Source organism: Dendrobates tinctorius, unplaced genomic scaffold, assembly GCF_039654945.1.
Source record: "Dendrobates tinctorius isolate UK_male_01 unplaced genomic scaffold, ASM3965494v1 ptg000129l, whole genome shotgun sequence".
Classification (NCBI taxonomy): domain Eukaryota; kingdom Metazoa; phylum Chordata; class Amphibia; order Anura; family Dendrobatidae; genus Dendrobates; species Dendrobates tinctorius.
The window spans coordinates 36,572,638-36,644,726 of NW_027361797.1; positions in this window are offsets into that span (position 1 = coordinate 36,572,638).

Genomic DNA, 72,089 nt, shown 5'->3' on the forward strand with positions numbered 1-72,089 from the left:
GCCAAGACCTAAAGACCATGTAGATTTCAAGACCAACATTTTTGTTGGGATGGTAGTTAGTTCTCACCTACACAACTTGCTGAGATATCAGAACCCTCCCTCTGACCTGCAAAGAGCTCAACCTAGTCCTTTTCTATCGTACTTACCTTCTCCCTCAGGCTTTAGTCCGCATTTGAAGTCAAGCGTATGAGTTCCTGGATAATTGTAATGCCTTTTCGGAGTTATATGACACCTTGATGTCTCCTTCTAGATTGTTGCCCCCTTTGTAATTAACCATTGGGAACTGGACCTTAACCTTACCATTACATCTGGTCAAAGAAGCAGAGCCCTTAGTCTTACACATACGGTATGCCAGTAGGATACAGGAACCCAGATTTGAAGATACTGTAGAATTGGTGAACTCCAAATTACAAGCCCTTAAGGTCCCGTTACATTTAGTGATGCACCAGCGATCCCGACAATGATACGACCCGGTCAGGATCGCCGGTGCATCGCTAAATGGTCGCTAGTGAGCTGCCAAACAGGCAGATCTCACCAGCGATGCAGTAGTGGTCGGCACTTACCTGTCACACGCAGCGAGGGTGACGTCTTCCATTCGTGTCCATGGAGTCGCTCGTCAGCGCCAGCAGGAAGCAGACGACGAGAAATGGACCAGGACGATCTTGCACGATCAACGATATCCAGCGGGGAGCCGGGTCGGAGGTAAGTGTCACATGTAGCGAGATCGCTAGAGATATCGCTGTTGCGTCACAAAATCGGTGATGCTTTAGCGATATCGCTAGCGATATCGCTATGTGTGAAGGGGGCTTTACACCCAGTATCGCCTTTGTGTTGGAGATGTGGACAGGATAGGGGATCCATGTTACATATGTTTCGGAATTGCCCTGTGCTTTCTCACTTTTGGTTCGAAGTTATTTTGTTCTGCCCCTCGCTCTGTTTTTTGTTATTTCTATGCACTCTGATATGCCATCTAATCAATTCTGCAGTCCTCTTTTATGGAAGCAGACCGTGACTCCATCTATTTCCATACGATTCAATAAAATCCAAGAGAACATGAGAATGGAGGACTTCATGGCCACTCTGGAGGGCACCCAGTAGGTTCTTGAAGACACCTTTTAAGAGTCAGCTGAATACAGAACCCTAACGCAGAGGTGACTCGCCTATGTCCAGCCATGTCCCCATCTCATCCGTCTCCATTTTTTTTCTTTTCCTTCCATATATTTTCCATATATGCAATTATAGATTTATTGCCCTGATTTTTAAAAGTGTAAGGCCGAGGTCACACTAGAGAGGAATACGGACGAGTGAGAGGCGTTAAAAGCACGCATTACACACAGACAAATGATTCTCTATGGGGCAGCTCCCAACAGCCGTATAATTCTCGCCCGTATTCTACGGTCCGTGCCAATCGCATCATGCTGCGATTGTCAGCGTACTATGCCCATAGTACGCCAATGCAAGTCTATGGGTGCGCAAAAAAAACGGATTACACACGGACCACACATGTGACTTGCGAGAAATAGGCAGGTCTTTTGGCAGGTGACAGGAAATGGGCCAATCCATCATCAGGAAGCTTAAACATGCAAAATGAGCTCAAAAAGCGCTCCAGACATCCAGGAAGTACGCCTCCACGGAGTCCTGCAGCATCATGGCGCCATATTTTCTCAATGTGGAGATGCTGATTGTCTTAGTGCAGGAGCGGCCAGAAATCTGGGACCAACGTGATGCCCATTATGCCAACCGGGCAAGAAAGGAAGCGTCATGGAGGCGCATATGTCGCCAGATGTTCCACGATTTTGGTGATCGGCCATGTGAGGCGCAGCAGCAACTGAGTAAGTACAACCCAAAAACTGTTTAAAATTACCTCACTTCAAAAAATGCATTTAGAATCAGCCCCCCCCCCTTCCTGTGCTTGGACTTCTTGCCTCATGAGGCGGGTAGATTTTTATGTGACCCATGGTTTTACACTGCCATAATTTGGCCCAGCCCACAAGCTCCTCATCCTCCTAGCCAACCAAGTTATTAAGTGTAGTTACTTGATACATGAACTGTTGTGCCCCTGTGTATCTGGCCTGGATGCCCCAATTATATATGCCACCCTGGGTAGAAAGCACACCCCAGAATGCCACATGCCTAGGCTACTGGTAGCAAATTTGACCTATCAAATATGTGAAATTGAGAATATTTCCTGTCACATCACATTGCAGTGGAAGATGTGATGAGACGCTGGCGCAGCATCCGTGACCAATACAGGCGGGAACGTCAGCAGCGATCCAGGAGTGGTGATGCGGGCCACATAAAGAGGAAATACATCTATTAGGCCCGCCTCTCCTTCCTCGCTCCTATTCTGGATCTGAGACCGTAAGTAGATACCTCACACCACATTACACAGATACTTTACAGGGCCAAAAAAATTGATTTATTTTTGCCTGTGTTCTATTTCATAACAGAACTCAGTCCAACCTTACGGAGAGAGGAACTGGCTCAGATACCGAGCCCATCATAGATCCTGGGTCTGTAGGGGATGAGGTGGCTGGCCCATCTTCTCCCCCTCCAAGAAGCATGGGTGAAGATTCCTCTCAGGAAAACCCAGTGCCTGCGCCACAAACCCCACCACCAGGACCACATCCACAAGCAGGACCATCTGCTGCTGCACCATCAGCTATACAGGAGGAGCAGGGCAACATGAGCAGCAGCCCAACTGGCCAGATCCGGGGCTCCCCACAGCCTGCTGGATCATCCCGGCGAGGAAGGAGAAGGCGCCATATCCCTGCCCAAGATGCCCGTACCAATGTGGACACAGGGGTACTGAACTATCTGGCTAGAGTCAATAATGATGATGGCAAGGAGGCATACTCATGCAGCCTGGCCCTTTATTTTCGTGCCCTTTCTCGTGAGGTGAGGCTCCGTATTCGAGGATGTTTTCAGATCCTGCTTGATGCAAGCACACACCCCAATACCCCATATGAGTTATTTGAATATCTGGAGAGGTGGCAGCTTTCACCCAGAAATCTAATGCGCCTTAGACACCAGACACACATGCTTGCTCAAGCAGGCTCTGAGGATCCTCAAATACGTGGGCCTACACCTCACCCCCTTCCTCCCCCTACCCAACCTTTCCCACAGCAGCCACATATGTCTGGCTCTAGCCAACCTCACCAATATGGCCACTTGTTCCCACCCAGTGTTGGAGGCTGGTCCCAACCTGGTTGGGGACGATATGGCTATATTGGTGGGGATGAGACACGGGCCTACCAGACCCAACAAGAGGCCCCTCTACAGTTTCACTCTGGCCAGTACCAAGCACAATCCCAGGAGGCAGTACACTACCTACATCATGGGCAACAGTACAGTATGCCCCCACACATGGCGATGGCCAAGTTGGGCAAAGTAGCCAGCAGCAAGCACAGGCTGGTCTTCCGCCTTCTCCTCCCCTGATGTACCCAAATTTATAATATTGCCATTTTGTTATTGCCTAATGGTATTTTGTTTGTTTTATATGTCCGAAAATGTTAATTGTACCCAATTTTCACATCTGCACAAAGGCCAATTTGGCCCATTGCCACATTTCTCATATGGCAATAATATGTTTTGCTTCAAAAAAAAAAGGCAAAAGTAAACATTTGTCTACTACATTTTACGTCTCTGTCTCAATCCAAAAAAACCAGTGTCAGCATACTAACATACGCTTACCAATGCAATTAAACGGTCATAGAATCATAAGGGGTTTAAATATATACATTTAGACAGACAGAAACCAAAAAATTATAACACAGACACAGCATGCTCTTGCCAAGAAGTTTCCCCCTCAGGTGACATAAAGTAACTTGTAAAAATATCACGCACTTTGAGCCCAGAGAGTGGTCTACGTTGAGGGTTGATAGGTGGTCTCGCCCTACGCACATTGTCCGGCCTACGCACAACACCAGCAGGGGAGGAACAATCATGTATCCTGGTGAAGTTATGAAGAACCACACAGGCTTTAACAACTTCATTAACATTTTGTTCACTCAGCTGAATGGCAGACTGGAGTACCCGCCATTTGGCATAAAGAATGCCAAAGGAACACTCCACCAGTCGCCAAGCACGTGATAGGCGCAAGTTAAAAATTCTGCGCCGGTGGTCCAGGTTGCGCCGGGGATATGGCCTCATGACATTGCGCATTAACTGAAACGCCTCATCTGCCACAAGGACATAAGGGACTGATTCTTGAGTGGAGCCTGGTAGCTGGCGTGGTGGTGGTAGATCCAACTGGTTGGTGCGTAGCCGCCGACCCATAATGGTAGTATTAAAGACTCTAGAGTCTCCCGCCCTTCCATAGGCCCCAATGTCAACAATTATAAACTTGTATTGAGGGTCGGCCAGAGCCAACAATACAACAGAAAAGTATTGTTTATAATTGAAGAATTGGGAGCCAGAGTTCGGCGGCTTACGCACCCGGATATGTTTGCCATCAAGGGCCCCAATACAATTAAGAAACTGGCATTCCTCCTCAAAGTCCCTTGATATCCTCAACCAGTCTTCCATCCTGGGCTGGGGCATGACGAGTTGATGTAGTCTTGACCATATTTCACTACATGTCGACCTGACTATGCCAGAAATGGTAGATCTTCCAATGAGAAACTCATGGTGGAGGGTGGCAGAAGACAGGCCAGTGGCCAGGAAGCTGAAGAACAACAGAAAAGGAAGATTTTAGAATGCACAAATTGACTAAAAACCAGGTACATACATACCAAACTTGTTAATAATTCAGATCTACTAACACACATATATTTGGTCGCACAATGACTAAGTGATATTCAGTACATATTACACCTAACATTCTGGTCTGTAAGTTTAAATATATCTGGAATAAGATGACGGCATTAAACTTAGTCCAAGAAGCAAAAAATACATACTTTGGGCAACACATCATGAACATAGAGAATGTGGTTGGGTAGTACATACCGTAATGTGAGTAGAAGTCGCTCCTCTGCAGATATCGCTTTGCGCATCCTTGTGTCCTGAAAGGTTATCCCAGGGCGCACTGCCTCCAAGAGTCAATCAAATGTGGAAATGCTCATGTGACAGTATTGGTAGAATTTTTCCGGATGCTCCCGCAGAGAAGAATAGAGGCGGTGAAAATGACCTCTTGTGAGTCGTTGCCTCAAAAGTGGATGGGCCCACATGCGTCTCCTCCTCCGCGGATCCACTATCACTGGGTATGGTTGACCAAAGGGGCGTGACAAAAGCCAGTTGAAGAGAACCTGCTCAGTTGTGTTGAAACTCAGTCTGTCTGCCATGTTGCACATACAACACCAACACACCTAGTGAAGGCAAGGTCACAAATGGACAGAATGGAGGCAGCCACCTGTTCCTGAGGCAATAAATAGGGTGCAGGCTAATGATTTAAGTAGTTAGCAGGCCTCAAAACCGTTAAATGTCCATTTTGAAAGCCTGCGAGAAAATCTTGCAATACGGATTCCATACGGATTCCATACGGATTCCATACGGATGCAGACATGCGCAAGATACGCGACCACACCTTGCTTACGGATGACATACGGAGCACTGTTTAGGGGTCATTCATCCGTATTACGCCTGTAAACTACGGACCGTATTTTGCGTCGGTTAGTGTGACCCCGGCCTTACACACAGCGGGACCACTCTTTTTCTTTTTTTTTCTCTTCTCATAATTTGAGTTTATTTCTGATATAATGCAGTTCAGACATTAGTAGCTTTCATTTTATGCTATGAGTTCTTCATGATTATTTATCTTTATTACTTTAGCTGGCATTGGTTAGGGTAGCTATGGTGCCATGATCTTTTTCTTCAGTTATGATTTTGTGCCATTTGCAATAATCGGGACGATTCGGCAGCCTTGTCTTTACCTTTATGAGATGTGTTTGAACATTCCTAAATTATTACTTTTGCTAGAGTTGTACAAATGCAAAGTACTGGGTTCATCAGACCATCTGTCTTTTGCACAGAAAAGAAATTCTGAACACATCGGGAAGATTTAAAAAAAATCAAAATAAAACTTGACTCTCCTTTCTGCATATTAAGCACATGTATTACAGCCAGCTTCCTATTGAACATCTTCCAAACCTGTGAGGGTAACCACCAGCCAGCTGGAAACCCAACTCCTGGTTACCTATCAGTAAAATAACACGCGGGGGTCTCCTCGGGGAAGCAGGTTTCAATATTGTTTTTCCGTTCTTTACTTTTAAAAGCCATCTGGGAACCTGAAGCGAAAAGGAACCAGACTCATACTGTAGCCCATTACTATGTAGTGTGGAGGTCTCCCAAAGCCAAATCATTCCAATAGTTATTTAGACTGTGCCAAAGCTAACGTCCAACAGAAGAGATCTCCTGACTGAGAAATCATCATTACAAGCTGTCCCGTGTACATCTCCGCCAGCAGCTCTAGAACACATCCTCTGATATCGTAATTACTTTTTTTTCTGGTTTACAAATGACTGTGACTTAAGATTTAACGTGTTTCTTTGGATAAGATGCAAATAATATCCAAAAATAAGATTTTTTTTGTTTTCTGTACCTAAAAAAAAAAGCTTAATCCAGATCTGGAAAGGATTCTTTGCAGTAAGAGCAGTAAATCCATCACATGATCTACCAGTTTTGTGACTAAGGGCTCGCTCACACGAGCGTATAACACGGCCAATGTTTTATCGGAAAGTTCACTTGGCCCAATGTAATTCCATGAGGCAGTGCTGCCGACCAGTAGTTTTTTTCTCATCCTGATTTGGCATGAGAAAACAATCACAGCATGCTACGGGTGCATCAATTACACGCACCCATACAAGTCTATGGGTGAGTGTTAAACATCGGACTGCACTCGGATGCCATTCAAGTGCACTCCGATATCCGAGGACACAGACAATGGAGAAGATGACAGAGAAATTTAAACATTTCTGTTTTCTCCGCACCCATGCTACGCTTCTTTCATCCGAGAGAACTGGATCACACTAAGGCCGGTTTCACATTTGCGCTTTTGAGCGCATCGACTGCCTGCGCACGGCTGCCGCTATGCCCTGCCCCCTGCCGTGCCTTCGCCGGTAGCTCCGCCTACCGGCGCATGACGCTGCATGCGTCCTGCGTCCCCTATCTTTATCACTGGGGGAGCAGGCCGTGCGCAGTATGCGTTTGGCGGCGCATGCGTCCTTTTGACGGTGTGCCGACCAGCACCAAACGCAACCTGCTGCAGTTTGGTTGCGCTCGGCGCACCGTCAAAAGGACGCATGCACCGCCAAATGCATACTGCGCACGGCCTGCGCCCCCAGTGATAAAGATAGGGGACGCATGCAGCGTCATGCGCCGGTAGGCGGAGCTTCCGGCGGAGGCGCGGCAGGGGCGGGGCTTAGCGGCAGGCCGTCGCTGCGCTCAAAAGCACAAATGTGAAACCGGCCTAAGCTGATACTTGGCTCAAGCTCCAGCATAATAGGCCCAATTCTCTCGCATAAGGCTATGTTCACACGTTCATTATTTGGTCAGTATTTTCCATCAGTATTTGTTATCTAAAATCAGGAGAGGAACAATCAGAGGAAAAGTATAGTATATAGTATACAGGTCACCACTTCTGTATTTATCACCCACGCCTGGTTTTGGCATACAAATACTGAGGTAAAATACTGACCAAATACTGAAAATGTGAACGAGGCCTACCTGTGAAACTCAGACAGTAATTAGATGCCTTTGTTCAATTTATCATATGTCAAATTATTGAACTATTCTCAGTAGCCCCATAAGGCATGCAGAGTGCCAATATTTCTGTAATAAGGAATCATATGTAAAGTTGAGCGACTTTGCTCGGATCGGGTTTCATGAAACAAAATTTGAGTCGGATGAAACTGGTCCGACTAGGGCAAAAAAAAGTCGGAGTTTCGTCCGAATCCCGACCCCAATGCAAGTCAATGGGGAATAAAAGTCGGCATTGAGTGGATGAATGTTCCCGATCCAACCAAAGTCGCTCAACTCTAATCATATGGCATACAGCTTTCCAATGTGTATGAGGCTGAACCACAAATGTTCCATGGTGAATATCCACACGATTCATGTGTTACAACTGTTTGTGGCACAACTGTCTGGGCTCCAATATATTTCCTATAACAGCAAGAAATCAAATGATTAACTGAAGAATCAGGTCAGTATCAGTAAATTTTTTATATGTTTTAATGTTTTAACCCCTTCACGACATGCGCCGTACATCTACGATGTATGTCATGTCTCTCCCTTTAATGTGAGCTTTGCAGCTGATCCCACTTCTTTCCTGGCACATGTCAGCTGTTTTGAACAGCTGATATGTGCCCCTAACAGCCGCGGGTGGAATCGTGATCCACCCGCGGTTGTTGACCTGTTAAATGCCGCTGTCAACCACTGACAGTGGCATTTAATGTGATTGCACCAGAAGCGCGTCACTAATCCCACCCTTTGGCGCCCATGTCACATGAACGGGTCGCCGATAGATTGGCATGACAACCCGGGCTCTGAGGCAGACCCTTGTGGTTGTAATTACCGGATTGCTATGAACACAGCCCAGCGTTCGGCACTCATAGCAAGTGAGCTTTTCTCCTTAGAATCCAAGAGTACATTCTGTACCTTGAGACGTATTTATTTAGAAATAAATGGAATTATGGTCTAAAAGACAACCCTTAATCCTCTATATGTCTTTGCTTTTCAAACCAAAGAAAGATCTAATCCATAAAATCCAGTATTAAAAAATTGATGCCATGAAGTGCAGATTGTCTAATTTCCAGGAAGTTGGGAATAGGTCAAACGCGACTAAGCACAATACCTCATTTATACTTGATGTTTCTATAAGGAGACCCCAGGGGCTTCCCTGGCAGTAGACTGTGTCTGATGGACAGCCTGGTGACAAGTCCAAGGGGAGCTATGAATGTTATCTTGTAATGCTAGTTAAACTAATTCCACTTTATCAGCGGGACATACTAAACGCTCTTACGAATAAAAAGAGGAATACAAAGCACAGAGAGTAAGAAAAGACACAAGAATGGAAATTAACCAGATATTGGCAAAAAAATGGAAACTCCAAAAAATTACTTGATTAATCCAAATTTTATTTAAAGTATCACACTGTGTTTTTGCTTTTTTTTTCACCACAGTAAAGTAGTGATGAGCGAAACCATGGAAGTTTGGGTTCTCATTCCCGATTCAAACTTTATTCAAAAGTTTGGTTGGGGTACCAAAACTGTGCTCAAACTTGGACCTGAACCCCACTCTCAGTGCTGTGAGCAATGACTGAGAACACTTTGTGCACATCTGCATGGCTGAAAGCTTAAAACTCCCAGGAGAAATAATATTCATTTTTATCTAATAGTCATGGTTCTAGTAAGGTTGCCAGACAACATTGGAAAAGTACTAACCTGAAGATTAAAGGGAACCTGTCACTAGAAAAAACGTTATTAACCTGGCATGGGGTTAATCTGCAGGTTAATAACCGGTCCAGTGCCTGCACTTTGCTTCTGGGGTGGAATAAAGTTCATTTTCTCCCGATGTTCTGCTATCTGGTTTCAGTCACGGGGGCAAGTGCAGGTTTAGTCACTGTTCTGAGCATACAGAGCGGCAAATGTAGCTGTGCCCCCGGCCCTGACTGACATCTGGCCCCAATGCAGAGATGCAGAGCCACTGTCAGTCATTGCCGGGGCACGGATACAGACGCCGCTTTCTGTACTCAGAGCAATGACTGAGCCTGTGCAGGTGCCACCCCGTAACTGGAACACTGCCGAGGAGGATAAAGTTGATTATCTCATCGTAAGTGTTCGGCTATGTGCAGGCACCGGGCAGGCTAGTAACTCTATTAACCTGCAGATTAACCCCATATCTGTAGGTTAATAGCGTTTTTTCTGGTGACAGGTTCCCTTTAACCCTACATATGCAGGTTAATAGTGTTTGAGGACACGACAGATTCCCTTTGAGTGCTTTACGGCTTTCCCTATCTATATTGCTGAGCTGTGATGTCATCTCACTATCCAGATTCATCACAAAATTTCTGCTGCATTCCTGTCTGTGCTATACCATGTATTTTAAAAGCTGCCTAAGACTATGGGAAAGCCTGCCCGCTGCGAAGCCTTTTTTGGCTAATGCAAGCTTCCACAACATATAATATGATAGCAGCCATTTTTGGCAATTAACGCAAAGCAAATAGTAATTTGTTCAAATTCTCTGGGTTCCTAAAGCTTCTACAAAAATTTGATTTGTACCAAATTGATTTGCTAATCTCAACTTACAGGCATACAGTGGGGAAAAAAAAGTATTTAGCCAGCCACCAATTGTGCAAGTTCTCCCACTTAAAAAGATGAGAGAGGCCTGTAATTGACAACATAGGTAGACCACAACTATGAGAGTCACAAAACCAGAAAATCATCTTGTCTAATTTGGCAAGATTTATTTTGTAAATTATGGTGGAAAATAAATATTTGGTCATTAACAAAAGTTCATCTCAATATTTTGTTATATATCCTTTGTTGGCAATGACATAGGTCAAACGTTTTCTGTAAGTCTTCACAAGGTTGGCACACACTGTTGGTGGTATGTTGACCCATTCCTCCATGCAGATCTCCTCTAGAGCAGTGATGTTTTGGGCCTGTCGCTGGGCAACACAGACTTTCAAATCCCTCCAAAGATTTTCTATGGCCACTCCAGGACCTTTATATGCTTCTTACGAAGCCACTCATTCATTACCCCGGCGGTGTGCTTGGGATCATTAACATGCTGAAAGACCCATCCACGTTTCATCTTCAATGCCCTTGCTGATGGAAAGAGGTTTGCACTCAAAATCTCACGATACATTGCCCCATTCATTCTTTTATGTACACGAATCAGTCATCCTGGTCCCTTTGCAGAGAAACAGCCCCAAAGTATGATGTTGCCACCCCCATGCTTCACAGCAGGTATGGTGTTCTTTTGATGTAACTCAGCATTCTGTCTCCTCTAAACATGGGTCGGCAAGTTTTGTTTCTACCAAACAGTTCTACTTTGGTTTCATCAGACCATATGACATTCTCCCAATACTCTTCTGGATAATCCAAATACTCTCTAGCAAACTTCAGATGGGCCCAGACATGTACTGGCTTATGCAGGATCTGAGTCCCTGGCGGTGATGTGTGTTACTGGTGGTAGCCTTTGTTACGGTGGTCCCAGCTCTATGCAGGTCATTCACTAGGTCCCCCCGTGTGGTTCTGGGATTTTTGCTCACAGTTCTTGTGATCATTTTGACCCCATGGGGTGAGATCTTGCGTGAAGCCCCAGATCAAGGGAGATTATCAGTGGTCTTGTATGTCTTCCATTTTCTTATTATTGCTGCCACAGTTGATTTCATCACACCAAGCTGCTTGCCTATTGCTTATTCAGTCTTCCCAGCCTGGTGCAGGGCTACAATTTTGTTTCTGGTGTCCTTCGACAGCTCTTTGGTCTTCACCATAGTGGAGTTTGGAGTGTGACTGTTTGAGGTTGTGGACAGGTGTCTTTTATCAAATCAGACAAGGTGATTTTTCTGGATTTTTTTTCTCATTCTGTCTCTTATAGTTGTGGTCTACCTATACCTATGATGTCAATTACAGGCCTCGCTCATCTTTTTAAGTGGGAGAACTTGCACAATTGGTGGTTGACTATATTGACTATATACTTTTTTTTCCCAACATTGCACCATGACTAAGTCATGGTGTATTAGGCATTCTCCGGGGAAAGCCCAGATTCGTTTGCTAGTGATTAGATTGAGGAGTCTCACAGTCTGACTTACAAAGGAAGCCCCCTACCTATGTTTACACCCCATCTATGATGTGATCATTACAGACACTTGTGATTTTTAATTACAAGCAGGCCTCAAACCCAGGATTGTCGTATCGTGCATCTATAATAGAGCATCCATATCATGCTATGGTACCGCATTGTACCTCATCAGCCTCCAGTTTTATACAAATCATGTTCAATTGCACTATGTATTATACATTGAAAAAATATATATCTAAATGCAACACTTTTGTTTTTGCTTTTATTTTACATAAGCCGAACTCAAAGATCTAAGACTTTTTCTGTGAACACAAAAGGCTTTTTTACTCAAAGATCTAAGACTTTTTCTTTGAACACAAAAGGCTTTTTTTCTCAAATATTGCTCACAAATTTGCTTAAATCTGTGTCAGCGAGCTCTTCTCGTCTTTTTTAGTTCAGCTCATGACAAATGGGAGCAAAAACAAAAGTGCTGCTGTCATGAAACATTAAGAGATTCGTGGCAACTCTGGGTCTGCTGATGTCACGATCCATTTTTGCATCTGTCAGTTTGGGCTGCTCTTATATAAACTTTTTTCCTTTCAGGCCATCGCGGGTTAATATCAGTTTTTGCCCCCGGTGGCCGCTGGTGTTACTACATGTTTAGTTGGCCTGCTGGTGGAGACCACTCCCACCTTCCTATATAAGGTCACCTGGTACACCAGCTGACTGTTGGTAATACAGGTCCTTTGGAAACCAACCGTTGTGAAGACTGGTCCTACCTGGTGCAGAGGAGGTTCAGCTTATCTGGAGCAGTGGTTATGCTGCTGAAGAAAGGAGCTTTCTGGAGCAGTGGTGTTTCTGCTGAAAGCTGAGTTCAGGTGCCTTACTCTGCTGTCCTGTGCATGACAGCAGAGAAAGCTAAGTTGTTTGTTTTTCCCTGTCTGTTATTTTCCTTGGTGTTTTATTAGTACAGCGGTGGGACCAGTGTCCGCATTAGCCAATTCCCTAGTAAGGGATAGGTGCAGGGCTAGTGAGGGACCAAGGTATCCTGGTCGGTGACAGGTTGAAAGAACCTGTATAGGGAACATCAGGAGAGTTCAGGGCACTTCCTTAGGAGAGTGTAGAAGGTGTCCATTTCCCCGTTCTTTATTGCAGGGCCCACCTTTGTAATTGTTTCCCCGGTGTCCCCTTGTTTGTCTTGTTGTTTGGTGACCGTCCGATCGTCGGGTCACATCACGCAGGGCGAGTCACATCGTGATAGCTGAAATCTAAATATTGTTTTTTCCTTTTGTTCTTGCAAGTTATTATCAGTCTCTCCAGTTCTTTTAAGCTGGTCAGCTGATGTTGGTTGGTAAGCACTCCCATCTTCCTTTAAATAGACACATGACCTATCATGGTTATAGAATTCTCCCATGCAGACCAGCTAGGGGTGAGGAGCTCACCTGTTATGGTGGTGTTGCTGCTGTGGGAGTTCAGATTCCTAATGCCATTTTCTCTGCTGCTGTGGAACTTAGCAGCATATTCGGAGCTGAGTATTTCTTCCTTTTTTGTCTGTCCCATGATTATCTCTTCCCCTGTATGTTACCATCTGCAGTGGTGAGGCTAGCATTCTTGCCGGGCAGTAAACTAGCATGGATACATTGAGGTGACAACAATCAAGGACTAGGCATGAAATGGCGGCGGGTGGTAGGACCCGTATAGGGCATTAGGGGAGCTTAGGGACAGGCACAGGTTGGTGTCAGGAGGTGTCCCATTCCTCGCTCCCTAGCTTTAGGGCCTTCCTCGCCCTTTTCCATCCCGTCGAATTTATACGCTGTGTCCAAGCGTGACAGTTGCATTTATATTTTTGTTCAGTGTATATATCTAGTTTCCAGAGAGAACACTTTGCCTCCCAGTGGCACCATCTGTAATATTGATCGGTATATTGTCTGTAGGCTGCCATTCAGTCAGCGATCTTGATTTTTTTTTTTCTTTCGAGGACAAATGATCTTTAGATATACAAAAATGCAACACATCCAGCTAACGAGAAATGTGAGCATGGTGGAACGCGATCTGTAAATTATCCCTTGCCTGAAATTAGACAATTATTGACCTGTTTGGGTTTCCGTAGCAGTAATTACACATTAATTACGCCTGGTTTGTACCTAACAAGAATTATTTCGATATTGATCACTGTGAAAGTCATTGAGTATCAATAGGTTAGTAATGGGCATATGGTAGAAGAACAGTGGGATTATTTAATAGCTACACAATGTGTCCACAAAGCAGAGAGTAATTGTTCCAGTGCACGAATTACACATTAAATTTTACTCTGAGATTAAAACTACCATGAAAATTAGATCTCCATTTAGTTAACAAAAAGAATAGTTTTTACTGGATTATCACAGCATCAGTCCAAAGATGCAGTACGGTAATTTGTGTAAGTGCACATGAGCAAGCAATCATACAGCAACCAATGGGTTCCCATTATAGATTGGTAAGACTCTGTGTACTGCCATTTGTGCCTCTGTGTGAACAGCATTCTCTCTGAGACAGAACATTTCTATAATACATCATGCATTATAGCATGCTGTGTATAAAATCATAGTCTTATAAAGGTAGCAATCTATGGGTGGTGTACCATAAATCTGCCCAACTCATCCATAATAATGCCATGTTCATGGGCTGTTGAATTTTTCACAAGCAATGAAAACATACAATTGGTCTACAGAGAGTGCCCGCAAATTGGAATGTTTGGGAAACATAAAAAAATATGCAAACTAGGCCATACTTGTCAACTTTGATTTGTATGAATCATCCCTAAGGAGAGAAAGCCTAAAATGGCGTTGCTCTTTTATACTGGCTGTAATAGTCTACCCTGATTGGCTGCAGTAGACCCTATGATTTGATAGCTGCTAGGCATTATGGGTAAGCCCACTCGACCATGCTTGACTTCCTTAGCCCACTCTTTGAGTCTTCAGTCATGTGTGACATGGCTCAGAATATCTTAATTCAAAAGGACCAGCACATTTTGGTAAACTTGATTCAAAGTCAATCCTCTGCAGATCGATCCGCTGATCTCTAGATGCCTCTGCTACTCCCCTGTAATAAAACAATGTAGAGGAATAAGAGAGTTGAGGCACTGGGGTGTCTGGGACTTCATAAGGGGAGTACCACCTGTTTCTTTATTTTAGAGCATTACCCTTAACTTTCTATGAACATGAACAACCCCTCTTAGGATGGAAATTTGCTTTAGAATGAGGCCGATTCATCAAGACTGGCGTAGCATACACTAGCGCTATGCCAGTCTTGCTGAAAGACACGACACCAAATTAATTAAGAGGCACGCGCCACTTAATGAACTTGGCGCATCTCATCTGCAGCATGTACCTCCAACTACCGTGCTAGAAATGCTACTCCAGTCTGGGACTGGAGTAGCAATTCTGGGGTACAAAATGCTAGAATTCTTGAATTTGACGGGTTGGCCTGTCCCCATCCCAAAACAGGAAGGGAGTGGGTGGCCCGTGCTCATCCATCCGGATCCAGGTCCACCCATTTTGGAAAGTAGATTCTAACTGTAGTCTGGAGTGAAAACGCAAAAACTTGCAAAATTTTTGTAGTGTCAAGCAAACGTTTTGCAACTTTTCAAATCTTTTCTAAAAGGTTTGATGAATCGTCCCCAAAAAATATTATTTATATTAACGTTGTCCTATTTTATGATGATTTCCAAGAGAGACTAAACATCGTGATTATGTCAAAACCTTGTAATTTTCTCCTCTGTTATTACTAATTACTTTTCCCAATGTTCGAAACAAAGATACAGCAGCGTAATCATTAATAATTTATTGTTATTCGGTGTCACATTCTATCCACTTTTTTCTACTGAATCCAAATCGATGGTCAGCCTCCGCCAGTGCAGACACAGCTATAAAAGAAAGACACAAAAGGTAACTAAATCTGCATGTGTGGTAATTACACTTCTCATTCTGAATGCTTATCTGATGGAAACTGAAAGAATTCTGATGAGGACGAACTGGAAAGGAAACCACTACAAGGAGCACTGATTCTGTCCTCCAATCAGTGCAGAACACGAGCCGTCTCCACGTTCCAATGCAGTTTTGGACAAAATTGCTTGCACGAAATGCATAATAATATTTGAAATTTTCTTCCAGTAGCAAACTAGAATGATGTGGTCACTAGAAAATAAGAGCAATCAATAATTTCCTGTGAACAGACTAGAGAAATAATAAGATTGCAGAAGAATGGTCACCAGGGTTGTCAAACAGCTTAAGAAAAATGACTGAAGGAAATGTAAAAAAAAAAAAGTTAAAGGATATTGATACTCATTAGGGGCATTTATTACTTATTTAAATTCACATATCTTTGGTTTCAAATCAATTTTCCAATAGGAGTTTATTAAAAAACAGATGCACTATTTGCGTTCTATAGCCTCTGTGTTGTACTGTCTATTGTTTCCTGCAGAATTAGTTAATTGACAACCCCTTCTCAATCCCTGCATAAGATAATAACATCTCCGATACCAGTGCCATTGCAGTGGTGTCAATACTAGGTCTCTCGAGGATCGCGTAACATTATTATGTCATGCGATCCCTGTGGCCAATCAGGTGAAACCAGCACTGATTGGCCACAGGGGTCACATGACATAACAATGTCAAGTGAGCCCTGGGAGAGCCAATGCCAACACCACCTGGGATGGTGCCACCACTGGAGGTGATTATAGGTGTTAGTATTGTACTGGAAGGAAATAGAGATTCAGAAGTGTTTGTCCGAGTTGTGGATAGCCTCTTTAATATAATTCCCATATTTAGGGTATCACGCTTAGCAAGTCTAGTGTTTGGGGAGACTAAAAGTAGTGAAGCCATTCAGAGACGAGGATTCATTGGAGTGTATAATAACCACTTGAATATCTGGCCGTCAACGCGGTGTTTGGTTCACAGATATCTAAACAACCCAAATCAGTCAACGCTCCAGTCATTTGGACAAATTTGCATCTAGACTTCTTGACTCTTCAGGATTTCTTGTTTATTATCATTTCTAGGTTGAAAAATATATTTTTCATATGTGATGTTATTATATTAATTATCATATAATTTTATAATATTATTATTATTATCTATACTATTGTCAGGTTAGGCAGCCGGTCGTAAAAAGGACTCCGCTATAGAAAAATCCCCCTCTTTTCTAAATACAACCTTACCTCACCTAGAAAAGAACTGCTTGATGCCCTGAGCTACGTCATAGCCGCCTCTTAGCAATTTCATATCAATTCTCACATGGAATAAGGGCAGCTAGTGACTGTCATAGATTTGCTCATTTGACCAGTACAAAAGATTTAATAAATATTTTCTGATACTTTTTTTTAATATAAGTCCTAACACCTATTGCATTTGAAAGCGCCCCCGCGTCGATATATTTAGAACTCTGACCTCACGCAGGGAAAGTCATTGTCGGCTTTAAAGAAAGACAAGAAACAAACTGAGACGAAGAGATGCAGTAACATGGACAGCTGAGCAAAGGACGTGAGGTTATTGAAGGACAAGAGGTGATTGAAACATGGATTCACCTTTGGCGGAACCACTCTTGTATTTTGATGAATGGCAATTATAGCCATCCCTTTATTTGATATTTATATTGGCAAATTTAGAAGTACGTACTTACCAAGGTTTTCAAAGTCCAAACCCAAGACATTAAAGGGAATCTGTCACCCCTTTTTCGGCCTATAAGCTGCGGCCACCGCCATCAGGGGTTTATCTACAGCATTCTGACCGGACCGCGACACCCATCAGACCAAAACCGTACCCGGACCGCCCCTGGGTGAGTATAATCTAACTCGTTTTTCTTCTCTTTCAGGTTACATCGGGGGCTTATCTACAGCATTACAGAATGCTGTAGATAAGCCCCTGATGGCGGTGCCGGCAGCTTATAGGCCGAAAATGGGGTGACAGATTCCCTTTAATGTCAACCCTGAAATAACCAAGGAACACCACAAAACAACCAGGCCCCCAACCCGCACTTTTTTGAGTATTTACAACAGTTCTCGCCCTTTTCAGCAAGTATGTAAGTAACAAAGAATCTTCTAACCAGGTAAGATCGGTCACTACAATAACAATGCAATGGGACTCTGCAAATATAGAATACATTAATTACACTGTTTCTATACAAATATAAACGTAAGACGCACATTTTGAATTAAGTGGGTGAGCCCATCTGTCAGCATCAAGGTGACCTCTTTTAGATTGGCCCCTATACTAAACAAATCTTTCTTTGTCCATAAGACTGAAATGAAAATGGGAAGTATAGGATTTACTTATATTCTGTTTATTTAAAACCAGCCTTGGACAGATGGTTGGATAGGGTGGTTAGCATGTACCCTATCAACCCATCTGTCCAAAGCTGGTTTTAATCAGAGTAAAGTATAACTGTGACATCTAAAAAATGAGTAGAAAATCCATAAATAAAGAAAATTGCAATTTAATGAGGATAGTGGCTTTCTTGGTAACTCCACCCCTCCTGCAGGAAGACACTCCTGTGATTAACAATCTGTGGGTCTAAGAAGTATTTGATCTTTACTGGATCACTACTTTACCATGCTTGCCAATAGTCTAATTTCTAATAGATGCTGGGTACCCTGTTTAGTTAGGATCCGGGTTAGAACAGTCCTAATTCCAACTTAAAAGTTTCTTGAATTCAATTTATGGCTAGTGAAAATAAAAAATGCACAGCTTGTCATTTCCAACAATCTCCAAACCTTATTGGAGTGTCCGTATAATTTATACCTGTCATGAGTATAGGTGTTTTGTGCATGAATGTACGTGTTTCTTACATAATAGCAAATAGCATAATTAATAGCTCATTTCTAAGTGCATGCTGTAAGAATACCTGCCGTTCACTTGCAGATACCATCTTCGCTCCCGCATGTTATGCCACTTGCGGGGCGGCGGTGGTCTCTGCAAGCTGGGAATTTGTCTTACAACGCACGTTGACAGTGCGCTCTGCTTCCAGGACATTACTACTGACTTGAGTCAGCAAGAGTGTGCACTGTCATTGTGCACATTGCACAGTGATAGAGTAGGGACTACCCCAGCCACTGAAAGGAAGGTCACCGATGACACCTTGTTTCAGGTACGGGGCAGAATCTGTGGAAGTGAACGCAGCCTCTGCCCCTGACGATGCACTGGGATTCACAAACAAAGCGTAAAAAAAAAGAAGTGGTAAAATAAAAGAAAAACAGTTAGATAGTGTAGTTAGAGAAGATTTGGGACTTTTTAATTAACGTGTATCAGAGAATAGATTAGATTATTTGGAATTAAATAAATTGTGGCATTTAGTATGAAAATTAATTTGTATTTTGGACCACCCCTTTAATCTTTAAAATCCTCATCTGTTGGCCAAAGTGAAGAGCAATTATAAAGACCATTTCTAAGTTTGGAGAACCTTTCTTATCTGCCATTACACAGACAACCCATTGATTTAAATAGGCTCTCTGTAATACTTCAGAGAAATATTTACTGCCAGGTTCCCCAATAGTTGATTGCTGGAGATACCAGCAGGAAGAAAATAATCTGTGATTGGATATCACTGGATCCTTTTAACAAGTAGAGATTTTCTAAAGGAAAGTATATAGAAACACCAATATCTCCAGGTTGGCAGCTACTTTTTGCATTAGCTCATCATCTTTGCTGACAGAGAGATCCCAAAAGGAAGAAACCCATTCCATGACATCCATTTCCACCAACTGGACATATTTGAGAGCGTTATACATTGTCATGTATTATCTTTGCATAGGTCTGATATATAGCTTAGCATACAGAGCAGCAGAAGGTTATAGAGTCATAGTTACATAGGTTAAAAAGACCTAGGTCCATCAAGTTCAACCGTTCTCCACCAATTGTACATTTTGTCATTAAACTAACTAAACTAAACTCCAGTCCAGTCAGTCCCACCATTCAACATAAGAGACGCTCTCACAAATCACTTAACCATCTGCTCACTCTTTCTATCCTCCTTCTCCTAGTCGCAGGAGACATTGCTCCCAACCCTGGTCCCTCATGTTATAGAAAGTCAAACCCCCCAACCGCTACACTCAGAAACCCCTCTAATCTTATTAATATTCCCTGCATGCCATCTGTCTCTCTTAATTGTGCACTTTGGAATTCTCGCTCAGTGTGTAACAAACTCTCCTTCATCCATGACTTTTTCCTTTCTAATTCTCTTAACCTCCTGGCTCTTACTGAAACCTCGATCCAGCAGTCAGATGCTACGGCTGCTGCTGCTCTTTCATACAGGGGACTACACTTCTCTCATACCCCAAGATCAGACAATAGAGCAGGTGGAGGCGTTGCTCTGCTCCTATCACCAAAATGTACCTTTCAGGTTATCCCTCAACTACCCTCACTAGTCTTCCCTTCTATTGAGGTCCATGCCGTCAGACTCTACACCCCCTTCTCCATGCGAGTGGTGGTGGTGTATCGTCCTCCCGGCCCCTCCCATCAGTTTCTGGATCATTTTACCATTTGGCTTCCACATTTTCTCTCCTGTGACATCCCTACCCTCATCATGGAAGATTTCAACATCCCCATTGCTCTTCCCCTCTCCCCATCTGCTACTCACCTTTTATCTCTAACCTCCTCGTTTGGCCTTTCGCAGCTTACTAATTCTCCAACGCATGAAGACGGAAACTCCCTCAACTTGGTCTTCTCTCGGCTTTGTGAAGTGGATAATTTTGCAAACTCCCCTCTCCCGCTCTCTGACCACAATCTTTCATTCTCTATCAAGAACTGCCAGGCTGCTCAGGTCACCCACACTGTCCATACTTATAGAAACATACAGGCCATTAACACCCAGAAACTTATGAAGAACTTGCAGTCTTCATTGGCCCCTATCTCCTCCATCTCATGTCCTGATTCTGCACTGAAGCATTACAATGAAACACTTCAAAGTGCCCTGGATGAATTTGCACCCCCTATAAATAGAACACCACAACACAGACGGCGACAACCCTGGCACACCCTGCAAACATGTTTCTTGCAGCGGAGCTCCATGGGGGGGCCGAACGTCTGTGGAGAAAATCCTATCTACACGAAGATTTCATCCATTATAAGTTTATGCTTAGAACATACAACACTGCCCTTCACCTCTCCAAACAAACCTATTTCAACACCCTCATCACCTCACTGTCCAATAACCCGAAACATCTCTTTGACACTTTTCATTCTCTACTCAACCCAAGAGTACAGGCCCCAACCACGGAGCTCCGAGCTGACGATCCGGCCAATTATTTCAAAGAAAAAATTGACCAGATCCGACAGGAAATTATCTCCCAATCACCTCATACCATGCACTGTCCTCCCTCCCCCACTGCATCTAGCTCACTCTCTGATTTTGAACCAGTCACAGAAGAAGTAAGCAGGCTCCTTGCATCTTCTCGCCCAACCACTTGCATCAGTGACCCATTTCCATCACATCTCCTCCAGTCCCTTTCCCCTGCTGTCACCCCTCACCTAACTAAAATATTTAACCTCTCTCTCTCTTCTGGCATCTTTCCCTCCTCATTTAAGCATGCCATCATACATCCACTACTTAAAAAATCATCCCTCGACCAAAACTGTGCTGCTAACTATAGACCTGTCTCTAATCTTCCCTTCATCTCTAAACTCCTGGAACGCCTGGTCCACTCCCGTCTTATCCGCTATCTCTCTGATAACTCTCTTCTCGACCCTCTCCAATCCGGTTTCCGCTCTTTACACTCTACTGAAACTGCCCTCACTAAAGTCTCTAATGATCTACTAACAGCTAAATCAAATGGTCATTACTCCATGCTAATTCTCTTGGATCTCTCTGCAGCATTCGACACTGGATCATCAGCTCCTCCTCACTATGCTCCGTTCCATTGGCCTCAAGGACACCGTTCTCTCCTGGTTCTCCTCCTATCTCTCTGACCGCTCCTTTACTGTCAGTAAACAATCAGTAGATTTGATTTCCAGTACCAGCTCTATGCTGATGACACCCAATTATATGCTTCTTCTCCTGACATAACGCCAGCCTTTCTAGAAAACACCGGCGATTGTCTAAATGCTGTGTCTAACATCATGTCCTCACTATATCTGAAACTGAACCTGTCAAAGACTGAACTCCTTGTGTTTCCTCCCGCTACTAATGTACCTATACCCGACATTGCCATTTCTGCATGTGGTTCCACTATTACTCCCCAGCAACATGCCCGCTGTCTTGGGGTCATGCTTGATTCCGAGCTTTCCTTTGCCCCCCACATTCGATCACTGGCTCGCTCTTGTCATCTGCACCTCAAAAACATTTCTAGAATTTGACCTTTTCTTACTTTTGACTCTGCAAAAACTCTTACTGTTTCTCTTATTCATTCTCATCTTGGCTATTGTAACACTCTTCTAATCGGTCTCCCTCTTACCAAACTCTCCCCTATCCAATCTGTCTTGAATGCTGCAGCCAGGATCATATTCCTCGCCAATCGTTACACCGATGCATCTACCTTGTGCCAGTCATTACACTGGCTACCCATCCACTCCAGAATTCAGTATAAACGTATTACCCTCACCCACAAAGCCCTCCATGGCTCAGCACCACCCTACATCTCCTCCCTTGTTTCAGTATACCACCCTACCCGCGCCCTCAATTCTGCTGATGACCTGAGGTTAGCATCCTCAATAATCAGAACCTCCCACTCCAGTCTCCAAGACTTTACACGTGCTGCGCCAATTCTTTGGAATGCACTTCCCAGGTCAATACGATTAGTCCCCAATCCCCACAATTTTAAGCGTGCCCTGAAAACGAGTTTATTCAGACTGGCCTATCGCCTCAACACATTAACCTAATCTATCCCTGTGTGGCACAGCCAAAAGTTTTACCATAACCAGGTTCCTCGCATCATGTTCCCACATGCTTTATGCATCCATTAGCCCTCTGTGTCTGTACTGTTACACACTTAACATTATGGCTGGTCCATACAATCAGGGCAACTATTACCACCCACCTTTCGTGTCTACCTCTTTCCTCATAGACTGTAAGCTTGCGAGCAGGGCCCTCATTCCTCTTGGTATTTGTTGTAATCTATGTGATTATTGTTATGCTGTAATGTCTATTGTCTGTACAAATCCCCTCTGAAATGTAAAGTGCTGCGGAATATGTCGGCGCTATAGAAATAAAATTTATTATAACTAAACCTCATGTTATGTGTACTGAGGAAATCATCCTCCAGCCCTTTTTTAAAGCTGTTCTAGTGTCCGCCATTACTACCTCTTGTGGTCGGCATTGCACAGTCTGACTGCTCTAAGGCTACTTTCACACATCAGTTTTTTGCCGTCAGGCAGGATCCGGCTTTTTTTAGAAAAAACGGATCCGGCATAAATTTTGGAGAACTGTAGAAACGGATCCGTTTTTTTGCTGGATCCGTCTCTGTTCCTGGCGGCTGGCCAATTGGATCTGAGCATGCGCAGACTTAAAAAAACCGGATCCGGTTGCTGGATCCGTCTTTTTCTGGATCCGGCGCATTCCGGCGCCCATAGACTTTCATTGTAGCAAAAAGCTGGAAGCGCCGGATCCGGCGCTTCCGGCTTTTTCGCCGGAGACAAAAAACGTTACAGTAGACGTTTTTTCAAGACGCCGGAATGAGACAAGTTTCCGGATCCGGCAAAAAACGGATGAAACGCAATGCCATCCGGCGCGATCCGGCGCTAATGCAAGTCAATGGGGAAAAAACGGATCCGGCATTGCATTTTGCCGGATCCGTTTTTTCCAAAAAAAGCCGGATCGCGCCTGAAGGCAAAAAACTGATGTGTGAAAGAGGCCTAACTGTAAAGAACCGTTTCCTATTTAGCTGCCGGAATCGCCTTTCCTCCACCCGTAATGAGTGCCCCCTGGTCCTCAGTATTGTCTTTGGGAGGAATAAGTCTTGTGCATGTCCGCTATACTGGCCACACATACAGTATATTTCTGCATATAAATGAGATCTCCTCTGAGGCATCTTTTTTCTAAGCTAAACAAGCCCAACTTTTCCATTCTCCTCATATGACAGGCCTTCCATCCCTTGTAATAATCTAGTTGCTCGCCTTTGAACTGATTCTAATTTCTGAATATCCCTTTAAAAATGTGAAGCTCAAAACTGGATCCCATATTCTAGATGTGGCCTCACCAGGGATTTATAAAGGGTAATAATACGTTGGGATCGCAGGATTTTATCTGTCTTTATACACCTTAAAATCTTGTTTGCTTTTGCGGCTGCTGCCTGACATTGAGTACTGCTGCTCAGCTTACTTGTACCGGTAACTAAAATACCCAAGTTCTTCTCCGGTTCTGTAATCCCGAGTACACTCCCATTAAATGTATTAGCAGCATCAGGATTACTCTGTCCTAAGTGCATTGCTCTACATTTATCTACATTAAACCTCATTTGCCAAGTGTTTGTCCATTCAGACATCTTATCCAGATCGTTTTGCAATACTGTAATGTCAAGGTCAGATTTTAGTATCCTACATAGTTTGGTGTCGTCAGCAAAGACTGACACTTTACTCTCAATCCCATCCACAAGGTCATTAATAAAGAAGTTAAAAAGAATCGGTCCTAGCACAGATCCCTACGTTACCCCACTGCTCCCAGTACAGATCCCTGTGGTCCCATTGCTCCCAGTACAGATCCCTGCAGTCCTCACTGCTCCCAGCACAGATCCCTGCGATCCCATTGTTCCCAGTACAGATCCCTGCTGTCCCCACTACTCCCAGCACAGATCCCTGCGATCCCCACTGCTCGCAGTACAGATCCCTGCGGTCCCCACTGCTTCCAGTACATATCCCTGCAGTCACCACTGCCCCAGTACAGATCCCTGTGATCCCCACTGCTCCCACTACAGATCCCTGTGGTCCTCACTGCTCCCATTACAGATCCCTTCGGACCCCACTGCTCCCACTACAGATCCCTGCGGTCCTCACTGCTCCCAGTACATATCCCTGCGATCCCCACTGCTCCCAGTACAGATCCCTGCGGACCCCACTGCTCCCAGTAAAGATCCCTGTGGTCCTCACTGCTCTCAGTACAGATCCCTGCAGTCCTCACTGCTCCCAATACAGATCCCTGCGGTCCCCACTGCTCCCAGTACAGATCCCTGCAGTCCTCACTGCTCCCAGCACAGATCCCTGCGATCCCCACTGCTCCCAGTACAGATCCCTGAGGACCCCACTGCTCCCAGCAGGTTCTCAGCATGCAGTGACGAGACACGAGACTGGGTGTGGTTTTGTAAAGCAACTTTTATGAACTGGAACCAGTAGGGCTGTGCTGAGCAACCCTAAAAGGGATAACACCAATTGTTCACACAGGGACTCAACAACAATAACAGTACTTTGCTTATCGAGAATGCGACTAACCCGGCAAAGCCGACTATTATGGGCCTCGAAACGGCCAACTATGGGTCCTTATCTCCTAAAGTCAACTTATCCTTCCAGATGTCCTTCGGCATCGCTGGTGTGTCTGCTTTGAAGACGCTGAGGTGCCTGTTTCGACGCCGCGGGTGTGGCTGCTTTGACGTCACAACCGCTGAGTCCAGCTGCTGAAGAACGGCCGCGACTTCTGGGCGTTTTAACACCCAGGAGAAGTTGGGCACAACAGGCCCTGAAGGATCTTGGCTGTTGGGGCACAACAGGCCCTAAAGGATCTTGGCTGATGGAGCACAGCAGGCCCTGGAGGATCTTGGCTGTTGGGGCACAGCAGGCCCTAAAGGATCTTGGCTGTTGGGGCACAACAGGCCCTGGGGTAATCCTCTGGGAAATGACCCCCTGTAAACTCAGGTGGGACGGACTCTTAGAAAGTCTCAACCGACTCCCCTCTCCAAAGCGGGAATGCGTCACAGTTGCAGAAGTGACGGTTGGCAGACCTACACTCAGGGTCCCTCGGTAGGCGGGGGGTAGGCCTCGATTGACGACTGTGGCGAGATGACGTCCACTGTAATCGGTGATGAAAAGGCCGCAGCCGCGGGCTGAGGCAGGGAGGCAGTGTACAGGCCGCTGCAGAAGGCTGATGTCTCGTCACAGCGGAGACTCGGAGTCGGGTGCCAGCCGCACCGGCGCGAGAAATAGCTGTCACGGCTGCGGCTGACCGCAGGTGGAGATGGTCCCCGGATTGAGGTAAAGCGCGAGTCTTTTGCCGGTGTGTTCGTCGCTTGCCCTCCACAGACCCCTGACGCTCTTCCCGCGGATCAATGTCTGTCAAACCAGCCCTCTCTACCTTCCACGGCTTCCTGTCTCCTGTCAGCCTTTCTGCCAACTGCCCTCTCAGCGTGCTCCCTGCTCCTTTTATCCTTGCCCCGCCCCCTGCTGCTCTGTCCCCTTCAGTCGCCCGATCTCCTTCATTGTCTCCCGGGTCCCTTTCCTTCCGGAACCCAGATGGCGGCCCCCTTGGTTCCGGCCCAGACACCTTACGGGAGTCCTCCTCCCTATACCAGTACAGATCCCTGCGGTCTCCATTGCTGACCATATCTCATTTAGAGTAGGTACCATTTATGATGGCTCTTTGTTTCTGGTCATTTAGCCAGTTTCTTACCCATCTGCATATAGTTTCCCCCAGTCCCTGCTTCTGTAGCTTCAGTGTAAGGCTGTTATATGGTACCGCATCAAATGCCTTTGCAAAGGCATAAATCGTAAATAACATTTTCATATATTTGCTGCTTTTATCAGGTTTCCAGAATGCATTTTGCTCCCTTCAAATTACATTTACATTATCGGCAGTCATAAATCGAGATGAAATTGGTTGTTCTTTATGTTATGTGCACAGCAATGTACAGGTAGCGGTTCCCCTTCTACACTGCTTTACTGTGCTGCTTTACATACCCAATTTACATATGTAAAAAAAAATACACATACTATAATTATGTTATAAAACATGTCACCCATGATTTATAACTTTGCTATTCTGCTATAAAAGTAATAACTCTTCTATTCTACAAGACTTTGTGTTCTTGCGATTCTTCACAGCGTCTTGGTACTGAGCCAGTATTTGTTCATCTAGTAGATTGAGTATAAAGGTTGGTCCTTAGGTGGTGATTACTCGTGTTTCTTAATGAACAGACACACCTCAATCATACAAAACAGACTGTAAACCAGACATCCGGCCGCTCATAATGTGGCAGCTGTAGAAAGAAGGTCGGGTGCGTCCTCCATGACCTTCAATCACAAGGGCATTGGCGACAAGTGATTTTTCAAATTATTCTCCAAGTTCTTCTCTTGCTGCAACTAATTTTTAATGTGCCTTTCCTTGTTCTCTTTACAGGAGATGATTATTAGTGCACGACCAGGAAAATGAATAATTACCTTAAATTCTAAATTCGGATCTCCTATTGATTTATTCTTTTGATATTCAAATTTGAAAACTTAGAATTCACTTTTGACTATAAATTGACATCCCTAAATCATATACACCAAGTCATGGTTGGGTGAGCAGAGTATGCTGTCTCCATTAAAGCCATCTACTCTAAATAACAGCACACCTGCTCTAAAAAAAAAAGCTAATTGTACATGTTAAAAATGTATTTGGTGGATTCTATTGTCCTGTAACTGTTAAGTTGCCCATACGCCTTGGATACAGTAGCTGTCGGACATTTCTCACAACTCCCCCATAGACATGAATGCTGGTTAAATAAATTGTTTGAAATACATGCTTGCCGCAGCCTCTGTCCCCTCCCTGAAACAAAGCATCATTGGTGACCTTCATTTCAGGGGCTTCACTAATCCCTGCTCTGTCGGGACCCCAAGACAGTGCACTCTCTTGCCGGCTCAAATAAATAGGAACAAGCAGGCAACAGAGCGCACTGTTAGTGTGCATGTAAAAATACACGACAAACAAAGACAAGCACCAACCCCGAAAGTGACATCAATTGTGGGAGTGACGCTGGTCTCTGCAAGATGAGAATTCATCTTACAACAGTGCGCTCTGTTGTCGGCCCATTACTGCTGATCTGAAATGAAAAGATAGCCCACTGCTGCTCTTCACATCGCACAATGAAGTGTCACTAAAAAGGAAGGTGTAAGAAAAAGAAAAGCAGTAAGATTATGTAGTTAGGGAAGAATAGGGAATTTTTAAGTAAAGTATATTAGAAAATAGATTAGATTATGACAGTAAATAGCTAGGAATTCAGAATTAAGATTAATTTGTATTTCGGACCACCCCTTTAATGCTGGCTATAATTCCAAACATGTAGATAATTAAGTGCTTGTTGTCTGCAGCTTTCTATAATAGGGAGAAACATTGGTGTTACATGTACAGTAAGTCATGGTAATACCATAATTCCACACACATTGGAACCCAAGCCCGACAGTGGTTGCAATTGTTGCATCTAATAATGTGGCTTCAGCATCTCTTTACATTACAGTTCCTGTGTAACATTTAATTATGGCTGCTCACCCTCCATGTATTGTGCTTGCTGTATTCATTTAAACGTGGGCTTGAGTTCATTGAATTCTACTGTTTTACATCTGAGGACATCATAACAACAACTTATGGTCCTTAGAAGATCTTAAAATTAGGTAAAAACAACCTCAGATGAACAACCAAAGATGAGAAATTACATTGTGCTAGTATTTATTTGACAAAAAAAGGCCAAAGTTCAGAAACAGTTCTGGTAAATTAAGTACACCCTTACTGCTTCCATAAGAATTAAGAGGGTAAGTAGCAACCACTGCAAATCTAGTGTTTGGGCTACAGGTCTTACATATAGAGTATAAAAAATTCACTATCCTCTTTCTATTAAAAAAAAAGTGTCAAAACCTGACATCCTTGTATTTCCTTCCTCTACTAACCAACCTATGCCCGATATTTCCATTTCCGTGTGAGGTTCTACCGTTACTTCCTAGCAACATGCTTGCTGTCTTGGGGTCACATCCGATCACTGACTCGCTCATGTTATCTGCACCTCAAAAAGATTTCTAGAATTCGACCTTTTCTTACTTTCGACTCTGCAAAAACTCTTACTGTTGCTCTTATTCATTCTCGTCTAGACTATTGTAACTCTCTACTAATCGGTCTCCCTCTTACCAAACTCTCCCCTCTCCAGTCTGTCTTGAATGCTGCAGCCAGGATCATATTCCTCACCTACCTCTACACTGATGCCTCTACCTTGTGCCAGTCCTTACACTGGTTACCCATCCACTCCAGAATTCAGTATAAACTTATTACCCTCACCCACAAAGCGCTCCACAGTTCAGCACCACCTATATCTCCTCCCTCATCTCAGTTTACCACCCTACCCTTGCCCTCCGATCTGCTAATGACCTGAGATTAACATCCTCGATAATCAAAACCTCCCACTCCCGTCTCCAAGACTTCTCACATGCTTTGCCAATTCTTTGGAATGCACTACCCAGGTTAATACGATTAATCCCCAATCCCCACAGTTTTAAGCGTGCCCTAAAAACGCATTTCTTCAGACTGGCCTACCACCTAAGCACATTTATTTACCGTAACTATCCCTGTGTTGACCATTCAAAATTTTCACCATAACCAAGATCCTTGTATCTTGTTCTCACACGCTTTATGCATTTAACCCCTTCACTACCAAGGGTGGTTTGCACGTTAACTCCCGGGCCAATTTTTACAATTCTGACCACTGTACCTTTATGAGGTCATAACTCTGGAACGCTTTCATGGATCCCGGTGATTCTGATATTGTTTTCTCGTGACATATTGTACTTCATGTTAGTGGTAAAATTGCATTCAAATAACTTGCGTTTATTTGTGAAAAAAACGGAAATTTGGCGAAAATTTTGAACATTTCGCAATTTTCCAACTTTGAATTTTTATGCCCTTAAATCACAGCGATACGGCACACAAAAAACTTAATACATAACATTTCCCACATGTTTACTTTACATCAGCACAATTTTGGAACCAACATTTTTTTTTGTTAGGAAGTTATAAGGGTTAAAAATTGACCAGCGATTTCTCATTTTTGCAACACCATTTTATTTTTAGTGACCACTTCACATTTGAAGCCACTTTGAGGGGTCTATATGATAGAAAATACCCAAAAGTGACACCATTCTAAAAACTGCACCCCTTAAGGTGCTTAAAACCACATTCAAGACGTTTATTAACCCTTTAGGTGCGTCACAGGAATTTTTTGAATATTAAAAAAAAATGAACATTTAACTTTTTTTCACAAAAAAAATACTTCAGGTTCAATTTTCTTTATTTTACCAAGGGTAACAGGAGAAATTGGACTGCAAAAGTTATTGTGCAATTTGTCCTGAGTACGCTGATACCTGATATGTGGGGGGGAACCACTGTTTCGGCGCATGGCAGACCTCAGTAGGGAAGGAGCGCCGTTTGACTTTTTCAATGCAAAATTGGCTGGAATTCAGATCGGACGCCATGTCGCGTTTGGAGAGCCCCTGATGTACCTAAACAGTGGAAACCCACCAAGTGACCCCATTTTGGAAACTAGACCCCCCAAGGAACTTATCTAGATATGTGGTGAGAACTTTGAACCCACAAGGGCTTCACAGAAGTTTATAACGTACAGCGGTACAATTAAAAAATCATATTTTTTCCACAAAAATGATCTTTTCACCCCCAATTTTTATTTTTCCAAGGGTAACAGGACCCTAAAAGTTATTGTGCAATTTGTCCTGAGTACGCTGATACCCCATATGTGGGTGTAAATGACTATTTGGGCGCATAGCAGAGCTCGGAAGGGAAGCAGCGCCATTTGACGTTTTTGGCTAGAATTGAGATCGGACACCATGTCGCGATTGGAAAACCCCTGATGTACCAAAACAGTGGAAACCCCCCACAAATGACACCATTTTGGAATCTAGACCCCCAAGGAACTTATCTAGATGTGTGGTGAGAACTTTGAACCCCCAAGGGCTTCACAGAAGTTTATAACGTACAGCAGTACAATTAAAAAATCATATTTTTTCCACAAAAATGATCTTTTCACCCTCAATTCTTATTTTTCCAAAAGTAACAGGACCCTAAAAGATATTGTGCAATTTATCCTGAGTACGCTGATACCCCACATGTGGGTGTAAACCACTATTTGGGCGCATGGCAGAGCTCGGAAGGGAAGCAGCGCCATTTGACGTTTTTGGCTGGAATTGAGATCGGACACCATGTCGCGTTAGGAAAGCCCCTGATGTACCAAAACAGTAGAAACCCCCCACAAATGACACCATTTTGGAAACTAGACCCCCCAAGGAACTTATCTAGATGTGTGGTGAGCACTTTGAACCCCCCAGTGCTTCACTGAAGTTTATAACGTCCGGGCGTCCACAAACATGATCTTTTAGTCCCCATTTTTTTATTTTCCCAAGGGTAACAGGAGAAATTGGACCCCAAAAGTTGTTGTCCAATTTGTCCTGAGTACGCTGATACCTCATATGTGGGAGAAAACTACTGTATGGGCACACGTCGGGGCTCGGAAGGGAAGTAGTGACGTTTTGGAATGCAGACTTTGATGGATTGGTCTGCGGGTGTCATGTGCGTTTGGAGAGCCCCTGATGTACCTAAACAGTGGAAACCCCCCACAAGTGACCCTATTTTGGAAACTAGACCCCCCAAGGAACTTATCTAGATGTGTGGTGAGCACTTTGAACCCCCCAGTGCTTCACTGAAGTTTATAACGTCCGGGCGTGAAAATAAAAAAATCGTATTTTTTCCACAAACATGATCATTTAGTCCCCATTTTTTTATTTTCCCAAGGGTAACAGGAGAAATTGGACCCCAAAAGTTGTTGTCCAATTTGTCCTGAGTACGCTGATACCTCATATGTGGGAGAAAACTACTGTATGGGCACACGTCGGGGCTCGGAAGGGAAGTAGTGACGTTTTGGAATGCAGACTTTGATGGATTGGTCTGCGGGTGTCATGTGCGTTTGGAGAGCCCCTGATGTACCTAAACAGTGGAAACCCCCCACAAGTGACCCCATTTTGGAAACTAGACCCCCTAATGAACTTATCTAGATGTGTGGTGAGCACTTTGAACCCCCCAGTGCTTCACAGAAGTTTATAACGCCAGGGCGTGAAAATAAAAATATCGTATTTTTTCAACAAACATCATCTTTTAGTCCCCATTTTTTTTATTTTCCCAAGGATAACAGGAGAAATTGGACCCCAAAAGTTGTTGTCCAATTTGTCCTGAGTACGCTGATACCTCATATGTGGGAGAAAACTACTGTATGGGCACATGTCGGGGCTCGGAAGGGAAGTAGTGACGTTTTGGAATGCAGACTTTGATGGATTGGTATGCGGGTGTCATGTGCGTTTGGAGAGCCCCTGATGTACCTAAACTATTGAAACTCCCCACAAGTGACCCCATTTTGGAAACGAGACCCCCCACGGAGCTTATCTAGATGTGTGGAGAGCACTTTGAACCCCCAAGTGCTTCACAGAAGTTTATAACGCCTGGGCGTGAAAATAAAAAAAACATTTTTTTACGCAAAATTATATTTTTGCCCCCAATTTTTTATTTTCCTAAGGGTAACAGGAGAAATTGGACCCCAAAAGTTGTTTTGTAATTTGTCCTGAGTAGGCTGATACCCTACATGTGGGGGTAAAACACTGTTTGGGCACATGGCAGAGCTTGGAAGGGAAGGAGCACCATTTGACTTTTTCAACGCAGAATTGGCTGGAATTGAGATCAGACGCCATGTTGCCTTTGGAGAGCACCTGATGTGCCCAAACAGTGGAAACCCCCAATTATAACTCCAACCCTAACCTCAACACCCCCCTAACCCTAATCTGAGCCCTAGCCCTAACCCTAGCCCTAACCCTAGCCCTAACCCTAGCCCTAACCCTAACCCTACCCTAACCCTAACCCTAGCGGGAAAATGGAAATAAATACATTTTCTTTTAGTTTTATTATATTTCCCTAACTAAGGGGGTGATAACGGGGGGTTTGATTTACGATTTATGGCGGTTTTTATGTTTGGCGGCTGTCGCACGCTAAAAGACGCTTTTTATTGTAAAAATAGTTTTTGCATCACCACATATTGTGAGCTATAATTTTTCCGTATTTTGACCCACCGAGTCATGTGAGGTCTTATTTTTTGCGGGCCGAGTTGACGTTTTTATTGGTACCATTTTCGGGCACGTGACATTTTTTGATCGCTTTTTATTCCGATTTTTGGGACGCAGAATGAACAAAAACCAGCGTTTCATGAAGTTCTTTTGGGGGGTGCGTTTACACCGTTCCGCGTGCGGTAAAATTGATAACGCGTTTTTATTCTTCGGGTCAGTACAGTTACAGCAATACCTCATTTAGGTCTTTTTTTATGTTTTGTCGGTTTTTTGCAATGAAAACAATTTTATATAAAAAATAATTATTTTTATATCGCTTTATTCTGCGAGCTATAACTTTTTTATTTTTTTGCGGATGATGCTGTATGGTGGCTCGTTTTTTGCGGGACAAGATGACGTTTTCAGCGGTACCATGGATATTTATATGCGTCTTTTTGATCACGCGTTATTGCACTTTTTGTTCGGTGGTATGATAATAAATCATTATTTTTTGCTTCGTTTTTTATTTTTATTTTTTAAGGGGTTCGCTAAAGGGGTTAACTAATGGGACAGTTTTATAGGGCAGGTCATTACGGACGTGCTGATACCAAATATGTGTACATTTATTGTTTTTGGGTTTTTTTATTTTGAAAAAATGGATTTATTGGGGAATATTTTTTTTTTTTTTTACTAATTTATTTAGCGATTTTTTTTTTATTATTTTTAACACTTTTTTTTTTTTTTTTTTACTTTATTACCTTGTCCCAGGTGGGACATCACTGTCCTGTGACAGATCGCTGATCTGTCACATCACAGATCACTGTGACAGATCAGCGATCTGTCACAGGCACTACTGCAGACTTCCTCATGCCTGCGCTTTGCAGGCAGTGAGGAAGTCAGCTCCCTGCAGGCCCCCGTCGCCATCTTGGATCCGGGGGCCTGTAGGGAAAGAGCCCCCCGCAGCAGCGCTGCACATTGCGCTGCCGTGGGGGGCTCAGGGAAGCACGGAGGGAGCCCCCTCCCTGCCGATGCTTCCCTTTAACCCCCGGTACACCGCGATCGCGTTTGATTGCGGTGTGCAAGGGGTTGAGGTGTGCCGGGTGTCAGCTATGATAATTAGCTGACACTCGGCCGCGATCAGCGGCGCTCACCACGTGGGTGCCGCTGATCGCGATGACGTAATATTCCGTCCATGGTAATTAGGTCCATGGTCACATGGACGGAATATTACGTCAATTGTAGGTAAGGGGTTAATACCCCTCTGTGTCTGTACTTTTACATATTCTGGCTGATAATTGGTTCATGCAGCATTACATGAACACTTGATTTCTTCCACTATGGCTGGTCAGAACAATGAAAGCAATTGTTATGTTACCATCCACCTTTCATGTCTTCCCTATCTCCTCATAGATTGTAAGCTTGCAAGCAGAGCCCTTATTCCACTAGGTATCTGATTTATGTAACTATAGTTAGCTGTAATGTCTTTTATTGTCTGTGCAAGTCCCCTCTAAAATGTAAAGTGCTGCGGAATATGTTGGTGCTATATAAATAAAATTATTATTATTATAATGCTACAAATAGTTACCAGCATAGACCTAGCATTTCAACTAACAATCATGCATGAGAAACATAAAAAAGACTAACAAAAAGACCTGCAGTTTGGTGATGTACTGTCCTATATGTATTTTTGCAAAGATTTGAGAAAGGGCAGAGTCAGATTATCATATAAATTGGAGCGCGATTGTAGCACAATGCATGGACTGGCCAGTGGCTCTCCCACCCGAGAGTGACAGCTTCAGGTATTTCTGTGCAGCTGTGGAACAGCTACCGGCCAGCCCGTGAACTGCGTTCTGATTTATACGGCCGTCTGACTTGTCCCTAAAAGTAATGAAATGGAGATCATAAATTTGCCATAAATATAGTTCTAGCCACAGTGCCATACATAACAGTGCAACCTACCTCAGCTCTCGTACTAGGGATGATCAGATCAGGTCAAATTTGAATTCACCGGTTCGCTTGTCTTTTCCTGGGAAATTAGATATGAGGAAAAGTTATTCTCCTCAAAATTATTATACCTTATTATGATCAGGAGTCTCTTGAGACCCCAGAGCAAAATAAAAGTAAGGCTAGTTTCACACTAGCGTATTTTCCACGCAGCGCTCGGCGCCGCTAAGCCCCGCCCCCTGCCGGCTCCCTGCCCGCCCCATCCGGTCATCGCCGCCTACTATCGCACACGGCTGCATGTGATCTGCGCATCCTATCTTTAGCATAGGGTGCGCAGACCGTGCGCTGGCCATGTGCTAGTAGGATTTTAGTGCGTGCTGCGCACTTTTGAAGGTGCGCCGAGCGCACCAAAATGCAACATAGTGCGTTCGGATCACAACGGCGCACCTTCAAAAGTACGCAGCGCACGCTAAAATCCTACTAGCGCACGGTCGGCGCACCCTATACTAAAGATAGGGTGCGCAGATCGCATGCAGCCGTGTGCGATAGTAGGCGGCGATGACCGGATGAGGCGGGCAGGGAGCCGGCAGGGTGCGGGGCTTAGCGGCGCCGAGCGCTGCGTGGAAAATACGCTAGTGTGAAACTAGCCTCAAATGTAAAAATTAAAAAAAAACTTTTATTCACTTCTCCAGCCTACCCACTCATCACCTTTCTGGTCCTTGTCTCATTGTTACACCCGGTCCCCGTCCTGGCGCTGCCTCAAGCCTCTCATGCTGTTGCTCAGCATTCTGTCCTCCCTTCTGCCTTCTCCTCCTGGCGCCCTGTGAGGAGATCTGTAGCTAAGGCTATTAGGGCACGCACGCCCGCTCTCTTGCCTTCTTAAAGGGTCGGCGTGCATTATTCAAAAAATGCAATCAACCAATGGCAGCGCACTGGCTGCTATTTCTGGCCTCTCCTCCATAGGGAGAGCGCTGGAGCAACGAGTATCTATCATTGCTACATCCGATTCTCATGTTAGCCTGTCTGCGCTGCATCTGCAGTCTCTGTGCTTTGTGTAATGCTCTCTGTTTCCACAGCATATCAGTATCCTGTGTTACCTGGTTATATCAGCAAACATCTGTGCCTAAGCCATCCCGTTCCGCCTACAGCCATCCGAGTCCAAGGACCCAGCGCATTACGGACTCTGCTGTAACTTTTCTTATCCCTTTTGGTCCCGCTGGGACAGCTGCCACGTGTTCGGGGTCTAACTGGAGGTAGTACCTGTGTCCTCCGGGTATTCCATTCTGGCCCTGCCTGAGGGGCTTTACTACAGGTGCCCGGGGCTCACTAGTCACGCCCCCTTCGGAGCCCCCCGGACCGTGGTCCCGAGGTTACACTTAAAAAATAAAAACGAATGTGAACTTCACCATCTCTGCCTCCGCTTCCATTCGTTACAGATTGCTCTGGCCATGGAATCCGCTGGACCCCAGAGGTATCCGACGTTGGAATTGTGCTAAGAGGTGACCCGTTTAAGAGATCAACAGGATAAGATCACGACGTATCTATGTAACCTGTCCACCCGCATGGATTCTCTGCAGAACCCAGCTGCTCCTGATTCACCTAGCAACACCCAGGTACCTGCTGTCATGACAAGCAAGGGCCCCCGCCTGGCGGCTCCTACCAGCTTCCATGGTGATCCCACTCAGTGTCGGGGTTTTCTCAATCAGTGTACCCTACACTTCGAAATCTTGGGGCATATGTTTGCTTCTGACCGTGCCAAAGTGGGCTTCATTTTGTCACATCTAGCAGGAGAGGCTCTTCCCTGGCTGAATCCATTATGGGAGAGAGGAGACCCGCTGTTTAATGTTCTTCAATCTTTCCTAGAAACTTTTCGCAGGACCTTTGATGAACCTGGCCGGGTCACGTCGACCGCTTCTGCCCTGCTTCGCTTACGCCAAGGAACCCTCACGGTGGCTCAGTATGCTGTTCACTTCCGCACCTTCTCGTCTGAGTTATCCTGGAACAATGAGGCCTTGCTGGCTACCTTCTGGGAGGGCCCATCTGGAAAAATTAAGGATGAGCTGGTGGGACGGGACAGGCCTACCATCTTGGATGACCTGATTTCCTTGGCGACCCGGATTGACCTGCGTTTTCAGGAGCGTTCCATGGAGATTAAGTGTGACAGGAGGTCCTACCACCTGGACTCTAATTCTTCCAAGACGTCTACCTCATCCTCTTCTCCCGAAGCTATGGAGGTAGAGCGAATAAGTCTGGCCAGCCGCCGCCACGAGGCGCGTCGCAAAAACGGAAGCTGTCTGTACTGTGGTAGTTCCGAACATCTGATCCGCTCCTGTCCAAAGAAGTCGGAAAACTCCTGTGCCTAGGCTTGGTAGGAGAGGCCACCCTAGGTAGAGAACGTTCCTCTCCTTCTTTGCAGATCTCAGTCTCCGTGACATGCGGAGCAATAAAATTTTCTGGACTCTGTCTGTTGGACTCCGGAGCCGCCGGAAGCTTTATCCAGCAGACGCTTGTGGATCGCTACCACTTACCAGTTCAGGCTCTTCCCAACCCGTTGCGGGTAACCGCTGTCGATGGCCAGCCTCTGACCGAACCTGTCCAGTTCCAGACTGAGCCAGTGGAAATCCGGGTAGGTCTTATGCATTCTGAAAGAATCCGTTTTTATGTGAACCCTGGTTTGTCTCACCCCTTGCTTCTAGGTTTGCCTTGGTTTCAGAAACATGAACCAGTCGTTAATTGGAGAACACGCAAAATTCTACGCTGTGGAGATTCCTGCTCGGACCGTTGTTTGACCCAGATTGAACCAGCTTCACCCCCGGTCCAACCTGCTACCCTGCCTGGATTACCATCCGCTTACTGGTCCTTCTCTGATGTCTTCGGGAAAAAGGCTGAAAAACTTCCTCCTCACAGAGGTCGTATGACAGTCCAATAGACCTTCTTCCTGGAACATCTCCTCCCCGTGGGAGAGTTTACCCTCTTTCCCAGGCAGAGACTCAGGCTATGTCGGACTACATCCAGGAGAACTTGGCCAGAGGGTTTATCCGAAAATCATCATCACCGGCAGGAGCAGGCTTCTTCTTCATGAAGAAAAAGGATGGATCCCTGCGGCCCTGTATCGACTACCGAGGACTGAACCAGATCACGGTAAAAAACAGGTACCCTTTGCCTCTACTTTCAGAACTGATTGACCGTCTCCGAGGGGCCAGGTTCTTCACCAAGCTGGATCTCAGAGGGGCTTACAATTTGATCTGAATCAGAGATGGGGACGAATGGAAAACAGCCTTCAACACCCGTGATGGCCACTACGAGTACCTGGTAATGCCGTTTGGTCTAAGCAATGCTCCCGCTGTTTTCCAAGAGTTCGTCAATGACATTTTCAGGGATCTGCTTTACACCTGTGTTGTTGTCTACCTAGACGACATTCTGATTTTTTCTACTGACTTGGTCTCGCATCGCAGACAAGTGCGCCTGGTCTTACAGAGGCTAAGGGAGAACAGACTGTACGCCAAGTTTGAAAAGTGCCTCTTTGAACAATCCTCTTTGCCTTTCCTCGGATACATTGTTTCCTCCACAGGATTAAAAATGGATCCAGAGAAGTTATCGGCTGTACTCAAGTGGCCTCGTCCGTCTGGGTTGAAGGTCATGCAGCGATTCCTGGGCTTCGCCAACTACTACAGGCAATTCATTCCTAACTTCTCCACCCGAGTGGCACCCATTTCAGCTTTAATCCGGAAAGGTACAAATCCGAAGGATTGGCCTCCTGAGGCTGAGGAGGCCTTTGTTTCTCTCAACAAGGCCTTTGCTGTCGCACCTGTTCTTCATCGTCCTAACTCCAATGAACAATTTTTTCTTGAGGTCGATGCCTCTTCAGTAGGTGCGGGAGCTGTACTAACCCAGAAATCGTCCTCCGGGCGAATGCATTCCTGTGGGGTTTTTTTCCGCAGAGAGAATCTATTCTGTTGGAAATCGGAAATTGTTGGCTATCATATTGGCTCTGCAGGAGTGGAGGCATCTTCTAGAAGGAGCTCTTCATCAGGTAGTCGTATACACCTATCACAAAAACCTTGCTTACCTCCAAACTGCACAAAGGCTGAATCCTCGTCAAGCCCGCTGGGCTTTGCTTTTTGCTCGTTTTAACTTTGTTCTTCATTTTCACCCAGCTGACAAAAATGTCAAAGCAGACACACTTTCCAGAGCCTTTCAACCTCCTGATCAAGAAGAAGAACCGCAGCACATCATTGAACCCTCAAGGTTAGTCGCGGTCGCTTCAACTGATCTTTTCCATCTGCCTCCCGGGAAGACTTTCATGTCAGCTTCTGAGCGTACTCGTGTCCTTTGGTGGGGTCACTCGTCCAAGTTGGCTGGTCACGCCGGCCAGAGAAAGACTCTGCAACTCATCTCCCGGTACTACTGGTGGCCTGCCATGGCTAAGGACATTCTGGACTATGTCACAGCCTGTCCTTCCTGTGCTCGTAACAAGACGGCCAAGCATCTACCCGCAGGTAGGCTTCAGCCTCTTCCAATTCCGTCTGCTCCCTGGCAACATATCGCGATGACTTCAACACAGATCTCCCGATCTCATCTGGCTGTTCTGTGGTGTGGGTAGTGGTGGATCGCTTCTCTAAAATGGCTCACTTCGTTCCACTACCCGGTCTTCCAACTGCTCCTGAGTTGGCGGACCTGTTCATCCGGCACATCTTCCGTCTCCATGGTTTCCCTCTCCACATCGTGTCCGACAGAGGAGTCCAGTTCACCTCAAGATTCTGGAGAGCAGTTTGTAAACTGGTAAGAATTGAACTGGATTTTTCCTCAGCGTACCATCCCCAGTCCAATGGACAAGTGGAGAGGACAAATCAAATCCTGGCTGGATTCCTGCGTCACTTTGTCAACACCCATCATGACGACTGGGTAGACTTACTGTCCTGGGCCGAATTTTCTTACAACAATCAAGTAAGTGAATCTTCTGGAAAGTCTCCCTTTCAGATTGTCTTCGGATTGCAACCCGGAATACCTCTTCCCATCTCCGGATCATCTGGCGTTCCAGGTGCCGATACTTTCTCTGAAGATTTTTCTAAGGTCTGGAGGGATACCAAAACTGCTCTGGAGAAAGCCTCCCAGCATATGAAAAGGCATGCGGACAAGAGACGTTTGAATGCACCTATCTTTCGTTCCGGAGACAAGGTATGGCTCTCTTCTAAGTACATCCGGTTAAAGATGCCATCCTGCAAATTGGGCCCCCAGTTCATCGGACCATTTGAGATCTTGAGACAGATCAATCCAGTCTCGTACAAGCTGAAGTTGCCTACTTCCCTACGTGTGCCTAACTCCTTTCATGTTTCTCTCCTCAAACCAGTAGTTTTGAGTCCCTTCTTTAAGGATCCGGGTACCACTCCTGACCCTGTCTCGGAGGATGATGTTTTTGAGGTAAAACATATCCTGGCCGTAAAAAAAGTAAGGGGTTAGACCTACTACCTGGTGGACTGAAAGGGTTTTGGTCCTGAGGAGAGATCTTGGGAGCCTAGGAAGAAGATCCAGGCTCCTCTTCTCTTTAAACGGTTCTACGCAGGCTTGAAGAAGAGAGGGTGTAAAGAGGGGGATACTGTTACACCCGGTCCCCGTCCTGGCGCTGCGCCCAGGTCTACCGCTGCTACACCTGGCCCCCGTCCTGGCGCTGCATCCAGGCCTGTCGCTGCTCTCCGTTCTGGGCACTCACCTCAAGCCTCTCATGCTGTTGCTCAGCGTTCTGTCCTCCCTCCTGCCTCCTCCTACTGGCGCCCTGTGAGGAGATCTGTAGCTAAGGCTTTTAGGGCACGCCCGCCCGCTCTCTTGCCTTATTAAAGGGGCGGTGTGCATTATTCAAAAAATGCAATCGGAGCAATGAGTATCTATCATTGCTACATCCGGTTCTCATGCTAACCTGTCTGTGCTGCATCTGCAGTCTCTGTGCATTGTCTAATGCTCTCTGTTTCCACAGCATATCAGTATCCTGTGTTACCTGGTTATATCAGCAACCATCTGGACCTAAGCCATCCCGTTCGGCCTACAGCCATCCGAGTCCAAGGACTGTGTGAAGGTCACTGAAACCGACTCCTTACCAACTAACCGGATCCAGGACCTAGCGCATTACGGACTCTGCTGTAACTTTTGTTATCCCTTTTGGTCCCGCTGGGACAGCTGCCACGTGTTCAGGGTTTAACTGGAGGTAGCACCTGTGTCCTCCGGGTAAAATTCAAGACCACTCGAATTTATTTGCTCATCTCTACTATATATCAATGCAAGCCACATCAGTGTCCAATAACAGCTCCAGCCATAAAAGTGGTAACTGCTTTACTGACCTCATAAATGTGCCAACCACATCAATGCACTATATAACAATGCTTAATATAACAATGTCAGCCACACAAGAGTTCCATGTATATGTGCCTACCATATTGTCACGATCCATTTTTGGATTCGTGGGAGCTCTGGTTCCACTATAATTTAAATGTAGCTTTTTTTCCTTTCAGGCCATCAGTGCTTAATGTCAGTTTTCCTTGCTGGCAGCTTGCTGCAGCTGATGAGTTGCTTGGTCAGCTGTTGGTGGTGGCCACTCCCACCATCCTTTAAATAGTCACCTGATGCATCAGCTGACTGTTGGTGATAGAGTTTCTCTGGAGACGAGCCGATGCGTGAGGATCTCTCTGGTGTCAGCGTGTATCAGCTGTTTGAGGTCCAGGTTCCGTATTCTCTGCTGAGTGGAGTTTGCAGCAACAGCCTGGAAGCTAAGTTTCCTTATTCCCTGTCTTTGCCTGTCTCGTGCTTGTCACTACTCCCTGTGTTTTCACCATCTCCAGTGGTGATTCTAGCGTCCTTGCCGGTCAGTGCACTAGCCAGAGTGTAGTGAGGTGACAGCGAGGGACGAGGTACATGACGGTGGCGGGGGAAGGACCTGCATAGGGTGTTAAGGGAGCTTAGGGATAGGCACAGGCCGAGTTAGGAGGTGCCCCTTCACTCGTTCCCTATTGTGAATGCCTTACTTCCCCTTTTTCCATCCCCGTTGTTGGTGTTCGTTGTGTCGTCTGTTGGACTCAACTGAGTCGGTTTGTGACACATATCAATGACTTATCCATGCCAGCTACATTGCCTACAGAAGCACCAGTGACATCAGTGCCCTACTTAACATTGCTACGTCCAATATATAGGCTTGTGTGAGTGTGCCCAAATCAGTGGCAAATTCATTGCAAAATGCAAGTTTTTACACATTGAAGTCAAGGAGTTGAAAATGCTACGTTTCCATATAGGCTTGTAGAATGAAATTTCTGCACAGTGACTATTCTCTAATTGCATTGACATCCCCCATTTCACAACCTCAGGCTGTTGTTCTGCCTTCTCAGATTATATCGGCGCAAGCCCCACCATTAGCCTGTCCTACAAGAACAGATTTCAAATGCATGGAGAACTCATTTCAGAAGATCAATAGGTAATTGCCACGAGCCTGCACTGAGATAAGTATATAGTAATAAGAGCGATATAGGCGATCTGCTGTAACGGTCATGACCGGTGTTGACTCTAGAATCAACGAGAAGGCAAGTCCAAGAGCAAAATGTCCCGCTAATACCAACAGACCATATCTTGTATCATACACTCATTAATTAAGGTTGTCCGTTACTAGATCTTTATCTCTGACATTGGGAGACGTGTTGAATCTGTATCATTTAATCATTTGAGACATTTTAATGCAATATAGAAAGAGAACATGTAAGAATTAAACCTTAACATGATAAAATACTTTCTAATATATTCCAATAAAGCCAAAAACCATGGCTAATCTGGACTGTATTCATGCTGTATTGCACCGGCTCTGAACCCAGCTGCTCACAAGACATTCAAAGATCCTTCTAATGAAGATAGCCAACAAAGTGTGACCCCCTGAAGTGTCTGGATGTCATTGATGTGAATGGTAACCTTTAGACAGCAGGTTGAGGCTTTATTAAAACAGCTGGTTTTGCACTGACAGCTCATTCCCTTGGGTGCCCAGGATGTATGATACTAATATGTGTTGCTAATTGCAGATGCTGATCTTGCTGTGAGAGCTGATGTCTTTAAGGAATCTAGTCATCTCCCTGAAAACTGTGTTCAAGATATTACAAGCCAACATCAGCCAGGCAACAATCTCTAATCACCTGCATAAAGAAATCTATGACCCCTGCATTCGTTTTCAGCATCCATATGCAATGAGGCCAGTGTAGACTGATCCATGCCTCTGTTACCATATTAATATCACTGTAATTACATTGATTGTTGGGTTTTTTTCCTTATTTTTTGATTATTTTCTACAGGTTGGTATTACATGTAATGAGCGTTCATGCTGCCTTTGTCGTACTCCCACGTTCTCTACAACTTGCGGGAATCCACAGCTTTCACCTCCCCCGTGGTGCTATTACATGTTGACATCTGACAAAAATTCTATCATCATTTTCCAGTGGTTTCCAATTTGCTTGATTTCCAAAATCCCTCGGTATCATGAGAGGAGGACGCTGAAAACATGACTGTTTAAGGGACCACTCATGATGAGGTTTTCTTCATAGTTCCAGTACACCGTTAAGGACTGCCTGAAAGTATGCAGATTTTATGGGGGTTTGCTCTTCACCCCATTCAGGCCACAAGTGGTTGGATGGTACGGGGACCATGAAAATATGCGACAAAAACAGGGAGACCAGAGTCCCATGTAAAAAAGATAAAAACATCTTTACTGGATTTACTAAAAGGGAATCTCTCAGCTTGTTTTTGCTGGGTAGTTCGAGGACAGCATGAGGTAAGGGTTAAAACACTGAACTCAAGGATGTGTCGCATGTAAGGCTGTGTGCAGTTATTTACTTACACTTGAGGTTTTATCACGTGGTGATATCATTGTCTGGATTACATCAGCTACAGCGGTGCATATGCATGCTAGTCTGGCTCTGCCCCCTCTTGTGATAATCTGCTCATTGTCTATAGACAATGTATACACAGAACCTGGTGGAGGAGTTCGCTCCCTGAGCTCTGCTACAGGCTACATGTAAGAACTCTGATTGTTTTACAACTGCTGCACCTAGTAAACTAAGTGATATATCGCTGAAATCAGTGTCTCTTTCCCTAAATTATGCTGCTCTTGGAGGAAGTAGCAAAAACCTGCTGACAGATTCCTTTTAAATAGAACTGTAACAAACGATAGCAAGCACAATACTCTTGGTGCAAATCTTCTGTGTCAATAAGATGCTCTCTCTTTATGCGTATCAGATGCGGCATTTTGATGGTATTGATATTCTGCACGAGTGTCAGGGTGCTTTCTAGCCCTGGAATTCACCTTCTCTATCCTCCTCCTACAGGTATACTTCTGTGTCTCGTCCTGGCCAGAATAGAACTCTTATCTACCAGGACCAGCTAATATGGTGCCATTGTAGCCCACTCCTTCTAACTGCTTTTGGGAATTCTGTCTCGCAGAGCACTGATATGTTATGCCCGTCCTCACTGCAGGTGGTAGATACCTTCTTATTACTCTTTCAATCTCTGTACGGCCATAAAAACGTCAGTTGCTGATAAAAAATTGATCTCAAACTTGCTCCTTTTAGTCCTTCTGAACTAACACACTCTCCACTTGTGGCCTTTCAGTGAAACTTCCCACTCCTTTAATAGCTTTCTTCCAACTCCTCAACAAAGAAGAAATAAAGTTCCTATGCCCACTTAATTCCTCCCACTATATATTGGCGTAATAGTTAACCCTGTGCACAGGCTAACTAACTAGTACAGGCAAAAAATAGATAAAACACATATAAAAAATAAGTCAATGTATGACATTAATACACAGGTTTCCAGAAGGGGTGCCGACAGATCTTCTACTCCTTTACAACTGCAGCATGACTAGTTATGCTCAGGGCCATATTCACATCTCATGTTGTCTAAAGGCCCCCATACACATTATAATAATGTCGGCTGAACCCACCAATATCAACGGGTTCAGCCAACAATCCAATGTGCATGGTGGTGTCAGCCGACTGATGGTGGGAAGAAATGTCAATTAAGCATATCTGATTTCTTTTTCAATGTTTTACTGGAGATAAACCACCAGGCGACGTGTCAGTTGGGGACTTTCTCATAGAGAACATAGCACTCGGCGTTCCATGTATAGGTGAGTTGGCGGAGATGGCTGTCTGCCAAATGATCCGTCAAAGCATCATTCGTCCGACAGCCATATAATGTGTATGGCCAGCCTTAGGCACTCAGACCGAGTGTGGCCCCTGACTATCTAATGCATTTACAGCAGTTTTGTGTTGCACTTGCAAAGAATAAGTGGGAGAATACAGGCTGTTACAGTCATGGGATATCAAATGTTAAAATTGTTTTGCAGTGATATATGAATGATGGATGAGCGCCTTTCAACAGAAACAGGTCAACTATAGAAAATTCTACAGAATATACTTTCTATAAGACGAGGGGTGCAAAATGTGTCCCGTGTCATTGAAATAGATGTGACACATTGCAAAATGGGATGTAGTGATTTTCTTATGGTGACGCATTGCGATCTATGACATGCTGTATAGCGACTGCGAAAAAAGTCAGCTCCCCAGTTTAGCTATTCCGCCACAGTATATCATATATAGGACTTCCGGATGGCCCATTCGCTAATACAGGCCAACTTTTCAGCGAATTGCCATGGCGCAAGACGTCACCGGTTTTTCATGAGGGTTACCTAACTTCTAGAAGTATGAGAACTTAAAAAAGAATCTATACAACTAACTGCACTCTGGGTTTCAGTACTTAGCCTAATTCTTACTAGATGGAGGTCAAAAGAGTGCCTATTTTTCCTCCATTTGGAGAAAAGCACAGCAGATCAGGGCCATTGCAAAAAATACTTATTCCATGCACTATCTAGTTTTGCAATGGTGTTTTATGGTGACGAGTTGCCACAACACCCATCTATCGGGCATAGATTCGCCGGCTATGATGCTATGTGCACTTAGCCTGACCCACCATTCAGATCCCCTTCCATCATAATGCCAAAGCTTCAGTGGTTCCCTAAGGAGCATTGGTGCAGGAACAGAGGAGGACATGTAAGATATGTAATATTGGTGGATTTTTTATTCAGAGGCATATTTGAGGTGCATATGTGTATTCAGAGGTACAGCCAGGGGCACTAAGATGACAACAAAAAAAGGACCAGATGAAGAGGGGTGCTCAACCGGCAGAAGGCCCTGATGATAAACACTTATTCAATGCTCTCTGCATCCTTATAACAGCTTTTTTTACAAAGTTTACAAAGGGGGCACTATACATGGAGGTAGAAGAGGGCATTAATATTATATGGTATCACAATGGTCATTAATAACTAATTAATAATTACTATATAGAGGCACAAAGGGGTATTATTAATGGTGGGACTCTGTTACTATGGGAGGAACAGAAGACAGGTACTATACAAAGGACTTTCAGAACAGCAGAGAGAATTATAGGTTCCCCCCTGCCTAAAATCCAGGATCTTTATGATAAGAGTATTCGATCCCACGCATTGAAAATTTCATCCGATCCCTCTCACCCGGGACACTCCTCATTCCAACTACTCCCTTCAGGACGTCGCTTCAGAGTCCCCAAATGCAGCACCAACCGCCATATGAACAGCTTCTATCCACTCTCTGCTCAACAATTAAATCGTCATGTGTAGACTATATACTGTATCTGTCTTGTTAGATGTTACTTGTTGTATCTGTTATATATTATGTTGCCTCTTTGCCACAAAGAATTCCTTCTATATATGTAATATGTACTTGGCGATAATAAATTTGATTGATTGATTGATTGATTGAGAACACACCACTTTTGGTCACTGAATGAATGTGATATTGGGCTCAGTTCAGATGGTCACTTTTTGGCAGCATTGTCTATGTAGTATATAGCGATATTATTGGTAAAATTGGTCTTGAAATACTAGGGCTTGCTCAGTAGCAGTATGGCGGTATTACTTAGTCACTACTGGCAATATGGTCATGGTGTAGCAGCCTTATTTGTACCTTATATATGGGGTGTGATTAAAGGGGTCATTTGCACAGTGATTCAAATGGCGTAGGTCCACCAATGCATAAATGGATGCCGTGCATGGAAACAAATTCGCGCAGAGACTCTTCTTCTTTTCGGTATTGGGTGCAATTAGTCCGATCAGTCTCGTGAACCAAACTACCTATCTCAGATCTGAGTCCCAGCACATGGTGTCTGCAAGTCTTTGAAATATAGAGGTAATCATGTACCTTCAGTGGGGAACTTGTGCTTTATGAGGAATTGTAATGCTGCCTAACTGATGACCATACTTATAAACTTAGGGGTGCAGTAAGCCTCATGAAGACAATGCTTTTTAGAAATTAATCCATCCTGGAGATCCGCTGATGAAAATCACCAGCAATCAACTTGTTGCACCAGGGTAAATTGCAGCCAGTTATACTTTTAGGGTAGGGGCAACCAGCCCTAAATGAACCATTGTGGTGCAACCTCTGCAGCCGCACTTCCACCTCCACATCAGGCGGAATTGTGCATTATGATGATCTATTAGACTACAAATGACTCAGATATTGTTCTAGCCCAGCGGCTCTCTCCTGTCTGTATCCACTCTTGATTTTGAGAAATTTTACATCACATGTCGACTGTTAATGTCACACATGGATGTGGAAGGTCCATCAGAATGTGAATCATCAAGACTTAGCAGCTCTTTGTTTTGCCAAAAAAACACGGGGGTTGTCTTTGTGACAAATCCCTTTAATAACCTCACCTGATTTTTGATATACATTTCTTCTCCTGTACATTTTGTGATTGCCTGGCAGATGTTCCTTTAAATGAGTTTTTTAATTGTGCTATTAGAAGGAACATGGGGCTCACACATCATTTCTCTGATCGGCGTCCTCCTAGAACTTGTTGTTATTTATTACAAGCAAGTAAGAACTAGTCGTCTTTATGGAGCGTGTATTATAGAACAAATCCCCCCTGATGACACGTTTGACAAGTTTAATCACATGAAAATATTTCACAGCCTTTCATGGTCATTATCATAGTCACAAGTTCTACCCATTTGAGGCACAAGTCACTAATGTGAGATAACACCTTGTAATTTGTGTGACTTTCACATAGAGGGTGAAATAAAGAAAACTTAATCACATAAAGTAAACTAGAGCCATCAATAAACTATATATTGTGGCTCATAATCAATAGACAGTAAGTATACACAATCTACAAAAATGTATGTACAGATACAAAAAAAATGTGCATTCTGCTAAGGTCTACGCAGAAAATGAATCCATGACCCCAGGAAGACAAAATTGACAATTTACTCTGACCTAAAAGAAACACAAGGAATTAGAAACCATTTCCATACAATACTTAGGAATTAGGGACTCTATTGACAACATATTTGCTGTGTAACGGTCCACGTCACGACTCCCGACAGAAAGTAATCATAGTGACCCACAGCCAAATACAGAATGAAGCACTTGACTATGTGAGTGTAGGGCTGAGGGGAACCAGAAGTGAACCCGCAGAACCGCAAAGATGAACCTCCCCTGGGTGGCCAAGTGGGCCACCCCCTATACAGGGAGCATCTGGGGCAAGCCCAGGGGAGACTATCGCCACGGAAGCTGATATCCAGGGACAGATGGCAGGGGAAAGACAACCGGAGACCACAGGGGGTAGCGGCAGGTCCAGCAGGAGAAGGTTTGAGGACAGGAACGGGCAAGGCTGGTAGCGGCAGGTACAGCAGGAGAAGGCTTGAGGACAGGAACGGGCAAGGCTGGTAGCGGCAGGTACAGCAGGAGAAGTGTTGTGAGTTCATTTTCCCCTTCACCGTCGATGTCTGATGAACTCCCTCTTCTGGTGAAGTAAGGTAGTGAGGCTGATTACCAAACACCTGATCCGGTAGATGATGACTGGGTAACAGGAAATTCTGACTGGATATAAGGCAGCCGACGCCCTTCTGAGTCGCTGGTGATTTCTCTGCTGGATTCTTGGAGACCAGTCTGATTCCTGCTTCCCAAAGATAAGTTTTTGCTCTGCTACTTGAACTTATTAGCTTTGTTTTGTTTACCTTGTTTTTTGGAGTTCAGCCATCCCCGGTCGGGGGTGTGCTGAGTTCCATTTTTGTCTCTGATCAGTTTGTCTCTTTGCTCTGTCTTCAGAATTTACCTGAGTGCTGATATAGTCTTTTTGAAGTCCTAGCGACTTCAGAGCCTGTTTTTAATATCAGACGGTTGGGACATTTTTTGGTAGGGTTTTTTACGGATTGCAGACAGCAGCTTTTCTATCCTGTCCTTTTTAGTTAGCTTGGGCCCCATCGTTTGCTCAACCTATCTTTCTACCTGTGTTGGTGTTTTCATCTTTCTTCACCGTCATTATATGTTGGGGGCTGCCTATTGCTTTGGGGTCTGCTCTGGGGCAGTTTAGATTTCCCCTTTCTTTCTTTAGGCCTATTTAGTTCTCCAGCTGTGATCGAGGGGTCTAGGGCATCGTAGGAACCCCCCACGGCTACTGTTAGTTGTTGTGGATAGGATCAGGGGTCTGCAATCCGATAGCTACCAACCTCTCCGGTTTTCTGGACTTAGCTTGTATTTTTGTTTTTTCCTCCTTTGGTGACTCATTCATAACAGAGAAGGCTTGAATGGACTGGCACTAGGAAGGAACACAGGGAGGTTACAAGGAGGTACAGAAGCACAGGGCACAGGACAGAGTGCAAGGCTGGGAGGATGCAGGGAAGCGTGGACCTGAATCAGAGGTGCAAACACAAATGATAGTCAGGCACCGGGAAGGAAGCGAGGCTACCTGATATAGGGCAGCTAGCAGGACTTCCAGGTCAGGGTCAGCCAGGTTCACTGAGACAGGGGGTGGAGCAGCTGCAGCACCAGCAGGGAAGGTGTGTAGCAGCGTCAATGGCACGCAGTGCGCAGGCGCACCCGACAAGCACCGAGGGCTGGCCGCAGGAGCGGAAGTGAAGGAGCAGGATGACGTGTGCCCACCTCGGGAGCGCGGCGGGAGAGGTGAGTGTGCCGGGACTCGGGAGCAGGAGCAGTGGGAGCGGACGGCGCAGCAGCAGGCGGCATGGCAGTGAGCTTAAGAACACATATTTTATCCATCATATATACAGGGTGGGCCATTTATATGGATACACCAATGTGGAATGGATACACCTAAATAAAATGGGAATGGTTGGTCATAAAGTGGGTTGGTCATCGTAGGCCAGTTGAATGGCCACTAAGGTCTCCCGATCTGATCCCCTTAGACTTTTATCTTTGGGGTCATCTGAAGGCAATAGTCTATGCAGTGAAGATACGAGATGTGCAGCATCTGAAACAACAGATACTAGAAGCTTGTGCTAGCATTTCTTCTGCGGTGTTGCTATCAGTGTGTCAAGAGTGGGAGAAGAGGGTTGCATTGACAATCCAACACAATGGGCAGCACTTTGAACACATTTTATAACTGGTCATAAACTTGTAAATAACTCATGAAAGAATAAAGTTACGTTAAAACCAAGCACACCATTGTTTTTCTTGTGAAATTCTCAATAAGTTTGATGTGTCACATGACCCTCTTCCCATTGGAAAAAATAAAGTTGGATCCAAAATGGCCGACTTCAAAATGGCCGCCATGGTCAACACCCATCTTGAAAAGATTTTCCCCTCCCTTATACTAATGTGCCACAAACAGGAAGTTGATATCACTAACACCAACCATTCCCATTTTATTTAGGTGGATCCATGTACATGGCCCACCCTGTATAAATAGTCGTTCGTATACATACACATATACATACTTAAATGACATATGCAAATGAAAAAACATACACAGAGATGCAGAGATATAAGATTTGCATATATGTGGAAGCGGCAGAGACTGACAGGAGAACACAGGGTTAAAATTAGATGCTATTGAAACTAATGCCATGTTTATGCTGTTATCACATATTATTCCTATGTGCCATTTTATGTTGTGTTTTCTCTGCATCATGCTGCTAAGTGAGTATTGCATTGAGAGTCTATGAAGTAAAGAAGGTGCTGCTGAGGTGATTGCCAGCAAGCTGTGTAAAGTGTTTCAAGTGCAAGCCTTTTGTTGTTATACATACCACCTTTCTACCTCTTTTCAAGCTGTTGCTGATTGTCGGCTTTTCTGTAATTATCAAGCATTCTTCTTGAGAGGCTATAACAGTAAAGCTAGTTGCCTCTATGTGAATAAATCCTGAATATTCTCCTGTGTTATCTGCATTCTTTCTTGTAGATACATAGCGTGGCACAACCATATGTTAGTGCTCAAGTAGGGTCCCAGACCTTTATATGTAGTAGAATAAAACTTGGCACTCGACGGATGTATAGGAAAAGATTTAATGTAGTCCAAGATTAGTACATACAATGCAGACGTTTCGGTCGAATAACAACCTTCATTAGTGTACCGACTGCAATCAGGAGTGGTATATTCAAGATATTCAGACTGTTCAAGGGGTCCTATAACTCAGAACTTTCCTTGGGCTTGTAAGTAAATAAGATAAGGAGTGGTAAATCAGGTATCCACCGTTGATTGTTGCAGTTTGTCGGAGTGCCATCTGAAGTCTTTCTGTCGTCCCTGTGTGGTGAAACCAATCTAACACTATGGGCCACTGTATCCTATATGAAGGACCTCTTACAGTTCCAGTCTTTTAAAATCAATCGCTGCTGGCTGCAGTGGTCATGTGAGATATTCAAAGACAAATGTAGATGCAACGCTGAAGCTGCGGGAATTAAACAGGTCAGTATAGATTCATTTATTGTTTTAACCATGTTGGTGTCACAGGTGTCTCAGAGACTGCAGACTGTCGCTCTGTGTCTGACTGCAGAAGGTCTCAGCACTTTGCAGACTTCTTCCTGATCCTTCCTACTCTAGGACCCATTGGCAACCTCCCCCGACTCTAGTTGACACACCTGGACTGGATTGTTTATAACTTCCAGCTTGCTGCTAGAAGTTGTGGGTGCTATTGCTATTTCCATGTTGAGGCTTGGAGCTATAGCAGTTGTCTATCTTCCTCTCTGCTGTTTGGTGGACATCTGTGTTTCTCTCTGAGTCTACTCAAGCTAAGTATTTCCCATTTTCTCATTGAGTTCAAAACAAAAGATGGAGTCATCGTTAAGAAGCTTAGACCTCCATTCCAGTTTCCATGGCTCCATTCCAGAATATCTACCTTAACCTATCACATTCCCAAAATAATGGAATGGGGTGGTATAATGTTCCCAGACCTTTCTAGTTTTCATCACAGATATAATAACATCATGGCACTACATTGTTTTGATAGTGGGACCAGTAATACTGAAATTACTCCAAAGTATCCAGGGAGCCAAAGCTAGCAGCATAGGAGAGCAAACAGCTTGGACCAAAGGTATGACCGTGCTACTTGTCCGAACTGTCAATCACTTTTTATAGTATTAACGGTACAATGTCACCTGTTCGTGGTGGTGGATACAGCAGATGAGGTGGTGGTCATTCAAGTCTACCATCATCTCCTACCATGTACCTTTGCAGCACAGGAGAAGAGAAGGTGCATTGAGGCTGGTCAGATCCAGTGATCTACACAGCTTTAGAGCACCGTACCTTTGCAGCACGGGAGAAGAGAAGGTGCATTGAGGCTGGTCAGATCCAGTGATCTACACAGCTTTAGAGCACTGCGACAGGCTGTAAAGCACCCATTTATGGGCGGAAGACAAGACATTTGAGACTTTTGCCATATACAAATTACAAATGGAGCAAACCCTTCTTTTTCCCATAAAACAGAGTGATAGTTCTACCAAAATGATAGCATATACATAGTCACCCTTAAACTAGTTGAGGTAGTTAGAAACAACCCTTTAATGGATAGAAGCAACTCAGCTAATTAAGTCCTAGAAATTGAAATATGTGGTTACATAATTAAGAGCGATATTTTCAAGCTTTAAATGTATTTATTAAATTGATGCGCCTATTGCTTGCATTATAATTAGTGACATCTTGCTACATTACATTGCATTAGATGGCTTTCATGTACTCGGTATAAAGAAAATCAAAGCATATCCATTTCAACAAAGCAGTTCCTTGTTATTCACAGTTTTATGATGTAGCAGAGCAAACTGTGATGAGCAACTAACAAACAGTTTTTTATTCCCTGGGGAAAAGTAAAAAAAGATTGATGTCTTTTGTTCCAGTGTTTTCTGCCATAGATTGATCACCAGATGACAGCAAATCCCCAGCAGATAGTTACATGTGATGTAGAATTAACAATAAAGAAGAAATAACACATAAGTAACATTAGGGGTAAAAACCATAAGATGAAGTAATGTGATTGCGCCACTTGACGTCCCTTGTGTGGCAGGCCATAGTGCAGAAGCAGCCTGCGGTTTGCCTGAGTAAGTCATAGTGAAGAGATGGCGATGGCGCTCTGCTCCTTCACAGTTGTTAACAGTATCTGCATCCTGAGCTGATGCGGCCCATCTGGCATTTACAAGAATTGCTAGATGGCCAGTCTGGCTCTGCTCTCATATCATTTCTACCATGGTGGCACTGCAAGGAAATTTAACACTTAATGCAGGATTCCACCACAGTTCACGGATGTTCGCTAGTTTCCCATCAGTGGAACATCCTGTGATGAGCCCGCATGATCCGATGGCATCACTATACAATATATGCATAATTATGAATACTTTCCAACTTCAAGCTGTATAAACGTAAATGCTTATTGGTTAATGCAAATGAGGTGATGTGAGTTTGTGTAATGAGGGAGCTGCGGCCTAAGGATATCAACACCCTTTATTAAGGTGTGCAGAATTATTAGGCTGCCTGTTTTCCTATTGGCCAAAAAAGAGATCTAACTGCCAATGAAAATTAAGAAATGATGCAAGTCTTACCGAAGGATGCAGTACTCTTGAAATTGCCAAGATGTTGGGAACGCAATCACAGAACCATCAAATGTTATTTTGCAAATAGTCAACAAAGTTGCAAAAACATGTTGAGAGAAAAAGATGCACAATAACTATCAAAGATTTGAGAAGACTCAGATGTGAAGCGACCAGGACACCATTATCCTTCAGTGCTGTCATATTCCAGAACTGAAAAGCAACAATGGGTATAGAAAATATTTAAAATATAACTTTTAAGAAATGCAATAGCTAACACTCATGTTACGTGTACACCACTCAGTTCAGATAGGGGCGGAACAGGTCTCATGAATTCTTTGGAACTCGGGGGGATCCGTTACTCAGGGTAACCATGTACTGCAGCTTCCTCAGGCACAAGATGGATCCACTTGCTCACACAACTGTAACACAACTTCTTATCATACTTATCTTTCTGCTCCTGATAGACTTTCTCAAGTCACAGTATAGAGGTAGCCCAGCTCCACTCTGTAATGGAATCCTGTGTCCCTATGGTTCACTTGCCTGAACATATTTTATTAAACCCTTAACATTCAAAGACGGACATAGACCGTCATTGGATGCCTCCCCCCTCTTTGGTGTGGGCTCCCTCGATGAGCCCGCACCTTTTCCGGGACATGACAGCTGATCTGTACAGCTGTCATGTGCCCGCAACAGCCACAGGTGAAATCGTGATTCACCCGCGGCTGTTAACCTAAGTGCCGCTGTCAAACTCTGACAGCGGCATTTAACATGGACACGCAGGAATCGCGTCGTTCATTCCTCCCTCCGGCGCCAGTGTCATGTGACCTCAGGTTGCCAGCAGATTGGCATGACAACCCGGGGTCAGGAGAAGACCTCTGTGGTTGTCATAGCTCGATTGCTATGAGCGCCGCCTAGTGGTCAGCGCTCATAGCAAGTGAGCATTTCTGCTACATAGAGCAGGACTGCAGCCCTGCTCTATGTAGCATAGCCTATCAGAGTAGTGCAGCTTCAAGTCTCCCATGGAGACTATTGAAGCATGCAAAAAGTAAAAAAAAGTTTCTAAAAATATTAAAAAAAATATGTAAATGTTCAAATCACCCCCCTTTCGCCCCATTCAAAATAAAACAATTAAATAAAAATCAAATATACACATATTTGGTATTGCCGTGTTCAAAATCACCCGATCTATCAATATTAAAAAAGAATTATTCAAATTGGTAAATGGCGTAGCAAGAAAAAAAAATTGAAACGCCAGAATTAGGGTTTTTTTTCATCGCTGCAGCATTGCAATAAGATGCAATAACAAGCGATCAAAAGATCGTATCTGCACAAAAATGGTATCATTAAAAACATCAGCTCGGCACACAAAAAATAAGTCCTCACCCAACCCGAGATCACGAAAAATAGAGGTGCTACTGGTCTCGGAGAATGGCAACTTTTTTTTTAACAATCTTTGGAATTTTTTTTCACCACTTAGATAAAAAAGAACCTAGACATGTTTGATGTCTATGAACTCGTAATGACCTGGAGAATCATAATGGCAGGTCAGTGTTAGCATTTAGTGAACCTAGCCAAAAAGCCAAACAAACAACAGGTGAAAGACACTTAAATTAAATTTGCAAAATAATTTGGAATGCTGAGTAGAGCCAACGTCATGACAGATGTCAGAAAATCAATCCGCCTTCCAAATATTTTTGTAAATGTGTCTAAATATCCTTTTTCTGTGTATGTCCATTTATGTAGTAAACACGTTGTTTTCACTCTCCCAACCACGCCCTTTTAAAGGGTCTTTTAAGATATTTCCAATTCCAACCCTGTCCTAATTTGAAGTAAAGTATGGTACTTTATATTTAACCCCTTGACGACCTATGACTTATAGGTACGTCATAGGTCACCTTCCTCTTTTTGATGCGGGCTCTGCTGCTGAGCCTGCATGTTTTCAGGTACATGACAGGTGATCTGATCAGTTGAAATGACCCCTAACAGCCGCTATTAACATGTTAAATGCTGTTGTCAATCTCTGACAGTGTGATCTAACATGCTCACCCCGGAAGCGACTCACTAGCTCTGCCCATTTGTGCCCCTGTCACATAATCGTGGGGCACCGATGGGAGACCCTGTGGTGGTAATTACCAATCTGCTATGAGCATCCCCTGTGGCCGACATTCATAACAGATGAGCATTTCTCCTACACATAGCAGAGCTGAAGCCCTGCTCTGTGTAGTGCAAGCAATCAGAAGATCGCAGCTTTAAGTCTCCTAAGGTGACTATTGAAGCAAATAAAAAGTAGAAAAAAATGCTTATAAAAATATTAAAAAAGTAAAAAATATATAAAAGTTCAAATTGTCCTCCTTTTGCCCCATTCAAAATAAAGCAATAAAAAAATTAAAAATACACATATTTGGTATCACTGCGTTCAGAAACTTCCCGATCTATCAAAATATAAAAAAAATTAATCCAATCGGTAAGAGGCATAGCAAGAAAAAAAATCAAAACTGCAGAATTACATTTTTTTGGTTGCCCCATCATTGCAATAAAATGCAATAAGAAGCGATCAAAATATCATATGTGCACCCAAGCGGTGTCAATAGAAACATCAGCTCAGCATGCAAAAAATAAGCCTTCACCCAGCCCCAGACTGCAAAGAATGGAGAAGCTATGGGTCTCGGAAAATTGCGCTTTTTTTTTCTACAAATTTTGGATTTTTTATTTACCACTTAAATCAGGTGAGTGACAAACTATAGAAAGTTATAATATATGGTTGGGGTACAAGTGTTTCCATATTTACTAAATAATCAGATTTCTCTGTATTTGGTTGCTTTCTCTGTAATGTCACCGCATTGTGACGTCACTGCTGCCAGTTCTGAAGGTTCAGAGCCACCGAGGTTCTTCAGTCGCTTTCTGCACAGCGAGTGATTTGGTTGGTTGGATCGTGCAACTGACTGCGTTTATTGGATTACATTTTGGATAAAAAATGTTCTGGCTGAAAAGGTTTATCCTAAAGTCAGCTGCTGACATTTCTTCAGAATATATTTTGATGAAGCTGAAAAGCCTCATTAATAACCAGGAATATAGAGACAAAATAAAGAGGCGCAGAGAAGAATATAACATAGAGAACGGATTCCTGGAAGTCCTCAGTGATGCGACCTGCATGGACAGTGACGTGAGAGCAGCTCTTCATGTATTATTTCGTCTGTCAAATTACCGGATTCATCACCATCCACCAATGTGAGGAAGACGTCTTCTCCATGTGCCCTAAACAACTGCGAAAAATCCCACCTGTCGTTATGACAGGACCTTGTGGGGCAGAAATACCGCAGTTGTCCTGACCATCATCATCAGAAACCAGCCTAACAAAACATCTCCCATCTGCCAGCAACTACGCCGAGTACCGGCTCCTCTTCATGCCATGAGATGAAGAGGATGCCAGCGAGTCCCCAGCACGGATGTGGCCGAAGTGCCAGCGAGCCCCCAGCACGGATGTGACCGAGGCGCCAGGTACAGGTGATACTATGAGTTACCTACAATGATAAATACCAGTTACCCTGCTTAGAAGACAACTCCTTTCCTGGTCTTGTACTGGTGAAGCTTACCGGGAAGACCTCACCATGTCGTGGAATATTCCTCACCAGGACCCTTATTCGGCAATGTGTGTGGTCTACAATGATTTAACTGTTTTTGGAGTAAATAAAATAATGATAAATTCCAGTCCGGCTTCCTGCGTCATTTCTACTGTTGTCACATATTACAGGGGAGACATCATAGAAAACTTTTATTGATCTAATTCATTCAGTTTCCTAATTGGGCAATTCATAATAATTTCATGAATGATTATTTTCTGTAAAATGTATTAATAAAATGATAACTGGGTATCATCACGGATCTTTACCCACAGAACTTTGCATTCTTTGAAGTCTTCCATTCAATGCCAACATCAGGCTGTGTATGAATGGAAGGAGTGCAGGCAGTAACAGTGTTTTTTAAAGAAATCTCACTTTTTCCATCAGACTCTAGTTACACCACTGGGTACAGTATACCCATGCCATGTCATTGGGCATTAAGACTGTGGGAGGCTGTAGCACAAATATTGCTTTAGCCTCAGATTGTTTCTGGGTCGCCCTCCCAGGGCTGTGGGGTACTTGGTACCGGGCCCGATGAGCCTCAATGGGAGATGTCACGGCAGCTGTGGCCCGGCCCGTGGCCCTGGGCACCCATTATAAAACGGGGGTTGTTTCAGTGTGCTTGTGGTAGTGAAAGTTTATCAGTGATTCGTGACGCCACCTGTGGTGTTCGGCAATGAAGATGTAAGCCGACGCTGCAGACAGATCCTCTGGGACAGGTGGTGTGGTGCAGCAATGATGTTATAGCCCTCCACAGGCAGGGCTGTAGTCCCAGGGCAGTGTAGGTGAGGTGACACGCAGATGGTGTAGTGTCAGGCGCAGAGGATGCAGCAGTGCTGGGCTGGTTGGCGCAGGAATGAGTGGAGGACACCAGAGCATGTAGTTCTAAAGCTTTACTCACAGTCTGTTGTACAACAGGTGCCTGCCTTCGTGCCGTGTCCTCCGGGTCAGGGATCCAGTCAACCTCCAGGCCAGATGGAATACTCCTTTCCAACACTCCGCCAACATGTGTTTTTCTGAACGTCTCCTCTTATAGCGCCTTTAAGTGAAGTACTCCTAGTACTGAGTTACACTGGAGTGCCTCCTGTCCGATGTTCTTATGAACTCTACTTGTACAGCAGACAGCTGTAGCCTGCTTCGGGGACTCCTTGCTACTAAGTCCCGGCTCACTATCCAGTTGCTGTGGTGCCCCCAAGTCTTTTGTGGGAATAAAGTGGTCACTACTTCTATTCCTCCATTGTCTGCTGCAGGACCATTAGTATTCTTACAACCTCGGGGACCGGGCCCCAGGCTTGCGCTTAGAACTTCTTGGAAGGGTGCTCTTCTAACCCACGTCCTCTGTTCTCTCTTACTCCTCACATTCCGTACTAATCTTTCCTTCTATGGAGAATCAGGCTTTCAGGCTACGTTGCTCTCTCATTTCCTTTCCCGTGCCAGCAGACCCAGATCACTGGGATCTGCTGCAGCACTTCCATCCATTCATCCCTCTCTCCGGGGATCTTCTTCTCTCCAGCTCTCTAACCAACTGACCTCTAATCCTAAACTCTTTCCACTCCTTGTAATGTAAACTAACTCCACCCACCTCCCAGCACGTTTTGTGTTCCAAGCAGGGAGCCACCAATGGGTGCTTTGCTATACTCCAAGCAGGGAGCCGCCGAAGGTGCTTTGGTACACTACTTTGTGGTGTGGGGTGCAGGTGTTGGAGTGTGGTCAGGAGTCTTCACCTTACCTGGATGGTGGGATACTAAACCTCAGGAAGAGGTGCAGTACCTCTGTGGCGACTGAGCCTCAGGGGTGCCACATACCCCCCCATTAAACACAGCACATCCGCGGGCTGCAAGGTAAACACAGTTGACAATACAGGAACATACAACATTTTTATATTGCATAATGAACATATCTTATACTAAACTTCCCAATGTGGGAGGCACTGTTTCTTGAATGTTGCAAACAATTTAACTGCCTATCTATATTCAAAGTTATGCTACCTAATTTAAAGTGCTATGGAAGCAAATTCACTATCAGCTTGAGTAACACATTTTCTATCATCACATTTCTTTTCTTTATTATCTGTCACATTTTCTACTTTCTGAAGGAGTGACAACCGTCAACACCTGGTTCGTCACCTGCATACTTTTATTCAATTCTCACATCTTTATTAAAACATTCTCTATATTTCTTGCTCAATTGGACCCTATGAAATCTGTCATTAATACTGTTACTACACATTACCACTTTCTCTTTTCTTGTTCAAAAATACTAAGCATTATTCATAAGTGCAAAGAATAGACATTGCACCGGCCATCACGTCTGGAAATGTCCTTATAACGAGGTAGTCCTTGTTCCAGGACTTAGGAGAAGAGTCCCCGAGAGAGGCTACAGCTGTCTGTCATACAAGTAACGTTCTAGGAACATCTGAGGAGAGGCATTTCAGAGTAACTAAGGACTGGAGTGCTTCACACTACAAAGCGCTAGGAAAGGAGACTGCACAGCCCATCTGTGAGAGAGAATCCTGAATTGCTTCCAGGCTAACCTGCTCCATACCATCTGTAATCAGGACCCTGGACTGCATATACTTATTAAAGGTAAAGAAACTGCAACCGCTGTATCTTGTCTGTTCCTACGCTTCCAGCACTGCTACATCCCCGTGCTGGGTACATCTACACTGCCCTGGGACTCCAGCTCCACCTGTGGGGAGCTTTACCATCTATGCTGCACACACCATCAGTCCCAGCGGATCTGTATGCAGCGTTGGCCTAACACCATACTTGCCAAACACCACGGGTGGCATCACGAACTATCCTACCATTAACTACATCTCCCCATTGCTTGGGCGCCCAGGGCCACGGACCGGGTCACCGCTGCTGTGACACATCCCCTCGACACCGGCCCGGTACCGAGTACCCCACAGCCCTGGGAGGGCGACCCAATTTGGCGTCACAAACAGGATTACGGAGCCCGGTATCCCCGGGTCCTGTGTGCCATAGACTGAAAATCGCCATTGCCGCGCTGCTTGGCGCGCGGGAAGAAAGGACAGCCTTCTTGGGCGGAGCCTGACGAAGAGCGCGAAGAGAATTGCCGCGCGGGAAGAGAGGACAGCGCGCGAGAGGGGGAGGAGCTGAGGCCTACAGCCCGGAGCGTCGGGCCTGTGAAGCGGCCGCCGGTGAGCTCACCCCAATTCCCCAGCCTAGCTAATGTTAACTTGGGGGGAGAGAAGATGTCCGCGCCAGGCGGCGGTGCAGCGGCGGACGCCGTTGCCAACCCCATGGCACCGCCAGGAGGAGCACCCACCGCAGCGGTCCCCATAATGCCGCTGTCTATGCCCTACATACCGGGAGCGGCCTGGCTACCGCAATACTCGGGTGACTCATACACCTTGAGCGAATTTAAAGAAAGACTGTGCAGCTTGTTTAAAGTTTACCCTCTGTCTGAAGACCAGAAAGTGAATATCCTGATTGGACAGCTAACGGGTGCAGCACTGAGGGAGGTGAAGGCCTGGCAGGCTGCCGATAAAGAGACTGTTGCAAAGGTCCTGGCCAAGCTGAGGAGCTCCTTTGACACTCGTACTGCAGCTGAGATCAAGATGCGGTTCTTTGGCTGCAAACAGAGGGCACAAGACAGTATCAGGGACTATGCCCTCAACCTGCAGGAGGCGCTGCGAGCAGTTAAGCAAGTTGATCCTGACAGTGTAAAAGAAGAAGATAATATATATAAAGTGCTCTCAGTGAGAGAAACAAAATAGGAATCTTGTGGGTATGATACCTTTTAATGGCTAATCAGCCTGATGAAGGGACATAAGCAGTCCCGAAAGCTTGCTTTGTAACAACATTCACTATTATTTGTTAGCCATTAAAAGGTATCATACCCACAAGATTCCTATTTTGTTTCTCTCACTGAGAGCACTTTATATATATTTTTTTCTACTGGCTAACACGGTACCAAACCACTTTTTTCGTTTTATTAAAGAAGAAGATAAACTGTTGAAGGAGCTACTGCTACAAGCTGACTCACGCCCAGATTCGGATGCTTCTGAAGAAACCCAGCAGTTGTGGAAGGAGAAAGGTCGGCTGTTCTTATATGAAGGGAAGCTGTGCCGGAGAAGTATCAATGCCCGCACTCATGAGCTAGTCTGGCAGGTAGTAGTCCCAAAGAGAGATGCATCAATGGTACTGGAGGCATACCATAATGGAGCTGGACACTTTGGATGGAATAAGTTGGAAGTATTGCTCCGAGAGAGGTTCTAATGGACTGGCATGAGGAAGGCCGTTGAGAAGTGGTGCTGGGAGTGTGGACAGTGTAACCTGCGCAGAAAGGATCGAGACAGCCAGAGAGCTCCCCTGCAGCCAATAATTACCAAACAGCCACTTGAGCTGGTGGCCCTGGACCATGTGAAGCTGGTTCCAAGCCGGTCAGGCTACCTCTATGCCCTTACCATTGTGGACCACTATTCAAGATTCTTGGTGGTTGTGCCTGTCAAAGATCAAACTGCCAGGACGGCAGCCAGAGCGTTCCAACTGCACTTCTGTAGACCACATGGGTACCCTGAGAGAGTGCTTACTGATCAAGGTCCAGCTTTCGAGGCAGAAGTGTTTCATGAATTCTGTAACCTGTATGGTTGTAAGAAGATCCGGACAACACCGTATCACCCACAGACCAATGGCATGTGCGAGAAGATGAACCAGGTAGTGATAGACCTGCTGAAGACATTGCCCTTGGAGGAGAGGAATCTGTGGCCCGAAAAGCTGCCAGATCTGGTAGACCTCTACAACCATATTCCAGTGAACTCTACCAACTGTACTCCAGCATACCTGATGAGAGCAAGACCAGGTAGGCTACCTGTGGATTTGGACATGGGAGTCCTGACGCCTGAAGTAATGTCGCCAGAAGCTGACTGGGACAAGGAGAGGCAGCAGCAGTATAGAAGAGTACAAGAGTGTGTGGAGAAGAGTCTGGCCCAGGCAAGACAGAAGCAGGAAAGGCTTTACAATCAAAATGCACCTGCCCTTCCCTTTTCGCCGGGAGAACAAGTCTTGAAGAGGAAGAGGAGATTGCATAAGCTGGATGACCAATGGGAGGCTGAACCCTATACCATCTTGCCTTCGAACTTTGATAATACTAAAGTCTGCCTTGTTAGCAAAGATGGAGGAGAGACCTCGGCAGCCATTTCCAGAGACCAACTGAAGCTGTGCCCTGACCAGTTGAAGGAAAGAGCGGAAGAATCAGCTAACGTCCCTCCTGTGGAGGAAGAAAAGAAGGTCAGCACAGTGCTTGGAGAGTTTCCTGTGAATTGGACTAGAGTTAATGATGCAGTAGTGGTACCAGTGTTGTTGTTTCCCCAAGTAGTAGCACAGGAAGATGGGCTCAAGAAGACCCTGAAGATCAGGAGAATCAGGTAGCAGATGCCACACCAGCAGTGGAGCCAGAGAACTCTCGCCCTGCCAGTGGTGAACCTGTAGTACCTATGGTGAGTCCAAGAGTTCCTAGACCATCACGTATCCCTGTGCCATGTAGAATTACTAGGAATGTTTCCAGAGCAGTGCACACAACACCAGTAGTTAGAACCAGACAAACAGTAAGACCAGGCTCGGACTGGCCCACCGAGGTACCGTTGGATCCCTCGGTGGGCCCCGCCCCCGCCCGACCATGAATGTCACTGAACAAGCCCGCTCGCAGCCCAGCTGCTTGTACCTGTGAATCACAGTCACCTCTCTTAGCATGTCTCTTGCAGCCCCCTGTGCTTATTCCATCTTCAATCTCAGCGATGTTCTATCTTCCTGTATTCAGCGACCGCTCATTACCTATGCGCATAAGTAATGAGCGGCTGATTACATATGCGCATATGTAATGAGCGGCTCAGCTGAACCACGTGGACGCTGAAAGCAGGAAGTAGAACAGCGGTGAGATTGAAGATGGAATAAGCACCGGCCTGGGGCTGCAAGAGACATGCTAGAAGAGGTGGTGAGTGCCTCTGTCCCCTCTGTTTCCATTTGCATGACTGATGATCACTTACGGTACTCCATTTGTCTGTTCCAAAAACAGTACAGATATGTGGAAGGTCTGGACAGACGTGAGCACCGCCTAACTTTTTTGTCAGTGCCTGCAACTTACACGCTGCAGAATAACAGACTCCTGTACACCACATAAGCGCGCCTATTGTCACATCTCATTTATTAGACATACGCATTTTCAGAATACCTAAAGCTGAGAAAGCTGAGCACAATTTATGCTGCCATGGGCAAATATTCAATATGGATCCATGCCCTCTTAGCCTAGCTTCACCCTCCTTTTATAACTAATCCCCCGCCTGTTTCAATTTACATATCCTACATAATATGGCGTCACCTAGTCCTGTCCCTGCGCTCTGCCCTGTCCTGTTCCTGTGCTCTGCCCTGTCCTGTCCCTGCGCTCTGCCCTGTCCACTCAGCTGCACTCTGCCCTGTCCCTGCGCTCTGCCCTGTCCCTGCGCTCTGCCCAGTCCCTGCGCTCTGCCCTGTGCCCTCAGCTGCACTCTGCCCTGTCACTGCGCTCTGCCCTGTCCCCACGCTCTGCCCTGTCCCCTCAGCTGCACTCTGCCCTGTCCCCTCAGCTGCGCTCTGCCCTGTCCCTGCACTCTGCCCTGTCCCCTCAGCTGCGCTCTGCCCTGTCACTGCACTCTGCCCTGTTGTGAGTTCATTTTCCCCTTCATTACTGAGGCCCGAGGAACTCCCTCTTCTGGTAAAGAAAGGTAGTGAGCCTGATTATCAAACACCTGAGGCTGATGATGATGACTGGCTGAGTGGAGTTACTGACTGGATATAAGGCTGCCGACGCCCTTCTGCCCTGCGGGTGATTTCTCTGTGGGATCCTAGGAGACCAGTCTGAATTCCTGCTCCTCTAAAGCTAAGTTTGCTGCTCGGCCTTTTGCTTTGTGCTTTGACTTTGTTTTGCTTTGTTTTTCTGGATTTCTGCCATTCCCTGCTGGGGTGTGCTGAATTCCTTTAGCTCTGTCTTCTGAAAATACCTGAGTGCTGATTTAATTTTTGAAGCCTAGCTGCTTCAGAGCCTTTTTCATATCAGCTTGTTGGCTTATGTCTTTGATAGGGTTTTGGCAGATTGCAGACAGCAGCCTTCCTGTCCTTTCCTATCTAGGTAGTTTTGGGCCCCGTCTTTGCTCAGTCTATCTTTCTGTCTGTGTTAGTATTTTCAGCTTGCTTCACCGTCATTATATGTTGGGGGCTGCCTATTGCTTTGGGATCTGCTCTGTGGCAGTTTAGATTTCCCCTTTCTTTCTTTAGGCCTATGTAATTCTCTGGCTGTGATCGAGGGGTCTAGGGCATCGTAGGAACCCCCCACGGCTACTGCTAGTTGTGTTGATAGGTTCAGGGGTCTGCAATCTGATAGTTGCCAACTTCTCTGGTTTTCTGGACTTAGCTTGTATTTCTGCTTTTGCCTCCTACGGTGACTCAATCATAACAGAATCACCCGCCATACCGCAGATCCTAGGGTACTCAATAGCAGGAAAGAATTGTAAAAAAAAAAAAAAAAAAAAGTGTGTATATTTTTTCCTCTATATCTCTGAGGCCGTAGGGGGAATTTTTTTTTTTTTTTCTCTCAATGGAGATCAAGCAATTGTCTGATTGTGTGGAGCAGCTCGCTGCGGAAGTGCGGGGAATTTCCGCCTACCTTGCTCATTCACATGCTGCTGAACCAAAGTTTCCTACACCTGATATATTTTTTGGGAATCGGTCTAAATTTTTGAATTTCAAAAATAATTGTAAATTATTTTTTGCCTTGAAGCCTAACTCGTCAGGGAGCTCCGCGCAGCAGGTTAAAATTGTCATCTCTTTGCTGCGTGGCGATCCCCAGGATTGGGCGTTTTCTTTGAAACCAGATGATCCTATTCTGACTAATGTGAACGCATTCTTTCAAGCTTTGGGGTTGTTGTATGACGAACCTAATGCCATTGGTCAGGCTGAAAAGACCCTGCTGGCATTGAGCCAGGGTCGTGATTCTGCAGAATTGTACTGTCAAAAATTCCGAAAGTGGGCAGTACTTACTACCTGGAATGATAATGCCTTGGCTGCTCTCTTTCGGAAGGGGTTGTCAGAAGCCGTAAAAGATACTATGGTGGGATTTCCTGTTCCCTCTGGTCTTGACGATTCTATGTCATTAGCCATTCAGGTTGATCGGCGTTTGCGCGAACGCAAAGCTGCACGAGAGGTGTTGCCACCTGTTGAACAAATGTCTGAACCTATGCAATGTGATAGAGTTTTTTCCAGAGAGCAGCGTCAGGAGTTCAGAAGGTGTAATAAGTTGTGTTTTTTCTGTGGAGATGCCTCGCATATTATTTCTGTCTGTCCTAAACGAGAGAAACGCTTTGCACACACGTTTTCTGTTGGGGGTGTTCAACCTAAGTTTCTTCTGGCTATTACTCTGATCTGCTCCCTGTCCACATTTTCCGCCAAGGCTTTTGTGGATTCGGGAGCAGCCCTAAACCTAATGGACTTGGATTTTGCTAAACGTTGTGGATTTCCGATGACACCTCTGCAGACGCCTATCCCTTTGAGGGGGATTGATGCTACTCCTTTGGCTAAAAATAAACCCCAGTTTTGGACCCAGGTGGTAATGCGGGTCGCCCCAGACCATCAAGAAAATTGCAGATTTTTGGTGTTGCATAATCTGCATGATACTATTGTTCTGGGGTTTCCCTGGTTACAGATTCATAATCCAGTTTTGGATTGGAAATCTGTGTCTGTGGTGAATTGGGGTTGTCGGTGTGCCTTTAGTGAGGCTCCGGTGTTTTCCACCTCTCCTCAGTCGCATGATGTTCCTGATTATTTGGCGGACTTTTATGATGTATTTAGTGAGAATGAGTCTGCGTCTCTGCCTCCTCATAGGAGTTATGACTGTGCAATTGAACTGAGCCTGGGGTGTAAATTTCCCAAGGGTCGGCTCTTCAATTTATCTGTACCCGAGCACGAGGCTATGCGATCCTATATTAAGGAGGCGTTGGAGAAGGGTCATATTAGACCATCCTCGTCACCCTTAGGTGCCGGGGTTTTTTTTGTAGCCAAAAAGGATGGATCATTAAGACCTTGTATTGATTATCGTGCCCTCAACAAAATTACTGTTAAATATCAGTATCCGTTACCCCTGATTTCTGATCTATTCTCCAGAGTTAAAGGTGCTTGCTGGTTTACCAAGCTTGACCTCAGGGGGGCGTATAATCTTATTCGCATTAAGCATGGGGATGAATGGAAGACGGCGTTTAATACTCCGGAGGGACATTTTGAGTACCTGGTGATGCCTTTTGGGCTCACTAATGCCCCTTCTGTCTTCCAGTGCTTCATGAACGATATTTTCTGAGATTTTGTCGATAAATTTTTGATTATCTATCTGGATGATATTTTGATCTTCTCCAAGGATTGGGATTCTCATGTGGAACATATTCGGACTGTGTTCCGGATCTTGAGGGAGAATTCCCTGTATGTCAAAGGATCTAAATGCCTTTTTGGAGTACAGAGGATTTCTTTTTTGGGATTTATTTTGTCCCCGTCAACTATTGAAATGGACCCGGCCAAGGTACAGGCCATTCACGATTGGGTTCAGCCCACTTCTTTGAAGGCCCTCCAGAAGTTTTTGGGTTTTGCTAATTTTTATCGGAAATTTATAGCAAAATTTTCTAGTATTGCCAAGCCATTGACTGATTTGACTAAGAAGGGTGCTGATGTGTTAAATTGGTCTCCGGAGGCTGTTTCTTCCTTTCAGGAGCTGAAGCGAAGATTCACCTCCGCCCCGGTTTTGCGGCAACCTGATGTCTCACTTCCATTCCAGGTAGAGGTGGATGCTTCTGAGATTGGTGCAGGAGCTGTTTTGTCCCAAAAGGATCCTGTAACGTCTAAAATGAATCCCTGTGCTTTCTTTTCCCGAAAGTTCTCTCCATCTGAACGTAACTATGATGTGGGGAATAGGGAACTGTTGGCCATGAAATGGACATTTGAGGAGTGGAGACATTGGTTGGAGGGAGCTAAGCATCAAGTCATGGTCCTCACTGACCACAAGAATTTGATTTACCTAGAGTCGGCTAAGCTCTTGAACCCTAGACAGGCTAGGTGGGTCTTGTTTTTTACACGTTTTGATTTTGTGGTTTCTTTTCTTCCTGGAACAAAGAATGTCAAGGCAGACGCCCTCTCTAGGAGCTTCTTTGCTGATTCTCCTGTGGTGACCAAGCCTGCTACCATCTTAGGCGAAGGGGTAGTTCTTTCTGCCATCTCGCCCGATTTGAGACGTGCTCTGGAAGAGTTCCCGGAGGACAAACCTGAGCGTTGTCCCAGTGGAAAGTTGTATGTTCCTGACCAGTGGAAAAAGAGAGTGATGTCTGAAGTTCATTGCTCTGCTTTGGCTGGTCATCCAGGTATTTTTGGTACTAGAGATCTGGTGAGTCGGTTTTTTTGGTGGCCCTCCTTGTCTCGTGATGTCAGGAATTTTGTGCAGTCCTGTGGGACGTGCTCCCGGTCTAAATCGTGTTCTCGCTCTAGTGGGTTGTTGATGCCTTTTCCTGTCCCCAAGAGGCCATGGACCCATATTTCAATGGATTTCATCTCTGATATGCCTGTCTCTCAGAGGATGACTGTTATTTGGGTGATTTGTGATAGGTTCTCTAAGATGGTTCATCTTGTACCACTCCCTAAGTTGCCGTCTTCCTCTGAGTTGGTGCCCCTGTTTTTACAACAGGTGGTTCGTTTGCACGGGATTCCTGAGAACATTGTATCTGACAGAGGAGTCCAGTTTGTGTCTAGATTTTGGAGAACTTTCTGTTCCAGTCTGGGAATTCAGTTGTCCTTCTCCTCTGCTTTTCACCCTCAGACCAATGGGCAGACAGAGAGAACAAACCAGACCTTGGAGTCATATTTGAGATGTTTTATTTCTGCTGATCAGGATGATTGGGTTTCATTTTTGCCCTTGGCCGAATTTGCTTTAAATAATAGAGCTAGTTCTGCCACTTTGATGTCACCTTTTTTTTATAACTTTGGGTTTCATCCTCGATTTTCTTCAGGGCAGGTGGAGCCCTCTGCCTGCCCAGGTGTTGACACTGTGGTGGAGAGAATGCACCAGATCTGGGACCAAGTGGTGGATAAGTTATCTCTCTCCCAGGAAAAGGCCCAGCGGTTTTCCAACCGACATAGGACCATTGGTCCCCAGTTTAAGGTTGGTGATATGGTGTGGTTATCATCAAAAAATATTGCTATGAAGGTGGCTTCTCCCAAGTTTAAGCCTAGATTTATTGGACCTTACAAGATTGTGGAGATTATTAATCTGGTCTCTTTTCGTTTGGCTCTTCCTGTCACATTTAAAATCCATAATGTGTTCCATAAATCTTTGTTGAAGAGGTTTGTTGAACCTGTTGTTCCGGGGGTGGCACCTCCAGACCCTGTATTGGTTGAAGGTAACATGCAATATGAGGTAGAGAAAGTACTGGATTCCCGTCTGGCTAGACGGAGACTCCAGTATTTGGTTAAGTGGAAGGGTTATGGTCAGGAGGATAATTCCTGGGTCTCTGCCTCTGATATTCATGCCAAAGGATTGGTGCGTGCCTTTCATCGGGCTCACCCTGATCGCCCTGGTGGCGTAGTTGAGGGTTCGGTGACCCCTCCTCAAGGGGGAGGTACTGTTGTGAGTTCATTTTCCCCTTCATTACTGAGGCCCGAGGAACTCCCTCTTCTGGTAAAGAAAGGTAGTGAGCCTGATTATCAAACACCTGAGGCTGATGATGATGACTGGCTGAGTGGAGTTACTCACTGGATATAAGTCTGCCGACGCCCTTCTGCCCTGCGGGTGATTTCTCTGTGGGATTCTTGGAGACCAGTCTGAATTCCTGCTCCTCTAAAGCTAAGTTTGCTGCTCGGCCTTTTGCTTTGTGCTTTGACTTTGTTTTGCTTTGTTTTTCTGGATTTCTGCCATTCCCTGCTGGGGTGTGCTGAATTCCTTTAGCTCTGTCTTCTGAAAATACCTGAGTGCTGATTTAGTTTTTGAAGCCTAGCTGCTTCAGGGCCTTTTTCATATCAGCTTGTTGGCTTATGTCTTTGATAGGGTTTTGGCAGATTGCAGACAGCAGCCTTCCTGTCCTTTCCTATCTAGGTAGTTTTGGGCCCCGTCTTTGCTCAGTCTATCTTTCTGTCTGTGTTAGTATTTTCATCTTGCTTCACCGTCATTATATGTTGGGGGCTGCCTATTGCTTTGGGGTCTGCTCTGGGGCAGTTTAGATTTCCCCTTTCTTTCTTTAGGCCTATGTAATTCTCCGGCTGTGATCGAGGGGTCTAGGGCATCGTAGGAATCCCCCACGGCTACTGCTAGTTGTGTTGATAGGTTCAGGGGTCTGCAATCTGATAGTTGCCAACTTCTCTGGTTTTCTGGACTTAGCTTGTATTTCTGCTTTTGCCTCCTATGGTGACTCAATCATAACACTGCCCTGTCCCCTCAGCTGCGCTCTGCCCTGTCCCTGCGCTCTGCCCTGTCCCTGCACTCTGCCCTGTCCCCGCGCTCTGCCCTGTCCCCTTAGCTGCACTCTGCCCTGTCCCTGCACTCTGCCCTGTCCCTGCACTCTGCCCTGTCCCCTCAGCTGCGCTCTGCCCTGTCACTGCACTCTGCCCTGTCCCCTCAGCTGCGCTCTGCCCTGTCACTGCACTCTGCCCTGTCCCCTCAGCTGCGCTCTACCCTGTCACTGCTCTCTGCCCTGTCCCCTCAGCTGCGCTCTGCCCTGTCCCCTCAGCTGCGCTCTGCCCTGTCCCCTCAGCTGCGCTCTGCCCTTTCCCTGCCGCCGCTCTCTTCTCTTTGGGTATGTGCACACGTTGTGGATTGTGCTGCGGATTTGGCTGAATCCGCAAGTAAAATGACCTGTGCTTTACCTGCAGATTTAGTGCAGATTTTGTGCGGATTTCTCCTGCATTTTTACACCTGCGTATTCCTATAATGGAATGGGTGTAAAAACGCTGCGGATTCCGTACAAAGAAGTGACATGCTGCAGAAAATAAACCGCAGCAAATCTGCGTAGAATTTTCCGCAGCATGTGCACAGCGGATTTGGTTTTCCATGGGATAACATGGTACTGTACACCGCATGGAAAACTGCTGCGGATTCGCAGCCAAATCTGCAACATGTGCACATACCCTTCCTCTGCCTGTGCCAACGCTCTCTTCTCTTTCTCTGCCTGTGCGAACGCTCTCTTCTCTGTGCCGCTACGCTCTGCATGCACCTGAGTTTTGTACAGGCCACAATATGTTTTGCGCTGTACACAAGAAATGGCCGTCAGTGTCAGTAAAACTTCAAGGAAATCTATCAGCAGAATTCACATTCCAATCTGCCTACATTAGCGGACCTGATGAGGCTGGTGAACTGACTACAAATCCATGTCTGGTTGGCTGGATAATCCTGCATGAAGGTTTCACTGCCTGAATCTCCTCTGGGCGTTTTCTGAGCGCTAGTCGGGTTGTGAAATTCTCATCTTATAAGGTCCCAGGATTATACAATCATTCCTACAAGCCGTGCACCAACCGGAGGAGCACAGGAGGGAGCGCTGAGTAATTACAGGGGGTGGGAGGATGAATGCACAGGTTACACAGCCTGGAGCTGTAATGCTCCTATGTCCCGGGGAGCGCTGCTCCTGCAGCTGTACATTTTATCATCCCACAAGGGAGAGACGGATGTGAACTACAGCTCTGGAAAGTAATGCAGCAGGTAGCTCAGGATCAGTAATGAAATGTTATAATTCTGTATGGAGGCCTATGTGGTGCCTATAATACTGTATGGAAGACTATGCGGTGCCCGTAATACTGTATGGAGGACTATGCGGTGCCCGTAATACTGTATGGAGGACTATGCGGTGCCCATAATACTGTATGGAGGACTATGCGGTGCCCATAATACTGTATGGAGGACTATGCGGTGCCCATAATACTGTATGGAGGACTATGTGGTGCCCATAATTCTGTATGGAGGACTATGTGGTGCCCATAATTCTGTATGGAGGACTATGTGGTGCCCGTAATACTGCATGGAGGACTATGTAGTGCCCATAATACTGTATGGAGGACTATGTGGTGTCCATATTTCTGTATGGAGGCCTATGTGGTGCCCATAATTCTGTATGGAGGACTACATGGTGTCTCATAAATCTGTATGGAGGACTATGTGGTGCCCATAATTTTGTTTGGAGAGATACGTGGTGCCCCATAATTCTGTATGGAGGACTATCCGGTGCCCATAATTCTGTATGAAGGACTATGCGGTGCCCATAATACTGTATGTAGGGACATGTGGTGTACTGTATGCCATTGCCATTAATGATCCCTCTTCTGGATTCTTCCGTTTGGTTCTTGTATGTGCGGTGATGACGCTGACATCCTTGTGTTCAGACATCTTTACTCCAAGTCTCTAAATTAAAATGTCCACTATTGTACTAATGTACGGCGAGGGGTTCCGTCGGTCCCCGCAGCTAATCGCACGGGTACCGGGAGGCTTTCACCGCTAAGACCGGCAGGCAGCAACGCTGCCTGGCTGGCCCGGGCGAATTTTAGCCCCGCCTGCAGATCCGAACGCTTCGATTGGCTGGGCTGTGTAGCATCTACCATGGAACGCTTGTTGGGACAAAGTGATCACTATACCCCCTACGTCAATCCTTGGGGGTGTAGATTCCATAATGGGGTCACTTTTTAACTTCAAAGTAACACAGGTTAGATTTGCAAAAAAATGGCCTGGGCATTAAGGTGAAAACAGGCCTGCGGCCGTAAAGGATTAAATGAATCGTACTGTGGAAAGATCTGCAGCATATGAACAACGGTGCAGCTATTAGTAGAATTAGGATGCTAAAATGATGCAGATTTGGCGTGGGATATACGGCAAAAAGAACCCATGGTGTAATTCTGCGGTCTCAAAGCCTAAATGTT